Genomic DNA, 72,089 nt, shown 5'->3' with positions numbered 1-72,089 from the left:
CTTTGCATATGCGACAGGACAAGGAATCACAATGAGACCAACATAGAGAATGATCTCCCCAGTTCCTCCTCCTAGAAATGCAAGAAGAGCCTTTGGATGAAGGAATATAAAGAGATTATAAAGTCTGCTTGCCAGCCTGCAGCATGCTAAGTGGGGTAGTGTGCTTTCTCCTTGGCAGGTAGGTATTCAGAGTGTAGTAGGGCTTAATCAGAAATGAGGCTATTCAGGCTTTTTAAGAGGAGAACAGATAGGGTTATGGACTGACCTAACTACATGGGTGGTTGTGTGACAGCTGGTAGCTAGAAGAGGTTCATTTCTACTCCTCCATCCACACTCTGCAATCCAGCTATACAGCCTACATGTAGTTCAACAAACATTACATGCTTTTTCACTTCATGGCTTTGAACACATTCTTTCTTTTGTTTTTCCACCTGGCTAGTTCCAAAGTGCATTTCAAGATTCAGGTCCAAGGCGACCACTCCAAGAAATGCCTTTACTCACTCTCTCAGAGCTTTGATTTTTCCCACTTTGTGCTTTCTAGTACTTTGTGTTTCTATCATTATGTTTATTACATTGTTATGATTGGTACTTCTCTGTCTCCTCTTTAGATGGTATGCTTGTTAAAGGTAGAAATTGCCAACTAACCCTATGTCTATCATATAATGTGCCCACAACACAGTCTATGCTTATAGAATTTTGGTTTCTGGTGAAGGTTTCAGAATAGACTTTCAAATTTGGGAAAACCCACAGAAGATTCCACTAAAGATTTGCTTTCTCTCTCTTTCTTCATTATATTACTTTCAACAAGCTCTGACTTTCTGAAAAGTTTTTCTTTTTAATCCCTCATTCCCTTTTAACTACTAATTCAGTGCTTCTGCCACGGTCTACTCTAGCCTAACTGGGACTATCTGGTGTGGCTCCCTCTGAGATACATTAGGCTGTGCTATTCATACAAGAGCTCCAGAGCGTTCCATTTGATGTGGTCAGCAAAACTCTCTTCAGTATTCACAGCAGGCATTGAGCAGGAACCCAAGCTTTTTCATCAGCATATATTGTAGTGATTTTCACATCACAAGGGTGGATTTGAACACTACCAGCTGAGAAGGGATTTGGGTTTTTTTTGTTTTGTTTTGTTTTGTTTTGTTTTGTTTTGTTTTGTTTTGTTTTGTTTTGTTTTGTGTATATTTAGCCTCTCCTCATCTTACTTTCCTGTGTTTCCCCCCCCTGCATATTTTGTATTTACTGTCCAATTCCCTATCTTTTTCAAAATTCCATGAGCATGCATTCACAGGCTCATCACTTCATTCCAGAAGGACACAAAGGAATTATTATAATCAACTTACTTAAAAGACCAGATAGAGGATGAGAAACCACACTGGAAAAGAATAAAAAAGAAGAGGACTTATTACTAAATGCTTTAATGCCTCTATTTGCAAGTACTCTGTACTACTACTACCGTCTGAGGATGAATTATTTCAAGGAAGGAAAGGTACTTGGTTTTTGGTTATTTCCTTAAACCAAAGCTGAATTTTTTAGGTTGGCCAATGGGTCCTACATCTTTGACATTTGCTTCTTGAAGTATGGTCACAGCATAGTTTACTCAGAATTGCAGATGCACACACCACACTTGGGGACGGATGAGATGACTTATTTGTATATTGGATCTTTAATGGTGTTTCTTGGAAAAGACTTCAGAGGGGAGTTTTGAAAAGTTACCAGTGAGCACAGCAATGAGCTGCTGCCTTCAATTTGGTGTTGAGCTGGGACGGAGGGAACTAACAAGCTGTGGTTTCCATGGAGCAGGATGTTAAAGGCAGCCTCAAAGGAAAACGCACAAGAATTTCAATGTCAACTGCACATTTCTCCAAATCAAAGTTTTAAAATGTGTCCTCCCAACCACCTCCACTTCTTTCTAAAGGACACTGTGCTATTGTAGTATTTCAATAAATTATCAAAAAACCTTTTTTTCCAGGGGAGTTTAGTTTTTAAAGCTTCTAATGAACTCATTTCTCTGTTTGAGAAATGATTGGCTTTCTAAAGAGCAGATCCCTTAGGCTGTGACAAAACAGTTACATAATTTTCATTTAGCAGGTACTTGCATACCAGCTTGAACCATATGAAAATGACTGTTTCTACATGAAAAAACAACAACCACGTAACTCAGTTAAATACTGGCAACTTCATGTGGTTCAGCCGTGTGTGTGTGTGTGTTATTATTTTGGAGTGCACATTTAACCTGATATTGATTAAAACATCAAATAAGTTAATAGTTATATCAAGGAATACCCACCACCCAAAAAGTGATTCATCATATTTAAAAATATCACTTAAATAAAATGTATGATTAGAAATTAAACAAATACACCATGTAAGTTTTTTGTGTGTCTTGGGCTATAATATATATATGTACATATACATATATATTCATATATCTTGATTGATTATAAAAATAAATACCAGATGTCCTGATAAACTTTATAAATTTAGCCAGAAGAACAACAAATCCTATAACAAATATATGATGAGAACATTTGGATTCCTAACAGACAAGTAAGTTGGTTATGCCTGCATACAATGGCATTTATTTCTTAGTCAAGCTTAGAATTTTTTTGCTGCACATTTATACAAAGATGGCTATTTATTATGATTTTTTCTTTAGTTGAAACTGTATATCACAGTTTTAATAATGACATTTGCCATATGAAATTCCCTTTACTCAAACTTCAGTTACTAAAAACACAAGGATCCTCAGAGGTAGGTGAGAGCAGAAAAAGAAAATGGAAAGGAGGTAGGCAATCTGCTGAACACATGAATACTGAGCAGTCTGAGGTTGATTTTAAAAGTTTTCTAATAATTAATAGCATAGTAATAATGATGATAAGGTTGGTCATATTCAAATCTCAGACATCTCAAGGAAGCTGAATATTTTAAATCAAATTTTAATTTTTCCCAGATCACCCTGAAGGAACACAAGCCAAGTTTCTTAGAGAGAAAAACACCACTGATTTCCCTGTGTTGATAAATTACGGGGAAGTTGTAAGAGCCTACTTATTTGAAATCCTTTTGCCAGGTAGAAAACTTTAAGCATATACAAAGATGTTATCTGAATGGTCTAGAAATCATTCTATACTTTCTTTTTAAATGTATTTTCATTGACTTCAGAGAGGAAGGGGGAGGGAGAGAGAGATAGAAACATGAATAATGAGAGAAAATCACTGATCGGCTGCCTCCTGTATACCCCCCTACTGGGGATCGAGCCTGCAACCTGGACATGTGCCCCTGACCAGAATTAAACCTGGGACCCTGCAGTCCATAGACCGATGCTGCATACACTGAACCAAACCAGCTAGGGCCATTCTATACTTTTAAAGTAAATTTGACCTCAGAAAGTGCCTCTAAAACATTGTAAACTTATACCAACATTCATTTTAGATTCTCCTGTATCTCTGTGGCCAATGTTTTCTGAAGAGTGATGACTTGTAAGGCATCTTGCTCTCTGAGAAGCTGGCCATTTATCTAATGCACTCACACCTGATGTGATTGAAGTTAAAAATTGAAACCTTTCTGTCACAGGCTGTGCAAAGTGATTACTAATATATTATCACTAACAAAAATATTAGAAGTTAAAAAAAGGTACACTAGTTATCCTTATGAACCAAAGTTAATATTTATATTTTTTGAGATTTAAAAACCCCGGTTCACTGAAAACATATGCCATGCTGTGATGTATTTCTTAGTCTACTCATTAATCAAAAGCTTGACCCAAAGTCCCATTGTACAGCCAGACTTTATGGAGATTTGGGTCTTTTGTTTCAGACCTGAATCCACACTTAAGTGTCTCATACAAAATTACTCAGTAAGAATCCTTTATCAGACAAAAAGAGGTGAAAACAAGATAAGCACCATTAACTGTGAATCTATGTTTCTTGGAGTCCTTTTTTATTTATTATCAAGCTAAGATTTGCTTCAAATCCCATTGCATACCCTGGAAAACATCCAGTGCAATCCCTGTACTCTTCCCTCCCCCACCCACCGGTCCCGAAACCCCCAGTGACAGCTGACAGCCTTCTCTCTATGAGCCTGTCTCTATTCTGCTTGTTAGTTCTCTTTTATTTTTAATACTATAATTATGCTATCACCTACTCTAGTAAAGCACATTAATCAAGTGTTAGAAGTCAATGAAAACACTTTATAAAAGACGCATGAATTTGTTTTTCTGAAGCACCTCTTCCTTTTTTCTAGAAGGCTATTTTGGCAGCATATCTAGAGCATCAATGCTACAAATAGGCATAAGTTTCCAAGTTAAAATTTGCCTACCTCTCCAGTTTTCTTGTTTGTGGATGAAAGTTTAGGAGGTGTAACCTCTAGTGGTGCTTTCAGAACACTGTGAGCCCACATGTTTTATTCTAAGGTAAATAACACATATAGAAGCAACAAATATGTAACCTTTTCTGTATCCAACTCTTTCAGCAACTGAGTCCCCTAGAAAAGAATTTTTAGACCCTGGTTAATATTTTAGTAAGAGTGGATTAAAAAAATAAATCAAACAAGACCCAACTGCACATTGCCTAAAAAATCCACTTTAAATATCGAAACACAGAATAAAAGTGAAGGGGGGAAGAAAAGTATACTATGCTAACACTAATCAAATGTAGCATTATTAATTTTAGAAAAATCAGGCTTCAGAACAAAGAAAAAAGATAAAAGGGTCAGTTCTCAAAGATGACACAATATTATCCTTAACATATATGTACCTAATAATAGAACATCAAAATACAGAGTGTCCCAAAAATGTATATACACTTTAACAGCCGATTCTATTACATTTTTAAAATGAAATGCTGCCTTTAGAGTTATTTAAAGTGTGTATATTTTGGGGGGACATGCTGTACATGAGGCAAAAATCTGATAGAAATGCAAGGAGAAATTGACAAAATCACAATGAGATACTACACAACTACTAGAATGGCTAGAATAACCTTTAAAAATAATAACATCATCTGAATATGCATACCAACTGGAATTCTCAACATTTACTGATGTGAGGGCAAAATGAAAATGCCACTTTAGAAACAGTTTTGCATTGTCTTATATAAAGTGAAGCATATAGCTATCATATCACCCAATCATCCTATTCCTAGGTATCAACCCAAGAATTAAAACTTACGTTCACACCAAAATCTGTACTCAAAATCTAACATTATTCAAAACTGCCAAAACTGAAATCACACATGTTCTTCTATCATGGAATGAATCTTTAAAAAACCTGTTATAATAGTACAATGGAATGCAACTTAGCAATAGAAAGGAACAAGTTAGTAACATACACAATAACATGAATGAATCTTAAACACATTTTTCTAAGTTTGATGAAGTCAAACTAAAAGGGTACGTATTATATGATTACAGAGGAAACCACATTCGGGATTGTAGGCTAATACATCTCCTGGGCCCTAAATAAAAAGCGATGGTTCCCAAAATCTGGGGGATAGATTATTTCACTTTCTTGGATTGAAGTGGAAGAAAACTATTCACTTGCAAAGATTAACAACTGTTTTTTTACATGCTGAAAAGAAGGAATTTGCTCACGCTTTTCTTTCCTCCTTATACATTCTTGCCAGGTACATTTTAGAAGAGAAATTAATTAGTCACCATCTAAGCATAGACAGGATCATATATTTGCATACAAATTAGAAAATACCTTAAACTTTTCTTGCCAAAAGCAAGAGTTAAGAAATAGTTGTAACATTTTAAAGTTTTTAATTCATGCTTCCAGCAAACATTTGTGGGTTATCTAATATATTCAAAACACTAATCTAGAAGCTGTGGAGGTTTCAAAAAATGTAAGATGGCTCTCGAAAAGCTAGGGTTTAGTGTGGAAAATGAGAAAGGCAAGTAAATGTTATGTGATATTTCAAGAATCTATAATAATAAAACGTAATATGCTGATTAGATCAGACGTCCTTCCGGACAACCTTCTGGACAAAGCTGGGACTGCAAGGGAAGCCCAGGTCCCGAGTGCCGGAGGGAAGCCGGTGCTGGCAGCTGGGGGAAGGAAGGCCTACTCTTGCACAAATTTCATGCATCGGGCCTCTAGTTGATAAATAAAGCATGATAGCTGATTAAAGAAGGAAGTAGCATATCTGGTAGAGAGAGAAAAAGAGAGAGAGAGAAAATGAATGAACATTGAATATGCTGGAGTTACATAATACCCGCTCAGAAGAACCTATTGTTAAATTTTCAAGAATTTTCCACATCAGTTGACATGGTGGGTTGGGCTTTGAAATCTTTCCTGATTGGAATAACTAACACACAAAAGTTGGCAAATGCTACAAATAAGTTTTTTCCTTCCCTACCCCTTTTAAAAGCCTATGGTTAAATATTTATCAACAGACCACTTCTAAGATAAAAAATACTAAAAATTTTTCTTCTCTGCTATATCACTTCTGAGGGCACTCAGCTGAATTTCTGGATCTGAGACCTGACACTCAAGTCTGAAGAGCCTGATAAGACAGCACAGTAATAACATGCATTACTTACAGAGTCCAGCTATGTTCCAAGCACTCAAAATAGAGTCCCTTTTCATCATTAGTAGATGATATAGTACAAGAGTAAACAAATAGGCTTAATAGCAAGCTCTAGTAAATATAATTTAGTAATTTAAATATAATTTAATAATGTATCTACTATTGGGTAGGCAATTTGTTTCTTAAAATGTTTCTAGATCAACATTAGGAATATTATTTATGCTTGCTTGCCATCATTTTCCTCTATCAAATGAATATTTGGGGTGAGATGGTACTTGTAGCTCTAAGGCAATATGGTTTTGTAATGGTATTATGCATGTATGGGAAGGCCAATTTCAAAAAGATTCCATTAATAGGTATGTGAGTCCTTAAGCTTTTATTTTACCTTAGTTATATAAGTTACTGGTTGAAAGGATAAATTTTGAAGTTAGGTAACCTTAGATTTGAAATCTTTATATGCTCATTTCTAGCTATATGGCTAGCAGTGAAATTGCTTAGCCCCAAAGATTTTCAGTTACTTCTTCTAATAAATAACAGTAATCATAACACTTACCCCAATCCTACCCCAAGTTTGCAAGTAAGTATCAAATGTACTAATGTATGCAAATTGCTCAATACAGTACCTGGTGGAGAGTAAATGGTAGTTATTATTTTTTGGTTTGGTGACTTAGTAAAACACATCACTCTTTTCAGATGTATAACAGAAGATGATAGTGTATCACTTAGGCTTTGTCCTCATTGCATAAGTAATTTATATGTTTCTTCAGTAACTTGGCAGCAGAAAAAGCAATTTATGATTTTTATATAATTTGGAACTTATCAACCCAAATAGGGCAATAATATCTTGGTATAAAATACAAAATGATTGTTGACATGTCATAAATATATGTAAATAACACTTAAAAAACAAAAATGTTTTCATAGTGTCGTCTGAGTACTTGTTTTCCTCAGTTAAATGAGCTTGAACTCAAATGACTTTACTTCAACAAGAAAATGATCAACCGCAATTATCTTAAAATATATTGCCTATGTCAGATGCTCTCCGTTATCCTGTTTTTCCCTCATTACCATTTAATTTCTTTGGAAAATACAGCCTTATTTAAACTATCAAAAATGCAGAACTAAGCATGTATCTCAAGGAGAGGGCTGAGAAGGTCTGTTTTCTAGACCTGAGACTGGTAGCTTGATGGCCTCAGCAGCTTGCCACATGTATTCAGAGATACCTTAAGAGGCTATACTCTACTGAATTACCTCTTTTAATTACTACATCACCCTAAGAGAGGGTTTGTAAAATTTGTAGAGCAGTGCCCTCCCACCCCCCCCCCCCACACATCTTTATTTATTTAGACACCCGCTATATAAACTAAAGGACTATTTCAGCATAAGGCTGCTGTCTGGGCAAAGCTCTGATTAGAGGCATCATTTGGATGACTACTCTTGTGAACCATATGCTCTAAAGACAGTATAGTGTGCTGGGAAGAGAGATGGTAGTTTTCTTAGACTCATACAACATGATTTTTCCCCCTAAAATCAGGACTGGATGGTCTAAGTTACCCCAAAACTGAAACATGAGAGCCAATAGAGCCTAACGGTTAAATGTATAGATTTTTGGAATCAGATGGATCTGGGTTCAAATTTAAGGTCTGTGACTCACCAGCTTTGTGCTCTTGGGAAGACTGTTTAAGTGCTCTACGCTTCAGGTTCTCGTCTATAAAGTGGACATAACTAGCAGGTACCCCTCTTGTGAGGATTACATGAGCTAATAAGTATATAGCAAAATGCTTGACAGATAAATGCGCTCATAAGTGCTAGCTAATACTATTTTCAAAATATTCTCTCTCGCCATCTATAATAAATCAATTTTGACATATATCATTTTGGGGAAATAAACATATCTGGGATGGGTCAATATTAAAGCCTTTACCATATAATCCTTTATCTAGCAACAGCTTAGCAGAAGTCATGACAGCTGAGATTGTGTGGACTGTGCATCTGAGAGACACTTAGCAAACAGTGGCAGTGAAGATAGATGGGCACTGCAGAAAAGTGCTACAAGCTTAGCATATTTCACAATTTTGCTGGAGCAAGCCTTGACAACACCATTACAGTTTTCCTCACTCGTTACCTCTGGCCTACTTTAAATGTATCCAACATCTGAAGGTTTACTATCTGCAGATTTTGTCTTGGATTACCTGAAGAAGCCATACTTTTGCTACAATCTTGAGTTCCAGCCAGAACATGATACTACTTTCATTCACACAGATATAAGCCTAGAAACAGGGCAGAGAGAGGTGCACCAAGGGCCAGCTGATACGCTTCTCAATTGCAAGATATTCCAAATGCAGAGGAGAAAATGGGTCATAATATGTTAATTGCTGCACTGATGCAACAGAACAAGAGGTGGATTACTTTCTAATGTAATGCCCAAATATATTTAAAGAACTGTATCACACAAATATAAAACATTAAGTGTCAATCCAAACTACTGGAAAATCTACTTGTAAAAAAAAAAAAACAGGTATCTCTAATTGTATCACAGAAAATTATTAAATCTAAAAGCTCATTTTCATTTAAAAAATAAATATATACCACGTGGAACACTGCAAGTGAGTGTTGTGATGTATAGCAAAAACCACTTATAACAGCTCCCTACAAGCTATCTAAGAGAACAGAACATTTCCATCCATCAATTAAATGCTAGACATAGATCTATCATCAGAATCCTTGCTGAATGAAACAAATGTAAGATATGGTTTTAATGAACGCTACTGCTCAAAAACCTACTTGCCCATCAGTTCTCAAACCTGGCTGCATGTTAGAATCACTTGAGGATCTTTTAAAAACATAGGCCTGCCCATCTAAAAATAACCAGATCAGTGTTCTATAAATGCAAAGAAAAGCTGCTCTTAATAGCTGGGCAAATCTGTATGAGATGAACACATCTCACGTGAGCCACATCCCTTGCATACACTTACAAGTAGCACAAATCTCTGAATGCAGATCAGGGGGTGGTACTTTTCCCCATGTGGTTTATCAACACATCATTTTTTCCTTTTGTTCTTTTAGATAAATCAAATTAAATGTATTTGCCTGCTTCTGAAGAACAGAAAGAACAAATTGTGGTTTGGAGTGTAGTCACGATTATTTATTTTCCAATGTTATTACTCTTTGAAAAAAGAAAAAAACCTAAAAAATTAGACTTGAATTATTGACCTACCAAAGACTATACTGGATTTTAAAAGTTTTCTCATTTTTTTTTCATTAGAGACATAAATCCTGAAAGACTTACATAATATCAAGAAAAAAAAATCTCCAAAGAAATCTATGTCTGGGAATAAAAAAGAACATTTATAGCATATTTCTACTTACTGAAAATCAGTGTGGAGTTGAACAGATGCTAAACCATGTTTTGCTTATCATAATCCACAAAGGCGGGTGGGAGTGGGGGCACACTGATCTTCATTTGCAGCTAAAAAACATTTCAGGAGTTTTGGCTTTGGTACCGCGGTAGGTGTTCTAAGCACCGAGCTTCACACCACTACAGCGTGATCACTGAAGAGAAGCTGGCAGCTGATGTTAGGGCATCATTTTCTCCTCCTGCTTCTGCCCAGATGGACTACACATGACTCAGTTCTCTTCCAGTTATGTCAACACTTTACCTATTCTCCAAACCTGATTCTGACGGAATATTCTGTCCATGGTTAAAGGCTCCAACCAATTGTTATATGGTCCATAACGTCTCCCTCAACATTCTCTACAACACCTCCTAGTGGGAAGTGACTCATTCTTACTCTGAACTCTTTATCTTCAATTATTTTATTTGCCTCTTTTTTTCCCTTTATAGACCCTTTTATGTGGTCTTATTTAAAAATAAGCCATTTCTTATTTTTAGGTCTCACAAAACCTAACACAATATTGAACATGGTGAAAGATCATTAGTTAATCCTATATAATAAAAGCCTAATATGCAAATTGTCCCCATAACCAGGAATTCGACCAGGAGTTTCACCAGGGGGTGGGGCCAGCGGCAGCAGGCAGCAGGGGTAAGGGAGGCACCCTTGGCTGGCAGCTGCTAGGGACCCTACCCATGCACGAATTTTGTGCACTGGGTCTCTAGTTCAGGAATAAAGGTGAATACAAATGCTGACATGACATGTCATCATTGTCTGTTTGGTTCATTGTACTCCATCATTGAATTAGTTAAAGCAACAGCTCATGGCACTGCTACATTTTTTTTCAATGTTCTAAACCAAACAAATGAAGGTAAGTAAAAAGTGCCAGAGAATGTTGACAAAGTTTGATCAAATAATGTTTTGAGCACATCTTCAACATTCGTTATTCCCAGCGAAAAGGATCTCATGGGGAAAAGCACCGAAGTCTTAGCAAACCTCACTCTGAGTCCTGACCCGTTTTTCCCTGCTGTGTGGCCTTGGACAAGTCCCAGCATTTCTAACAAACCACCACAAACACTTGATTATTTTTTTACTAGAAAAGTGCTACCCCCTGATGTGATCATTTATTTGAGCACATGCCCTTCTTCTAGCCACAATGCTATTGCGGTAAGTGATATTTTCCCTCCTACTTTTACCTAATATGAAAATAAGACGCTAAAGTTTTAAAATCTAACTAGCAAAACAACCCTTCCTGGGAACACAAAGCTATTAAGTAGCAGAACTGGGATTCAAACCAGCTTATGCCTGCCAGCTAAGTCAGTGTCCTTAACCATTATACTAATTGAGTTTCCTCGGCTCTGAAGTGGAAGTATTGACTGTCACCAAATCACTAGGAAATGGGACACAGAAGGATAGCTACACAAAGGCGACTAAACTACTAATGACTCACTAACTTGCCATTTGTTCATCATTCATTTTCCCTCATAATGCTGATATTTTGGGGTAAAAGTTTGAGTCCCCATTACTTGGTGAAGGTTTGTTTATATCCTTTTAGCCTAATGACATAGGGTCAGGAGAAAAACATGGGGCCAAGGAAGCAGTGGATGGGGTGACATAGAGAGCTGCACACGGGGTCAACACATTTTACAGGCCCATCAACGTGTCTGACAGACTAATGATTTTGGAAACCAATCTACAAAGCTATCCTGCAGTCTGCACTAGTCTAATGACTGTTTTTCTGAAATCTGAACATGAGGTCTCATATTAGAGTTATTTAGGGGCAAATATAAATAAATATATTAAGAAGCCACAAACATGACATTCTATTTATGCATTGATAGTTGATCAGAAGCAAAGTAAATCAAAGAATGGGGAATAAACATTGTGAAATGATTTTTTTTTCCTTTCTCAGATTTCAATCATCTTTTTTTATTTTTCATAGAAAATTTTCTCCTTGACCTCCACTGGTCAAATCAGTTTGGATGATGCTTATTTCTAAAATATATATTTCTGGCCATTACACTGCAGTCGTATGTTAGATGCTAATGAAGGTGTTGAAGTAGTTTGAAGCACTTAAAATGTTCCTTTAAAAAATTTATATAAAGGTATAAACACTCAATGTGTAAATCTCTTTGTGAAAGTCAAATGGCTTGAAGGAGTGCTTTGTCCCTTGGCTCTCTCTCTATAGATGTAATTTCAACAGACACACTTTTTCTTTTGTGTAAAAGTTGATAACTGATTCCAATTTCTGCAACAAACTGTACTGCCTGCAAAGAATAAAAACATACCTGCAGAGTTAGAACACCAGGATTTAGGCAGCAATGACAATGATTTGCAATATTCGAAATATATTAGAAATAGTGCAAAGAAACAGTTTTCTTTTTATAATGAAAATATAGTATATACAACACATATATTATATTTTATGTATAAAGCATACTAGTACATATGATATATAAACTATTTATGGTATATATACTATATAACATATTATACATACTATATATATATATATACACACACACATACACACACATACATATGATATTACAGAAGTGTTCCTAAGGACAAAATGATGTATTATAAATATTGGTATTCCTAGTTAGTTATTTCCATTCAGAACAACTCCCCTTTGCCTGTGCTGGTCCATGTCATCCATCTGTTTTCACCACATTAAGAAATTATTTTGATTACTGGCTTTTGTTAGCCAAAGTGAGTTACCAGTTTGTATCATACATTTATCAGTAAAAGGTGTGGCTTCTGCAGTCTAGATGGGTTCAAATCCAAATCCAGATCCACTGCTATGGACTAAATTATGCTCCCTGCTCCCTTAAAAAATTTCATGTATTTGAATCCTTAATCCTCAAAGTGACTCTATTTGGAAATAGAGCTTTTAGGAGATAATTAAAATTAAGTGAAGTCATAAGGGTAGGGTCTTAATCTGATAGGATTGGTGGCCTTATAAGAGGAAATAAAAAGGGAGTTATATCTCTCTCTACGTGTACCCACAGAGGAAAGACCATGTGAGCACACAGTGAGAAGGTGGCCTTCTGCAAGTCAGGAAGAGAGCTCTCACCAGAATCCAACCATGCTAGCACCCTGACCTTGAACTCCCCATAACTATGAGAGAATAAATATTTGTTGACTCAGCCTATGTGATTTTCTTATGTCAGCCCAAGTATATTCATATACCCACCATGTAATAATGGTATTCTTAGGAAAAATACTCAAATCTCTGTGCTAGATTTTTGTCAATTTAAAGTAAATAATAATAGTATTAAGTTACACAGCAAATAGCAATGAAGATAATATGGAGCAATACATATAAAACAATTTTTTTCTCAGTTTACACACAACTCATTACAATAACTTTGGGATCTATATGTCTAGCAAACAACTCTTCTCTGACCTCTAATTTCATATTTCTAATTTCCTAAAGATATCTACCTCCGAAGGAATGCTGAGCATGTCAGTCTTAACTTGCCCTAAACCACATTTTTCTTGGATGCTACCAAAAGAAAAAAAAAAAAAAAGTCCTGCAATTCTTCCTTTACTTATCTTCTCCGTTTCAATCAATGGTGTCAGCTGTCCATGACAAAAATTGGAGGCAATCTTCGGCTCTCATCTCCACCTCCAGTTGTGTGTAAAGACTGTTCAACCTAAACAGGCTTCCGCCCATAGCATTCCGTCCTGCTGATTCAGCTTTAGATTAGACCCTCACGGTCTTTCTCCTGTCACACTGCACAGAGCCTCTTCACTGCTTCTCCCTCTATGGCCACATGATTTCACTTTGATACCGCCACCATATTTTTGTACATTCACTTATTTCAGAAACTTAGATCTGGGATTAAGAACAACAAATAGCATCAATAATATCAGTGACTCTCAACTTCCCAAGCCCAAGAAAGACACTCATCAAAAAAGTTACATACAGCCCTGACCGGTTTGGCTCAGTGGATAGAGGGTCGGACTGTGGACTGAAGGGTCCCAGGTTCGATTATGGTCAAGGGCATGTACCTTGGTTGCAGGCACATCCCCAATAGGAGGTGTACAAGAGGCAGCTGATCGACGTTTCTCTCTCATCGATGTTTCTAACTCTCTATCCCTCTCCCTTCCTCTCTGTAAAAAATCAATAAAATATATTAAAAAAAAACACACAAACAAAAAGAAAACTAAAAAGTAAAAGTTTAAAAAAAAAGTTACATACAACACTTTTAACATGCTGAGCTTTAAGACTGCCAAACAACTTGTTTCCAGAATCTGTACGGACTTGGTGGAGGTGGGGAGGGGAGAAAGTAACTAAATTTAAGGTTAGAGAGGCTGAAACAAGTCTAGACCTTGGAGGAGGGGAAAGGTGGAAAGATACCTTCTCTCATTATCTGCCTCCAAATCAGAGTACTGGATTCAGTGCTAAGCAGAAAACTATTCTTGGAATGGTGCTCAGAGCACACATAACAGGGAACTCTGTCTTATCTGTCTCATAGAGTTTATTTAATACAGGAATTAAAAGATCAAATGGGCCGAAACCGGTTTGGCTCAGTGGATAGAGCGTCGGCCTGTGGACTGAAAGGTCCCAGGTTCGATTCCGGTCAAGGGCATGTACCTGGGTTGCGGGCACATCCCCAGTGGGGGGTGTGCAGGAGGCGGCTGTCGATGTTTCTCTCTCATCGATGTTTCTGACTCTCTATCTCTCTCCCTTCCTCTCTGTAAAAAATCAATAAAATATATTTTTTAAAAAAATCAAATGGATTGACCCCCATGGCCCTTACCTTCCACTCAGTTCTGGATTCAGGTCAATAGCATTTGGCAGGAACTGAAAGAGTGCCTATCTATTTATTTCTCATTCAGTTGCCAAACACTTCACTGTAATGGACAAAATTAAACTGTCCCATTTCATGTGCTACTTAGAGCTTTCCCAAGTGGCAGAGAAGACCTGCTTTTCTAGTCCCTTGAAGAGACATAATTTATACCCTATTTCCATGTACACAGACATTTCTATTGGTGGTGGTTTTTTTTTTTTTTCAATTTTAGTATAGTAAACATTGTGGTTACAAATTGGGCAAATAAAAGAAAATTCAAATTTGAGAGGCATTCTTTTCAGATATATACTTTGATTGATACATGAACAAAATGTGTGCACAAACAAGTAAGTTTTGCTTTTCTTTCACTACCCAGAGAAATACCCAGTGGAGACTGAAATATTATGCCAAGACAAACAGAATGAATAAATAACATAGATATTGAATTTATACCGATTTAAATGCAATTGTGAAATGAGGAAAGCAGGAAGAAGCTAGACTTGACACTAAGAGACAAAATTTTAAGAACTAGGTATGTGGACATTTATTAATTCATCCATTCATGCATTGATTTGTGCATTTATTTGATATTATCTGTTCACTGTGCTAGAAGTAGAGATTTGGGAATAACCAGAAAGAAAACCTGACCTCAGGAATTTAAAAGGTAATAAGATATACACCTAACATATTATCTGGGATAGAAGATAATGAGCACTATAATAGAAATAGATCCTGTTTGTGGGAACTCAAATGAAAAAGAGTTATGGCTTTTTTTAGCATACCAAATATAGTTATGTCAAATCCTTCTTTGATAATTTTGGTTTAGTAAAGTTTTCTGAAGGCGACAGAAATATTTTGTAGATTTCCAGGCATAGAAAATAGACCTGTATCAAGCCCCATTTGAACTGTTCCTTGGATACTTTCTTCTTGTGAAACAGAATATCACATGTAATGTTCTGTTTACCAGCATGGCTGACTACAGCATCTGGAATTTTACTCCCCGAAATAGTGCATTGATTCAATGCGACACTACGTCTCTTACTTTGTCTCCGCATTCAGTCCATCTACTCATTGTGCTTTTATATTCACTCTGGGGAAAATTTGCAAAGATTTATAAAGGTGTGAAGAGGCAGTCCATTAGTTTTAGGGTTCTTTGGAGAACTGTCAGTCTGAGTGTAGTTCCCTCCTGGCTTGAAAACGACATTGTTACCCAAATTTTCACTCACATCATACAGGCCAGCTAATTTAAGTAAGAGCCATTCATATTAGCTTCAGAATTAAGTTACAGAAAACTTTGTATTGTTATCTATTGCAGTCTCCTTTTTTTATTACCAATTTTGTGTTGACTAGTCATGTTCCAACAATATGGAAAACTGAATATAAACTTTTCAGCATATTTTATTCTTACAAAGTAAAATTCCAGTTTTGGAGACAGTGATGTTGCCAATACTTAAATGTCTACTTTATATCTCATAGCTGGAGACTTGCAAGTCAATGGCATTTTGTAGAACCTACCATGTCAAGCATTAGCAGCTAATGTCCAGTACATATTATGGATGGTAAAAAGAAAAGCAATTGCTTATTTGTGGGATGCCAGAAAGAATCTAAGAGTACATAAAAGAGACACCAACTTCAATTGTCCAAATGTTTCCTATAAATCAATGAGTAATAAGTCTATGATTTACTGGAGCCCTCATTATTCAGCAGGTTGGACCCACACATAGAGAAATGAAACAAATAAAAGAAAAGGTACTGAGGCAAACGTAGATTAATTGATTAGAATTTTCATCTCAACCTCTATTGTCTGATTATACATCATATTCTATTTAATAGAATACAATGCAATTCTCCTCTCTTTATTGCTGCCTCACTTTATTGTACCCATAAACCTAATCTTAACAAAAAAGTTAAAATTAAATTATATCAGGGAGATGAACAGCTGACACCATTTGTTGACCATCTACTGTGTAGAAGTGCTAAGTACTCTGCACATGTGACTTTTTAAGTAGACTTTATGTTTTAGATTCATAGCAATATTGAGCAGAAGGTATAGACATTTCCCACATGCCCCCTGCCCTTATATGCATAGCCTCTCCCAGTATCATCACTCCCCATCAGATAGCTACATTTGTTTTAATTGATGAAGACATCATAATTCCCTGAAGTTCATAGTTTACATTAGGGTTTTCTAAGAGGGTTTTTCTTTTTTAAAATAAATTATACTAAATGTAGTTAAATGCTTTTCCTCGTTGATTAATAATCTGTAGTGTTCTCCTTTAGTTTATGAATGCAGTGAATCAATCAATAGAATTGATTTTCTAGAGTGAAACAAACATACAAACTTTGCTTTCCTAGAATAAAAGCAAGTTGATTATGCTATAACATTATATTGCTAGATTATGTTTGTTCTTTTGTTGAGGAATTTGGGTATTCACACATGAGACTGATTGGAAGTGTTTCTTTCTCATATTGTTGTTTTTAGCCTTTGTTTTCAGACTAATTTTCCCCCTATTGTTCAGACAAGTTTTGCATATTGGAGTTATTTCTTCATTTAATGGTAGATATAACATTACATACCTGGAGTTTACTCTGTGGGGCTTTGGAATGGGAAGGACAGGGAATATCAGATCATTCCAGGAACCTTTCTTTCCTAATCATATGATCCAGGTGATGGAAAAAAAAGTATATAAAAAGCATTTATTTTTGTGAGATGTATGTGCAAAACGAATAATACGAGGCACTGAGAAATGTGGCCATTTTAAAATGAAAGCTTGTGTATGTGGCTTGGAGTCACTCTAAGTATCATTGCTTCAGACTTTCTTGCCATATAGGTCTATGAAATACCTGCTTTATCAGGAATACTATTCATCATGTCTGAAAAAGAATCCATTACATATTTATATATTTGTAAACTCAACTACACTGTGGCATTTGTGGAGCTCTGCCTCTGAGAAGCTGTCTTTTTTTTCACTTGTGAGGATAAAAATCAAAGCTGAAGGTTGTGAAAAACATGACTGCCAGCCTGGGTTATTACATTGATCTTCATCACGGAAGAAAGAGGTATTACTCATGAGAAGCATGACGGAGAGAGGACAGCCTCATCATTTTCATGATCGAGAAAGGTATTATAAGAGATCTATATTTTATTTATTTTCTCAGTCCCTCCCTGAATCCTTCAACAGAAACTTAATCAAATGTCATCGTTTGGAGATTATGTTATTATCATATATAGAATTCCCATTACCTTAAAAAGAATTTGTGGTATATTTCTTTAAACCTCTAAACAAATATTTATAAGTGGTCATTTTATTTTATTTTAAAATTTGATACACATTTGGAGGGATTTAATACACTTGTCCCTGCTCCCTTCAATCAAAATCAGTTCAGGCTGAGATTATCAATTGGCCCTTTGGAAACGTCTGAACATTCTGTGTACCTGGCAGAGGATACCCTACAAATCCATTAGGCTGGGATTGTTCTTATCATCTTTCCACTGTGTCACAATGATAAAATTCATGCACACACAGTAAATCTTGAGTTAAGACTCCATATATTTGCATTCTTAGAAATATAGTCTTATGAAATCATACCTCTCACATCAAAAATGATGGCCCAAAGATCCATTCCTTATGGATTTATGCTTCTGGAACATGAAATAGAGTCTGTAAGGACTGACATCCACCTACCCGCAATCCTCTCTGTCTTGGAAGAAGTAAGAGTCTCTGAAGTGCCTTGGAATTAGGCAGATTCTTGAACAGACTTCTGAGTTTCATTCCAAATGGCACCAATGTCCCATGGCAACAAGCAAGCACTGGCCATGCCTTCCTTAATAAACTACTTTCAATTATGTGGCAGTCTCTGGTGTTAAAATTCTGCCCTAAATGTGAGAAGCATTATCAATATTTTACCCCAAGTTCCTGAGCCTTTGAGGTTACAGTTTCAGCTCTGGCAGACAATGCCAACCAACCAACCAACCAACCAACCAACCAAACAAACAAAAAACCTCCAAGAAAGTGATATGCAAAGTAGGCTAGACTATAGAATTTCATATTAGTAATATGACCAGAAGTAACTGATAAGCTCTTTTTTTAAAAAAAAAAATTTTATTGATTTTTTACAGAGAGGAAGGGAGAGGGATAGAGAGTTAGAAACATCGATGAGAGAGAAACATCGATCAGCTGCCTCCTGCACACCCCCTACTGGGGATGTGCCCGCAACGAAGGTACATGCCCTTGACCGGAATTGAACTTGGGACCCTTCAGTCGGGAGGCAGATGCTCTATCCACTGAGCCAAACCAGTTAGGGCAAGCTATTTTTGAATGTTATATATAACCAGGGAATAACTTAGATAACAAGAAAAAGAGAGGTCTTATTAAACTAAGTCCAAATCAGCACTATTATGCCTTATGTGCTATTGTTCATATATTTAAATTATCTCAGACTTCCAGAACATCTTTAATTTCCATGTCTAAATCAATATGACCTCAATTGAGAGAGATTTCCTTAACGTATGTGGTTTTTTCTGGTGTCTCAAAATTATATTAGAAGATAAGCACCCAAGATGGAGTGAGCCCACTTAGCCTTTCTGTACCAATAATTTTACCACTAAAAAAATCCAGACAATATGCAAAAGCAAAATCTAGAGGACTCTGAAATGTAAACAACAGGCTGATTAGGACCTTGGCCTGGAAAGGACTTCTTATAGTACACTAAAAGTATAAACTACAATAGAAAAATTGTTTTTTTTAATAAATTGGTTTTTATCAAATTTAAAAACATTTAGTCTTTATAATACTTAAGAAAACAAAGCCAGACTAGAAGAAAATATTCATGATACAGATGTATGCTAGTGGATTTGTATATTCAGACTACATAAAGAGCTTTTACCACTTAACAGGATGACCAATAACTCAATAAAAAATGGGCAATTTGAATAGGTTTTCCAAAAAGGAAATATACAGGTGGCAAATAAGTACATGAAAAGATATATAACATCATTAGTTGTCAGGGAAATGCACATTAAAATTATAATGAGATACTATACTCACTAGAATAGCTTTTTTAAAAAATTCTCAATATTAAATTTCTGGCCAAGATGTAGAGAAACTGGAACTCTCAGATACTACTGGTGGAAATATAAAATGGTACAACCCCTTTGACAAACTCTGGCAGTTTTGTAAAAATTGAAATAATATACACTTAGCATATGACCAGCCATTCTACACCTATATATTATTCAAGGGAAATAAAAACATATTTACACAGAGACCTATAAGTGAAGTTTTATTCTTGTAAATAAAACTTATAAGCAGTTTTATTTACAAGAATAAAAATTAGAAACAACTCAAATGTCTATGAGTCAGGTGACTGGGTAAACAAACCCAAAATATAACTGAATGATAACTATATGTATAAAAGCCCAGAGACTGGAACGATGGCATGACTGGAATGACAGGTCCCTATGACGCACACTGCGGTGGCCAACCGGCCCGATCAGGGCCTCGATTGCCCCCTCCCCCACCTCCCTCATCTCCTCCCCCCCTGCTGCCCAGCCCAATTGGCCTCCATGAGGTCGGGCCGGCTGGACCCCACCTGTGCATGAATTCATGCACCAGGCCTCTAGTAAGCAATAAAAGCCAATGAATGACTGATAATAGACAAGCATGTGGATGAATCTCAAATTATTTTTATTAGATAAAGAAAGGCCAAATGAAAGAGTATCACTATAGTATCAGTTTTATATATAGAAATGAATTGACAGAGAAATAAAGCTTAAGAGTGATTGCTGGGCAAAAGGAAGGATCAACTGCAAAGGGGCACAGAGGCTCTAGGTAGGTGACTGGTGTCTTTCTGTCTTAATTGTGATCATGTCTTCAGTAGTTGCACAACTCACAAAACTCATTAAGTTGTGCCTTTTAAATAGATGCCTTATAAATATTTATTAAAATTTAAAGAAATTACTGTAAATTTAATTTTAGGAAAGAGAAAGGAGTTAGTTTATTTCAATGTTATGGTTCATAAAAATACCGTATTTGTGAGTAAGAGTATGGATATTATATAAACAAAACACAATTATAGAATATCAAGAAAGAGAAAAATGACATAATGAAAGTCGATATGTATAAACTGAGATGAAAATATTGACCATGAAAAATAAACACAATGGGATTAATGACTTTATAACAGAAATTTAACAAGATTTTCAGATTACCTAGAGGAGCAAATTTCTTCTTTAGCTTATCTACAGCTACTTATGTTATAGGGTCTCAGCTGTTAATAAACCATTATATTATATATGCAGTGAGTAAATCTGCATTTTAGTAGAACAGCGACTCCCCAAACTGCTCTCCTTCCCTTCTGTTAAGGTCGGTGAAGTTAAAAATGTAACTATAAAAATAGTCTTACTTGCACAGTCAACATTTTCTTCCCCCCTGGGTATCTCTGAATTCTATTTGCTTCTGTAACTGACAGTCATGTATTATTTTGTGCTTCATTTGGCATGACACAACAAATGCATGTGGGGAAGAGCAAGCTGGGTTTCCTTCTGCACTGTGTTTCAGTAGGAAAACTGTCAGTTAAATTCCGGCTGCTGAATTTTTATAACTAGTTCCACTTAGAAGTTGCAGAAAGAACACAGAATGCTTAAACAAATACCATGTGGACTGAGTATTGACAGGTGGGGAAACGTGTGAAATAAAAAACGATGTCTATAGCATTTAGCAAGACTCCATCACTCATTATCCTGTCAACAGAAAATGAGTTGCATGACATGGGTACTTGCTCTCCAGCTTTGTGAGAACAGATCTTCTGCATTTAGGGTATGTCCTTGAGAGGACTGATTGTCCTATTGATAAAGATAAGTACTATTAAAAATAGAAATGGCTGTCACTGAAAATAAATGATTGTCAAGCCAAAATGTTGTAGAAATTTATTGATTTCTACCTCTGATGCAGATGGTGATTTTTTGAGATAACAGTTTGAAGCCTCAAATTATTATTCTTATAAAATGTCAAACAGATTTTACAGCCTCAGAGAAGTTCTTCCAGTAGAACGTTGTTAGGCTGGAGGCTTTTCAGTGAAGTTTTTAGTTCTCATCTTTTTAACTGATATGAATGGGGAGAATTGAGAAATGGTAACAAAAACAAGCAAAGGAATATTATTGTTAAAATTAACTAAGAACATTCTAATGAGAGCTAATATCATACTGTTTTCATTAAAATGGTGAGAATATGAAAGTTTGTAATATATGCAATATTCGTGTTATTTGTATTTCTATGTAAATTTGTATTTGTATTATAATACAAATTATTTTCTTAATCTTTACAAAGAATTCCTAAAAACTTACATAATTCTGTGAGATAAAATAAGAATCAATATAATCACATTATTTGCTATATCTAATTTTAAACATCTCTAGCTCTCATAATTTTACTTGATTATAACTAAACTATTATATGCAAAGCACTCAAATGATGGAGAATGCATACAACCTAGGACCAGGTTCTTGCCTTCAGGGAGATAACAGTAATGTGTGAAATAACAGAAGGACACAATAACTGTGAGACAAGACATTATGCTACATAAAGTTTATGCATATTTCATAGAATTATGGGTCATTTTCTTACTTTCAAAGTGGGCTTATATGATCCTAATAGTCACCATACGGGTTATACGATTGAAGTGATTCTTACCCAATGTATAGGACTTCAATGAGTGATGTTAGAAATGGAATATATTCCTGGAAGAAGTAATGGCAAAAGCCAAGGGCTTGACATAGGAAATAAAAGTACTTTTCAAAGTGGTGTCCTTTTAAATCAGTTTATTGGGAGTGAATGGTTTGTGGAGGAAAATAGCAAGAAAAGAAAGTTGGGTTAGGACCACAGGGGGAATCTGATGTGTTAGCCTTTCCAATTTTAAAAGCTATTTAGATCTCATAAGAAGCAATATAAAATTCTTTAACATTTTTTTAAAAAGTTAAAAAGCAAATCACATTGTATTTGTGTATACATTTTTTTTTAATTTTTTTTACTAGTATATGCTGCCTAAGCAAAAATAAATAGCCTGTACATTCCATTTAGGATATTTAATATTGGATCAGTCTTGAAAGCCACTGGAATCCTGAAATGTTATCCAAAAATAGATTTGTAACCAGTTAAGAAAGATAATAGTAGAGATACTATGCTGGAATTTTTTGCAGGGATAGTGAAGGTGTTATATAGTGTCATGCTGACAAAAAAGTGATGTATGTTGTAATGTTTCTTCTGATTGAAAACTGACTTTGGGTGATGAGCACACAATACAACATATAGATTATGTATCATGGAAATGTACACTTAAAACCTACATGATCCTATTGACCAATATCACCCAATAAATTTAATTTAAAAAAAACTGAGTGCAAGATGCCTATTTCTGGCTATAATAGGTTAGCTTATATCTGACCAATGCTTCCACCACAAGCAATAAGGAAAAATAAATAAGAGATATAAAACAATTGTTTGAAGGAATTGGAAAGCCAAAGAGAGGAGAAATATGAGATTTCAAATTAACATTTGATGCTACTTTAACCCTAGCCTGATTCTAAAATGGCTCCTGAGGAATTTAGAAATTGAACAGTATCTGTATAATAAAAGCCTCAGCAACCGGTGCAGCGGAACAATCAGAACGACCGGTTGCTATGATGTGCACTGACCACCAGGGGGCAGACACTCAATGCAGGAGCTGCCCCCTGGTGATCAGTGTGCTCCCAAAGGGGGAGCACTGCTCAGCCAGAAGCTGCGCTCACAGCTGGTGAGCGCAGCGGGAGGTGGCAGGAGCCTCTCCTGCCTCCACTGCAGTGCTAAGGAGCAGTGAGCCAAGTGGTAAGGAGCAGCCAGCAGGCAGATGGTAAGGAGCAAGGGGTCCCGGACTGTGAGAGGGCGCAGGCCAGGCTGAGGAAAACACCTCCCCTCCACCCCCCAATGCACAAATATCATGCACTGGGCCTCTGGTATTTAATAATCACAAAAGACTGGACAAACAAAAATTGAAGATCTGGATTTGCCAAAAGGAAAAAGCTCTTAAAACAGTAGTCTTTCAGTTGGGATGCCCAAAGAGCTACATGATAGGATAAAAAAGTATATTGATTATACTAAAATTCCCATAAAAATTAAATCTGGGTTTGAAACACTTGAATTGTATTGCAGTGACTTATCCCAACATCACTCATTGAAGTCCTTCTCATTGGATAAGAATCACTTAAATACCCTCATATATATCTATATATCTATATATCTATATATCTATATATCTATATATCTATATCTATATCTATCTATCTATCTATCTATCTATCTATCTATCTATCTATCTATCTATATCCTCTCTAAGGATTGTAACATTATTCAGAGCCTCAAAGTTTCCCTAAACTTTTTTATATAAAAGGTCCAGCTTTCACTTAGTAAAAAGCCAGAAATGTAAAAAGATCAAAAGAGATCAAATATTAAAAGGGAAAATTGATAATAGGAAGAAGACTCATAGAAGATTCAGGTACTGAAGGTATTAGATTCAGATTTTAAATTAAATAGGAATAAATATTTAAGACTAGATGTCAAGGTATGTGTTTTATACCAGCTAAAGAGAAGACTAGTGGATGTGGAAGTTAGGTCAGAACAAACCATCTCAAAGAGGCTTCAAGGTCCATCTCTTTGGATGAACCATAAAATTTAGAACAAATTTCCCTGAATGATATATTTTCATTCACCTAGATTAAAATATCACAAAGCTTTCCTTTCCTCTTAAGAGTGATCTTTTAAAAATATTGTAATTTTACTCTCAAACGTTCTTTGAATGAAGAAAAGTCAACAGTGCGACGCAGTGAAGAGAAATCAAGAGAGGTGGCTTATGGTGGAGGGTTTGTCACTATTTGCAGTATCAGACACCTCACCCTACCTGTCTCTCCAATTTCCTGTTGTAGAAAGCCAGACAATCCATAGGAGCCTTGCCAGGGCTAACAACCTATAGATCAAGACTAGTGTGGATGTGGATAAAATTCACTCTCTGAATCTAGGGGCATGGGCTGCACACCACTCAGCCTCCACAGGGAATTCCCTAGTTTTACTGTATTACCTACCATAGCATTTGACAAGAAGGCATGACTTTCTCAAGATAAAATACAACTATCCGGAACTATGAAACTTTGTTTAGTCAAATCAGAAGATCTGGGTTCAAGTCCTAATTCTGCTGTTTACATGGTTTGTGACTTTGGACAACTTATATACATTGACCTATGTTTCAGAGTCCAAGGAAAAAACAAAAACCCAACCAAAACTTGATACTTTATCTGAATACTGTTGTTATTCAATGATAAAAATATAAATATAACAGTACTTTTCTCACTGTGTAACTGTACTTAAACCGATGACAGAGCCTTTAGTCTTGAGTATTGGCCTACAGAAAAGGAGAAGACCTAGTAGATAATGTGGTGTTTTTCCATGCTGGGGCCTGAATACCCAGCTCATGATGCTTTTCTATTGTCTCTTCTTGGAATGTCATTGAATCCATCAAATGGCCAATATGTACTTCCCTTTTTCGAAGGCCAAGACTTAGCCCTTTATCTCAGAGGTACTTGAATATTTATTTTCTGCAGTTCTCTTTATTTTTAAAAAAGTCTAATCTCCTTACTGCTCTAATCCATAATCAGCACTGTTCAAAATCCTTTTGAAATATGTTTAACCTGTAAGCTTCATTTCCCCCACTGAAGAATTTTTAAATTTATTTTGGCAGCCTATATTTTTCTTGGGTCGTAAGGAGAGACTAAAAGCCATAATTTTCAAGTGATATTTTGAACTATACAATGCATAAGCATTCCTGTTGCTCCTGCACACAAAAGAAAACATTCTGTTAAATAACTGGAATTGCTCTTTCTATGCTAATTTGAGCACAGACTTATTGGAATGAATTTATCAGCCCCGGAACACCCACTGTGAGTTACCAGAGGCTCTCTTGTAAACAAGCAGCATCCCAATGAGTAAATACATTTCAAAATGCAAGAGAAATCTATTTCAAGGATTTTTCTTCTTTTACTTAAGTGTTCTGTAGGTGGTCACTAAATTCATTAATGTCTTAATATGAAAAGTACTGTGTGAAATTGTACAAAAGATAGATGTAAGTCTTATAGTTTCACTTTGGAAAAATAATGTACCATTTATCTTTGGCTATTTTAAGATTTTCTCTTTGGTTTTGGTCTTCAGGAACTTTAACACGGTGTCTTGATGTGGCTTTGTTTGTTTGCTCTTGGATTGGGCTTCATGGTCTTTTTGAATATGTAGCCTGGTATATTGGAAATTTTTATGCCATTTCTTCTCAACTATTATTTCTTTCTGCCACCTCCTTCTGGGATTCCAATTAAATCTATGTGTTCTCACTGTTTTGTCTTGTGGTCTTTGCTGATTAGTTTGTCTTTTGTTTCTTTATGCTACTTTCTAGATAGTTTGTTCTGACCTAACTTCCACATCACTAGCCTTCTCTTCAGCTGGTATAAAACACATTTGACCTTGAAGGAAGTAATGTTTTAATAAATGGAGGCTCTAAGTAATATCTTATCAGTCATACTGTCCTATTGTCTTATTTAAGACTCAAAACAACTTTACAAGGTATACTATTTCAAAGATGAGAAAACTCATCCTACCTAATAAAGACAGAATATGCGGAGCGGCCGGGCTGGGCAGGACACCTGCTATGAGGGGGAGTGTGGAGGGATCTACAGAAGGGCAGCGGCCGGAGCGAAGGTGAAGGCAGCTCTAGCCAGAGTGAAGGCAGAAGGCGGCGGCCAGAGTGAAGGGTGCCGAAGGGAAGAAGCCAGGGGAAGGAAGGCCTATTCTTGCACGAATTTTCATGCATCGGGCCTCTAGTATCAAATAAGATCACACAGCATATTAATGGCACTATTTTTTATGGTTTTCAACCACGGTTTTCAAATGTACACTGGAATTTCCTATACCATGCCATCTTTTTACATATTTGCCAGATAAATAGAAAATATGGACCTATCATTTACTTGCTTGGCCTTTAACGTCACTACTTCGTAAGTTTAACTAACAATGGATTTATATATTTGTGTATCAGCATTCTAAAAACAGTATAAGAGGATTTAAAATAGTTGTTTCCTCAGGCACAGAATGAACTTATCCCTTAATTCATGTGCTTTTCCTCACTTGCTTGATGTATTTCATTATTTCACTGAGGTTCCTACCATGTATTCTTTGTAACCATGTATTTTCAAGGTTCAGAAAAATCTACTTCTTAACTAAGGATGCCCAGGGAGATAGTCACATGGTGGGATGGCTTTGTTGAGCACATATTAGAGCCTTTCTAACTATATGATAGCAAAACACGCACATTGGGTTTTCAGATAAAAAAGCACTTTCCTTTAGGAAAAAAAAGGTTTCTACACTGTGGAGTTTTAGACACCAATCCCAGGCATAACTGCAGTCATAGTTTAGGTTTCTGTTCAAGCCAATTGATTTAGCTCACTATAAGCAGAGAATTAATTGTAAGCTGTTATAACCTTCAGCCTAATTTGGATGGTGTGGGCCACATAATTCCATGATCTGACTTACCGACTGTCAGTGCTGGATAAAGGGAAAGTTTGAGGAATCACATCCTATTTCTCATTTTGCAAGCTTCCCGCCTATAAATGACCCTTTGATAGAAAAGACTCAAAGGTTATTGATTATAAATAATAATTCACAATGAAGGAGAAATTAATTTTAAAGGTCTAGTCTAGAAGCCTTGTGGCTAAATATTTGCTAGATTGTATGTTCCTGCATTTCGAGTTGGTGTAAAATGCAAGACCAATATTTTTCCTTCTCCTTAAAAGTATATGACAACTTTAGCAATCCTCTAGTTTATATAAAATTTGCCTATGAAAATGTTTCCTGAGTCAGAAGACCACTTGGAAACACTTTTGAAGTCACATGGAGCTTCTGAGGCACATTAGTTCATGTTGTGCTATTCCTATCATGGTGAGTGCTTTCGGCTTTCAAAATGTAATGTCCCATTTTCTTCCCACACCACCCTTCCAGCCCATCCTAAGCTTTGTCTTGCACCTTCTTCCTGCTTCCAATACCAGTTACTGTCAGAGAGTCACCATTCCACCTTCTGAGGCTCCACGCCATGATATTGATGCACAAGAAACAAAAGAGGTGCTATTCCTTACAAACAACCCACAGTTTTACAACAATTCTAAAAAGACCCAAAGCTTTCTTTTCGCCTGTTTTCAACATTCACATTCCTATGAGTTGCCTCAGGCCTTTACACCTATTTTACCCACAAAATTTCAATCTACTCTGACGTGTTAAGTAGATAAATTCATCAGAAGCTACTTGTTTTACCTTAGCACATTCAGATTGATGATTAACTCGGCTATACTCGCATAGATGGATTCTTACTCAGGGCAATTAGTTTTCCAGGACAAGAGTGGCGAGCTCAAAGCCTCAGAGAGGAGGTGAGCCAGCTTACCTGCTCACACGGTGAGTGGAGACAGAGGCTCAGGTTCTCCAAGAGACCGCGGCAAGCCTGGACCCCGACTGCGAGCCCATGGCCCCTAACTGGATCCGGGAGAAAGTGTGGGTCTCCCAGCAGGTGGACAAGCTGAGGGTGATGCACCTGGAGATGAACAATGAGAAAGCAAAATGCTTGGTCAAGTTCCACAGAAACATCCTGGGCAGATAAGGAGTTAAAGAAACTGGATGACATTGCTCAGCATATGTAGGAGACTCTGCTGTCCACCTCAGAGGTGGTGAGGAGTGAAGGAGCTACAGGGACTGCTGGAATTTCTGAACTAAGAAACAAAGCCAAGAGATGTTTCACCCCTTTTTATCTGCTCTCCTCCCTTACCCTGACACCAGGACCAATTAGCCTAGAGCCAGCTGGGTTTAATGCTATTTAAATAAAATATATTTAATGTTGTTCTTTAAGCTAAAAAAAAAAAATAGCTAATACCTCCTCTGAAACACACCTTGGCATCTTAGTTTGGCCCTTGGTTACAACTAAAAGTGGACTTTCCCTTCCTAACAAATGAGAACCCAGTGTGCCTCAGCTGTTCCTAATTAGGTTACTCCTTCTTTCTCTTACTGATTAAACATGACTCAGCTTCTTCCAAACTGATCTTTTTAAAATTAAAAACAAACAACCCAACAGACTGTTTTGTCAAAACCCCCAAATTATGCTGAGCCATTTCAAGTATAAATCTGTTTACAACGAAATAGATTTAATCAAAATGTACTAATCAATTTTACTGAGGAACTTCAATTTATTCAAATATAAATGCGAAATTGTTTTTATTTTTCCAGTAATTGCTATCAAGGGTGCTTTGAAAACTTGCTTTTAAATTTGCATAGGAGGCTTCATTAACATGAACTTGGAACCCTTTCATCACTTTCCTTCGGGTATTTTCACTTATTAAAACAGTTCAGTACTGAGAATATTTTCATTTCTATGGGCTGCAAAGCCCACATCATCCTGCCACCAACACCAGTTATTGGCCTTGCCAACCTTGCCCAGGAAACATGGATGGCGTGTTGGTAAATATGGCGGGCTTGCCTCTGTGGTGGTGAAGCAGAACAGGAGGAACAGCCCCTGTTAAGTTGCGTACACGGTGGTGAGGTACTGTCACCTCTCCCCTGGCTACCAATTACTATTAAGCTCATTGTCTGCAGGGGTTCTTAATCCCAAGCAGCTCTCAAATGCATTTTTCATCCCATGTGACATTTAGCTTCATGGTCAGCATGAGGTTTGATACTGTAATTCTCAGATGCAAATCATGCTTGTCCATATTCTGGCAGTTTCCACAGTTGCCATCAGCCTCCCCGTTCATCTATTTCTAGCGCCTAAGAAACCAAATGTCACGATCAATCTTCCATATCTCTTAGCAACACAGAAATTGCAATAGAATCAGGGGCATAGAAAAAGAATGGACTGACTATTCTTGGCGGGGGGAAGGGGGGGATGCGGGAAGAGACTGAACAAAAATCGTGCACCTATGGATGAGGACAGTGGGTGAGGAGTGAGGGTGGAGGATGGGGTGGGAACTGGGTGGAGGGGAGGTATGAGGGGAAAAAAGAGGAACAAATGTAATAATCTGAACAATAAAGATTTAATTTTTAAAAAAAGAAATCGCAGAGGCATTCGATCCCCTCACTAATGACTATACAACCATTCACTATACCTCTTTCTCAAGAACAAGAAATTTTGGAGAAGTTCCCAAGCCCGGTCTCAAGTAACCTCCATTGGGATTATGAAATACCTGTCACCCTCTCTTACAGACTCCTACAAAACTCACATTCTCTCTATGTTGGTTTACTATTGCTGCCTAACAAACCATCCCCAAACTCATCCTAAAACAATAGTCAGTCATTATCACTCATACAAAACTTTGGTCTGAACATACTGCTGTTTCCACTATAATTTCTGCCCTATTTGGTTATTTCCAGTAATGAGAAGTAATCTCAAATAGTAGTTTAACAAATTAAAATGAGGGTTTTCCTAATTAGAAGGTTTTTCTCCATTGAAATGATTTCTAATCAAAAAGACAAAAATTACTAGTGAAACGGCTAAAAGAAAATTTAAGGTGCTGTTTTTCAAAAGAAAATACTAAATTTCATGTGCCACAAAAGGATCCTGTTATCAAATACTTTTGGAATAAAGTTGATAAGATATTTCTCCTATGAAAATTAACAAATTACAAGAGTGCACTTAAGTCATGAGAAGCCTTCTAGCGAAGAGAGGATTTTACTGTTTGTCTTAATAGGGTTTTACTGTTTGTCTAAATAAAAAGATACCTAGATTTTAAAAAGACTAAATTGAACTCAGCATCCAATAACCTGTTACCATTGGATATAGTTCTACCTGCTACAGCAAATACAAAATAAGTCTAACATTTCTTTCAATGGGCAATTTCTCACTTATTTGAATCAGATACCATGGCTCTCAAGTCTTTGTTTCTTTAGATCAAATGTATCAAGCTCATACAGACTCCAAATTAAAGTGACCTTCTGGAAAATGTAATAATCTGAATTTCATCTACTGGCTACATTGTCATTCACAATTCTATCAGTTAAATTTTTTTTTTATCGGAAATGAATGTAATGTTTGAAGGTATTCATCTTTTTTTGTTTTCCATTCTATACTCTAATGAATTCTGAGTCTATCTTAAGTCATATATATAGATAACAGAAATTTATATACTAGGATTTTCTCATTGGACCCGAGTCAAAAAGAATCTAAATACAATCCTAGGGATTTAAGACATATATTATTGGGTAATACAATGGGAAACTAGATGTTCTGTCTGGTTACTTACAGAGTGCAGGACATAGAGTCTATGGCAGTGGGAATTGGTTTGCCTGCGGCCCTGACATCATGGGAATTTTTCTGAATTAATGACAGAGATTTCTGAACTTCAACTTGATTGGGAAAATGCAATCATCTGAAGGAAAAGACCATTTAAAAATCAAAGAAGGCAGGTATAGTTTATAAGTAGGTTAAAAAAAGCATGGTTTTAGGTTTGGTGCTAAGCTGTTCTTGATTCAAGGAAATAAAGGACAAGGCAGGGTCATGTTGCCTTAACTCTTCTTCCACAGGTTTTGAGGACCTGAGTCCTTGCGTTCTAACAAACGCAAATTCATGGCACATCAAATTTAGTATTTTCTTTTGAAAAACACCACCTTAAATTTTCTTTTCTTATCAAAAGAAATAAAAACAACAATCTTTTGAATTGTCATAGCAAATGCTCGTCAATTCTACCTTACCCACACTCTTGAAATGTTTTGTTTTCCATTGGAAAGGAGAAAAAACTTGCTTTTTAATTCAAGAAATCTACTGATAGCATAATTAGTGATTTAAAAACGAGTACGATGGATTTCAGAATTTTTCAGGAAAAGCATTTTTCTTGATTTACACTGGAAGTTCAAAAGTTGCAATGACCTTTATACATAGAACACTTTTGTCCTGCAGCTCAAAGCAAGTACAAAGGAAAATTCACTGATTTCAGTACAGGGATAAAATGAACAGCATTGACATATTCCTGTATTAAAATATGTTTGTTGCTTTTACCCAGAATGTATCTAACATGGTTGCACTGAATTTCTGTGCTGTAGAAAGAAACATTAAAACCATTCCTAAAGTCAGAATCAGTCCAGGGTTTGTTACTCTCAGCACCTGAAAAACACTGCTTTTCATATCTACTCCAGTTCTCAGGCTGCACTCCAGCCACGCAATTTCAAAGCCCTGCAAGTACCTCAGTACAGCTGAAAAATGCACACAGTATCCTAATGAAATGACCTTACTTAACTGGGACATCTTAGTTTTATGCCACCATGATAACTAAAGGAAATTAAATTTTAAGAACACATTTGAAAATGACCTGAAGGTTCATTGTTGAATCTCAGCTAAGGAAATTACAAGGGGACCACAGTTTACACAATGTACTATCTTAGCCCCTTATTTTGCTTGCAGGCTAAGGTGTCCCCCCCCCCCACACACACACACAAGATTACAAAATTAATAAAAACTAAAGGCAGCCCAAGAAATGAAAAGCTACAATTCTGATAAGTATGAGTTCAAAGTGAACAGAACAGAAGGCTATATTTTTTTCTTAAAAACTTAAGGGGAGAAACAGGGGAGGCAAAGTGACTATATTTTTTGATATGGCGATAAAAAACAATAAAGCATTTAAGAATAAATTTAAGGAGGTTAAAGATTTCTGCTATGAAAACTACAAGACATTGATGAAAGAAATCCAAGAAGATACAAATAAACAGAAAGGAAGAATTAATTGTTAAAATGTCAACAATGCCAAAAGCCATCTATAAAGTCAATGCAATTCCTTTCAAGATTTCTATGGCATTTTTTAGAGATAGAAAAGAGAAAACACTCCTAAAATTTATATGGAATTACAAAAGATTCCCAATAGCTAGAGAAAGAAGGACAAGTAAGGAGGCTCTACTCTTCCTGATTTCAGATATACTCATCAAAACAATAGGGTGCTGTCATTCAGAACAAACAGACCAATGAAACAGAATCAAGAGCCGACAAAAAGCTAAGCATAAATGGTGAACTAATATTTGACAAGAGAGCCAAGGATACTCAATGGAGAAAACAGTCTTTTCAATGAATAGTGTTGGGATAATTGGATATTCACAAGTTAAATAATGAAGTTAGATCCCTATCTTACATCACTTACAAAAATTAACTCAAAATGAATTAAAGACTTAAATGTAAGACTTGAAACCATAAAACTCCTAGAAGAAAACACAGTGGTTAGAGCAGGGGTCCTCAAACTTTTTAAACAGGGGGCCAGTTCACTGTCCTTCAGACCGTTGGGAGGGCCGGACTATAGTTTAAAAAAAAAACTATGAACAAATTCCTATGCACACTGCACATATCTTATTTTGAAGTAAAAAAAAACCAAAAAAAAAACGGGAACAAATACAATATTTGTATTTGCATGTGGCCTGTGGACCATAGTTTGAGGACCCCTTGGTTAGAGCATCGACCTGTGCACCAAAGATAGATCGTAGGTTCGATTGCTGGTGTAGGGCACATACCTAGGTTGCAGGTTCCATCTCCAGCCCCTTTGGGGTGTGTGGGAGGCAACCAATCAATGTCTCTCTCTCTCTCTCTCTCTCTCTCTCTCTCTCTCTCTCTCTCTCTCTCTCTCTCATCCTTTCCCTCCCTTCTTTCCACTCCCTCTGAAAAGCAATGGGAAAAAAATATCCTTGGGTGAGGATTAACAAAAACTTAATAAAATAGTTTTTTTTAAAGCCACTTAATTTGTAGTCATTTATTACGTATGACTACAAATTAATACAATACTCAAGGTTGTCTGATATGGTCAGTGGGTCAGTCCTGAAGATGAGGATTTAGGGTTATAAATAGTCTGGAACACGAACAATCTTACTTCTTTTCATTGCTTTATTTTTCCCCTGAATTTAAAATACTAAATCCAAAAGACTATGGCCAGGAAAGAGAAAGGAGAAAAGTAGGCTCTTTAAATTGCTTGTGAACTAGAGGTCTTAAAGTAAAAAGATAAAAGATGCACGGTGAGGCTTGCATGTAGTCCAGTGTGACTCAGAGGGGAAGAAAATGAAATAAGTACCAGTATTTGGGATGAAAGTTAAAGTCACTGCGACAGAATATGCATTTTATGAGAGTGGCCCTTGTTCTAGGTCAATTTCTGCACATCAGGATTCATAACTAAAAGTATCTGATAGTGAAACCAGTTTTGAATGCCCCATAGTCAACAAATAAGATATACCAAATATTGTAGAAAGGCTGGTCATTTTTAATGCCTACTGAAGAAAGTATTATTAACCCCCCAACACTTCCTAGAACCAATTACTGGTTACCTCTAATGACTAAAAAGGCCTGCCAGGAACAGCCAGGTTCCAGTAGGAAAGCCATATCTGATTTTAAAAATCAGTCTTTAGAGAATCTGTATTTCTTCCATTCACATGGCTTTCAAAAGCCTTGCTCATTTGACTCTCCTGCCTTGCAACTTGTGCTTACATCTTGGAAGGCTGAATTGCAGCAGCAGAGCTTGATGGCTGGTGGGTTGGTAGCCTTAGGAGGCTCATCACTGGGTGTTTCTAAAGAGTGACAGAAAGGCATGTGTAATGGTCAAACCATCATTAGGAGAAATCCACTGGCTATTTCCCAGGAGACCTCATTACTTGATAACTCACTGCATTCTGGAGCTGGCCCTGTGCCCTTCAGGCTCAGGAAGCCATGTTCATGGTGCCCTGAAAGTTGAGCCATTATTCCAGAACAAATTCACATTCAATAAGCCTAAGGAGACAGATGTGTATCTGTAAAAGCAGAAGCACAGCTGTCATATGATCAACAACTCAGCTTGGCCTGATGATTCATCTTCTCTTCATGAGTATTTCTGAATGTGAAGGTAATATTAATCAGAAAATTGCTATGTAAATGTGGAATAAGAACCAAAAGAATCAAGTCTGAGAGACTGATAAATAGCATTAAACTAAAAGTTGTGTAGTGCTTAAGGTCATAGACTCTGGAACCATACTGATAGCTTCAATTCCTGACTCTTCCACTAATTAGTTGCATTAGTTGTACAGCTATGTTGGCTGCAATTCAGCCTTCCCAGGACCCTTCAGTCCACAGACTGATGCTCTATCCACTGAGCCAAACCAGTTAGGGCGGCAGTCATCATTTTTAACAAGACTTTTAAATTACACAGTATACAAATTTGAAAATCAAAATGAAACAGCTATTTGAAAACAACCTCCGTTAGCTTTCTGGATAACAATATTTTTTCTATGCAAACATTTTTATATCATTTAGATAATTGCATATATTCTGTATTCTGCCTTCTTGTTGTTGTTTTTTTTCATCTAATTCTGCACCAACCTTTATAACTATATTCTTAACCATCATATTTAATGACTGCTGAATGCTGGCTTAAATCATTAATTAACTTAAGGACAGGGTCTGTTTCTTAGGCAACTATATACTAGTATACCCAGTACCTAGTACAGCAACTATCATATAATAGATGCTAAGGAATAGTTGATGATAATGCAGAATTTGCTTTGTTTTTCTCCAGTATTGGAGAGCGTTTAATACATGTTTGCTATCATTGTTATTCTCTCAGTAACTATAGGATTGGAGTAACATTTTTCTACTAACCACATTTCCAAGTTAAAGTAATTAATGGAAATTAAATTAACATCACATTTTAATTTGATTTATATTAAAATATAACCCCACATTTAGTGATTTTTAATGGTGTTATCTTTTGAGTATTTAACATTAACACAGTTTCTAATTATTTTATATAAGATCATTTCCCAGAAATAAAATTTCTGAAAAAAATGTTCATTAATATTTTTGAGTCAAATTACTTTCCCATTTATCTTAATTTTCAATGTTATCAGAAATTTATTGAGATACATTCCCATAATATATTTGACAGTATTGACTATTATCTTTTTAGATTCAATTACATATTTGGATATTATCTTTTTAAAGAATTTTGGCTAATTTAATAGACCGCAAATTTTTAAACATTTTTTTACCAATCAATTCTATGTCCTTTACAAGCAGCACCCCCAAATTTAAAATCTCCACGCAGATATGGTGTATATCACATCTACTCACATTCTTTTGGCTGAAACAAGTCATGTAGCAAAGGCCAAAGTCAGTGGGACAGGGATGTATGACATTATGGGAGAACAGTAATACAATAGGACACATTTGATAAGAGTATAGCTCAGAGTCAGCAACGTACATACAATAGGTAAAGCTATCAGGGGGTGTGATCTCACACAGGGAGAGTACGTAGAGGGAAGGAAAGAAACGAACTGGGAACCTTCTTTATATCCATTAAAGTTTCCTTGGAAACATGGAGGTGTCCCATACTGAAGGACCTTAAAATAGAGTCCTCTTACATTTTGTTTACTATCTGTTTCCTCCATGAGAACTGAGGCCTTAGAACAGTGACTTTCTTTTAAAAGGCACTCAATAAATATCTCCAGAATAAAAAAACTCGATGAATATTTGTCAACATTCAGCACCGGTGATTGCTATACAGTGTGGTCCCCATTCTTTGGTTATTTCTGGCTAACTCTTTCCTTTGGTTCAGTACGTTTATAAGACTGTTGTCCTCAGGTTTCATAGGAAGCATTAGGTACAGAAATCCAGTAGGGCTGGGATGCTGGGAAAGGTGTTTTGGGACTTAAAACCATGGCTGCACTGCAAGCACATTTTAATTTGATTTTTATCTTAATTTGGGGTGGCTTGCCTACTGATTGGAGATTGTTAGGATATCGGTGGGAGTTACACTTTGCTCAGTGCCACCAATTGCCTTTGTAGGTAAGTTTATTTCCTCCTGCCTAAATGCTTGTAGACCATATGTATGTTCTTGACATTCAAGCCTTACCAGGACACATTGATATTTGGTCATTTTGATTGATTTCATTTTGGAAAATTACCATCTATTATGCATGATTATTGTTTCTGTTGCTTTGTTCTAGGCTCCCTTCAGAAACACAAACCATAAAAAAAAAGTCTCTATTCTTTCTCTTCCATATCTGTGATCTCTATCATCATTTTGATAGAAATGACCTTTCCCTCTGGAATAGTATGGAGGTTTTCTTTCACATTAAAACAATTTTGGGGGTTTTTCAGAGGCATGTCTATTCTTTGTTTCCCTCAAAGTAAATTTTAACTTGTGGCAATTCTGACATGTATTCTCATTGTGCATTTTATCCTGATGAGGTCTGTCCCTCTCAGCCCTCATACTCTTTTCTTCCTGTTCATTCTTAATATCATGCCTTCTTGTGTGCAGTTACAATCGTCAAATTATCCAGAGGCTGTAGGTGATTATTTTCAGAAAAAAATGGTCATTCTTTGGGCCTTCAAAATGCTGCTTCCTTCCTCTTAATGTGAAATAATTTTTAAATAATCCCTCCTTTCTCATTTATACTCAATACTATATTTAAATTACCTTTGGTCCTGCTATCAGTCTACTTTGTAGTTATATAAACCCCTTTATGGGTCCTTAGGCAGATTAATATGTTCAAATCTGGATACAATTTCCTGTTTCCAGAGTTTTCACTTCTGTTAGCTCTGCTATATGTGGGTGGCATCTCTCTCCTAGCATTTTATTTAGCCTTTTCTCTGATATAATTCATATGACACTATTAAACTCCCATTGCGAAAAGGCAGTGCTGGAATTCTCTTTTTTGGAGGAATGTCTTAAATTGTTCCATCAGAAATGAAGAGTGGATAACTCCCCCAATTCCTTCCAAAGTACCAGCTACATCTCAGATTCAACTCAAGTAAGTGACTGATGGGCTGACATGTGCACCGCACAGCGTTTCCTGGGATACAAGGCAGCCACCCCATCAGTCTGGCGTACTAGGGGAGTGCAGAGTGCTAACTTGGGGGAAATGCTTTCACCCGACAGTAATACGGACATCGTTGTAGGAAGAGTGTTTAGTCCCCAAAGGGGATCTGGTTTGAGATGAGGTAAAGATAAGAAGATCCCAGAAACACCGCTGAAGGAATCAAGTCTACTTTTCCAGGCCCGCCCCCCCCCCCCCCACCACCACCACTACTCCCATGTCACCCTACCTGTCATCCTCGTCCAATTATCAACTACAGACTCAGCCAGCAGTAGGAATTCCAGCACCAAAGTTGTGCTTTTTCCTATGATTTACCTTCACTAAGAATCCTCCCATCTCAGTTGACTGTGGAATGGGTTTAAGACATTCTTAACATAACATAGAGACTCAAACAATTAACAGTGTAGTGGTGACCCTAACACACACACACACACACACACACACACACACACACACACACACACACACACACACCATTCTATACCAAGAAGGTCCTTTGAATAAAAATGATCAGGAAAATTCTACTTAGGACATTAAAGTGGAGCCATGGATGAATTTGGGGAAACAGGTCAATGCAGGATGGCCTGGGTGCTCATGTATTGGTTATACACTCTCTTAACGCTATGGAAGGAAGACACATTCTTATTCTCAGGAAATATTCAGAGATCACTGCTATCATTAAATAGTCAACAAGTGGCGCTAGATGATAAAGAAATTATAAGCATTATGATGCTTAGTCATCATAGCTACAGATAAAAAAGTAAACCCATTGATATTTAGTCTCCACTCCCAGTTATCTAGAGAGCACTAAGAAAGCCAATACAGTTGAGAACAAAATAATTTATTTTCCAATACCTCTGAACTCCATTCTGCAAACTTAGATAAAATTTACATTAAAATCATGAATAAGTTTAGGGGAAGAGATGTAAAGTGCGAAAGTTGACTTGCTTCTATCTCCTTCCTGGTCCTAGAATGTGTGGGCAAAAAGACAAGTTAGCAACAGGTTGCAGGACCTCTTTGAATACCAAGCAATGATGACTAAATTGCCATCATCTCCCCCAAACCATTCCCAATGTGCATTGTCATCCTTGTAAATATGGAAGGTTAGATTATGAGCTGTTCTTTGAAATTCTAATTGGGTATCATTAAAATAATCACAGGAAAACACACGAAGCATCCACATCATGGAATGAAGCTCTGATGGAAATGATGAAGGCACCAGGAGCACTCTATCAAACCTTGTGCACTATCCAAATGACAGAAACAGTGTAAGAATAGTCCAAACCGACCACCTTGACATTCCTACTAGTCTATAATCAATCAATGTTAACCCAGTGTCTTTATATGCTCACCTCTGTGTCAAGCACTGTGTGGGACAAAAAAACATAACAGAGGACCTGTGCCTCAGAGAGTTTATAATTGTATTGGAGGATCATGACTTACATCCTGAAACAACAAAGAACAATGCAAGACACAACAGAGTTAAAATATGATGGTATGTATTAATAGCCACAGTGTGGGTGTTCCAGAGAGATGGGAATATGCAAAGCCTGGAGAAGTCGAAGAAGGACAATTATATAAATCAGAATCTTGGGTCTACACAAAGAGAGGAAGAATTCAAAAAAGGAATGAAGGTAAAATGAAATACATTTTGTTATCCCTAATTAATCTAAAAGATAACTGTTTAAAGTAATAGTAACAACGTATTGGGTGATTTGTAGCACATGGCTAAGTGAAATGAATGACACCAATGTTGTAAGAAAGGAGAGGAAGGAATTGAGAATACTGTTTTCAATCTTCCTGCACCACATATGAAGCAGTATGCTATTTAAAAGTGCCCTTAGATTAATTTAAAATCTGTATTGTAAACTCTAGGATAACCATCATTTTTTAAAATTATAATTGATATAAAACAGGAGAGAAATTTCAATTACATAAAATGCTCAATTAAATGAGAAGGGAAAAAACAATACAGAAAAAAAATGCTAAACAGAAGACATATACATTGGAATCTTCACTTTCAGATGAGTGGGCAGAGTTTTGATAGCTTATCTGGATGACCCCCACGTGCCCCAATGTTTATGGAACATGGCAATTTCCACAATGAAGGTCTTATTTCTCTCAATTTACTTATTGTATTTAAAGAAGGACCCCCTTTTTTTTTTCTTGGCAGTAAACACTTAACTAACAGCAATGCAGTAGAAAAAGGATAGTGGCAGGTTGCTTTCCACATGTGTGTGTTAATGTGTTGCTGTGTTGGCTTCGACTCTTGGAGATCCTATGAACAAGTGACACCCACAATGTCCCATCCTTAACAGCCCTGCTCAGTTCCTGAGCTCAGTAGACTGAGCTGCCTATGGCTTCTCTCATGGAGTCAACCTATCTCATATTTGGTCTTCCTCTTTTCCTGGTGCCTTCTATTTTTTCCAGCATTATTATCTTTTCCAAAGAACCCTGCCTTATCATTCACAACTCCTGCTGCCTCCCATCTTCTAGAATTATATTGGAGTCTTTCCTCTGCTGGGGACTAAACTCTCCCTGCCCTTCTTTTCAATGTCTAGAACTAAACTTTTGTTGTTCATCTCATTGAAATTGCTCTTGGAAGAACAATCGGAAGGTGGCTCCCTAAGTCTATTAAAGCTCCTTGTGGCTAGGAATTTTGTCTGTTCGGTCCACGGATATATGCTCAGAATCTAGAACAGTGCAACAGATACTTTTCTATCCCCTCTTACTCCACTCCCCATGCTCTTACCCCCATCTTATTCATTATAACCCGGGAGAAAAATACTAGCCTCTATTTTTTAAATTCACCGGCAGCAATTATTATGTCAGACTCTTTACATATATTTTATCTTTCCTTACAGAAAATCTCAATGTCATTATTATTATCTCAGATGCACTAGTAAAGGTGAGGATATTTGTGAGGAGAGGGGATAGGAGTCACTTGCCCAAAGGCCACAGCTGGAAAGTGGTGAAGCCTCAATTCAAACCAGTTTTCTCTCTGCCTAGTACTTGGAGTAATAAGTATATATTTATAACAATGCTTTCTAGAATAATAGGAATCCTGGGGAGGGAAGTGGGATCCCTATGACATTTAGAACAAAGTCAGGGTTTGGGTACAGTTGTGAACAGTAGCAGCTGCCAGGCTGTGAAGTCCAGATAGCTGCTTGAGTGTCAACTGATGCGGATCATTAGCGCCATCACTGGGCAGCTATCACAGCGTCTCTGCAATGACTAAGCCAGCCTGAGATAACAGGTGGGCAAAGGAAGCATGCAAACTCATCCAGGTGTTCATTGATTTACAAGCACTAAAGATGAGAGACAATAAAAGTTGAAAAATCTGTCAAATAATAAAATTTATTTGCTTGGGGGGGGGGGAGGGATTATTTTTCCTGTACCACATGACAAAGGAAGCTGTTCACTCAAAAAAAAAAAGAGGTTAATAAACATTTCCATTGAGATAGTAGAAAAATGGAGCTTTGTTTAAAATATGTCAATGAAAGCATCCCTCTGAGATAATTGATGATGTCTGTAAGAGAGAAAAACCGAGGGTCTCGGGCCTATAACACTTTTACTATGTTCTCTTGTCTTATGACTTAGGTAATACCAGTTGCCAGAATGACCCTGAAGACCTCACACTATAAAACAGCGCACATACTTCTTGTTGTGAGCTAAGACTGAATTTTAATTCAGACCCATATTTTTCATTTGGCTTCAATAGTGAGATCAAAATGAGGTGTTTTGCAAACTGTAAACTAAGCTGCATTGTTACTATTTTTTAAAAAAATAAGTTCTTTGTACAAGAGGGAACGAACTGTCCTTCTAGAATAAAAGTGATATTTTCAAAAAGCTTCTTTTTCTTGAGCATTGGAAACAATAGTGCATTAGCTGCCCAATTAATACAGTGTCCCAAAAAATGTGTACACACTTTAACAGCTGATAACTCACTTAATTTTCACTCCTTTTCAGGTTTAATAAACACTAACTTTTAATCATTTAACGTGTGTATACAATTTTTTGGACACCGTATATATTTGGTAGGACTGAAACACTGGAGAAAAAGGCTTAAAAAATTATCTCAAAAATCTTGCACTGGGCACCAGGACTTGTTGAAATGCATTCTACATGACGATCTTCTCTGATCATCCCTGCACCACAAATTGGGGAGCTATCATCTTCCCAGTTTTATTGGTAAGGAAACAACTCAAAAAAAGCTGAATGTGCAGGACTTCAGAGTAAGTGGTAAAGCCGACACTCAAACCCGAGGCGTGGTCCCAAGTCATATATTCTTCACCAATCATGTTTTCTCAGTTTGAAGTGTCCATAACTATTATCCACAGGAGTGAGGGGAAAGATAAATACAGCAGCGATCCAAGCATTTCTTAAAACTATTTCCTAACCATGACTTGGAGAAAAAGGTAAATAGCATTAGGAAGGATTTCACTTTCTCCTTCTTCATTTGCATATGTGAAAACAAGCCAAAAACACGAGTAAGTAAATGAAAATTATGTAATCCACTTAGAATTAGATGGAAAACTATATTAGAATACGGTTTTTGTAATTAAGTTTTTCTTTACTAAGAAAAATACCTGGGTATAATAGGCTCTTTATCAAAGCCAAGTGCGCTGAAGTAGAGAAAGGAGTTAAAAGTATGCTCAACCCCACAGTTTTGAAAAACAATCAAAAGAAAGCTGAAAAGAATTGTGTTTCTCTTAGGCATAATATCTCAGAAATTCTTTAAGAGAAACATCAAAATATTTGAGGTTTCTTTAAGCAAAAAGTCTTTGTTAGTTCAGTACTTGCACATGGATATAAGAGAACACTGTGTTTCTCTTGAAGGTCTGTTTTATATGGTACAAAACTGGAACTGTTCTGATATTGCTCACCTATATTCTTTTTGCCAATCTTAATTTATACATATATCTTAGAAAAGAGAAAGAAAACGCATCCAATTTTTGATTAAATTTTCAGGAGCACTACATCTGAAATGGAGTACAACTAGACAGCCTCAGGGAAACTAGATTTTTTGTTGGACTGACTGTAATAACTATTTTAATCTTGTATTACTGATTAGATTGGAACCTAAAGTATTGAAGGAAATAAATCACTTGATAATATCATGCAGTGGTATTTCTTTCAGTGTGATTTCCATCAGTGAAATCATCAAATTGTAAAAAAAAATTTTTTAGAAGTATCTGGATACAGTATTATTAGATTTGTGTTTCCTGGACAATGCTCATATTTCTACTTGCAGGTGAATATGGATGAGGAGAACTATAAGGAAGCTTAGTTAAGCAGAACCAGGGATTCTAGTTTTTGTGGTGGTTTGTGGAGCCCAGAAACATTTGTTATTGAGTTTCTGGGTCATAACCTGCATAAATAGTTTTTCTGGTAGCAGAGCCTCTACTACATTCTTCATTGACTGGACATAAGACCACATATTCCATTGCCCCAGTAGCTAACTCAATCGAACCAATATAATTTCCCAAAACAAATCTCATGGGTACTTGGACAAATCCTCATATCCAAAATTAGGCCTTGGGTGATTTAAGCTAATTAGCATATACCTTGATGAGACTAATTGGTTCAGGAAGGGGTAGTTGCCCCAATTCAAGCCAACTAGAGATGGGCCCAGAACTTCTGGTTGATTGTTATGGAGAAAGTAGACCTATCGTCTTGTTTAGATATGAACACAAGAGAATGTGATATCTGAAGCTGCTATGTACATCCCTGTGACCACAAAAGAGGGTCCGTTCAAAAACAAAGTCAACACAAGGAAGACAGAGTTGAATCAAAAGATTGATAGCACCAGGTTCTGGTGACAGGACCTGAGCCCCTTGCCTTACCTGAGTCAGCCTTCCTTCTGATTTTTCTAAATATTTAAGTCAATAAATAACATTTTTCTTAAGCCAGTTGGAATTAGATTTTCTGTTACTTGCCACCAAAATATTTCTTATAGATACAAAACTTTAAGAAGGAAAGAATGTAAGTAGACACAGGGAGAAAGCTATGGAATTGGTAACTAAAATATAGGTTCTTCTAATAAATTATCAGGGTAGACCATTTGCTGAAAGTAGGATAAAAGCAATGGGAAGAATGTTTGAATTTGTAATAACCACTGAGAGATATAACTAGGCAGTTGTTGAAAACCCAGCTGAGCCACAGAGTTCCCTAGCAGTCGGACATCCCCCAAGGGGTCCCAGATTGCAAGAGGATGCAGGCTGGGCTGAGGGACCCCTCCCACCCCATGCATGAATTTTGTGCACCGGGCCTCTAGTGGATTAAAAGACTCAATGGGATCTGCCACTTCTACAGTCTGTCCATTGTAGAAGAAAGCGAGAATGAACAGCTTTCTTTGAGAAGCCTCAATTCAGGTCAGTTTTAAGAAGAAAACAGCTTTTAGGAATGGCGGATAGAAGCGTTCAGAGTTACAACATTGTTTTATTTTAACGTCAAACAGAAATACCTAAATCCCTTGCATTGCAGCACATGAGCAGGATCAGGCTGAAGGACACTGCATTTTCAAAACCACTGCTTAGAAAGAAAGTTAACTTACAAAGATAGATCTTAGGGAGAGAAACAAAAATGGCATTTCTAAGAGATTGTGTTAAGACACACTGATTTACAATGATTAAGGACTGAGAGAGTGGTTTCATTAAAAAAAAAATCCAGACAAATAAACATGCAATGCAGCCTATGGCAACCATTCCCCATTGCTAAGCCAAATGAAGAGGAAAGAGAGTTAAAACTGAGCAGCTGGTAAAAAGGAAGGAACTCTTACCATTTGCAACGTCATGGATGGAACTGGAGAGCATTATGCTAAGTGAAATAAGCCAGTCAATAAAGGAAAAATACCACATGATCTCACTCATTCATGGACAATAGAGACCATTATAAACTTTTGAACAATAATAGATACAGAGGCAGAGCTGCCTCAAACAGATTGTCAAACTGCACGGGGAAGGCCGGGGTGGGTTGGGGGGCAGGAGGTAGGGGGGTAAGAGATCAACTAAAGGACTTGTATGCATGCATATAAGCATAACCAATGGACATAAGACACTGGGTGATAGGGGAGGCTAGAGGACTGTCTAGGGCGGGGGGATAAAATGGATACATATGTAATACCCTTTGTAATACTTTAAGCAATAAAAAAAAAAAAACTGAGCAGCTGCCCTGCATAAACTCCTGCTTTCAGAGACATTAGGAGAGGTGAGTAGCCAAAACCAATACACACATGGAAAGAACATCACATAGCAGTAGGTAGCAAGGCCAAACGAGCAGTGTGAACATCTCATTCCTATTGCTTCTCACAATATGCTAGAATTACATTTTCTTTCTTGACAACACTCAAGATCAGGGGCAATGCTTCCCTTATCCCTGGAACAAATCATGTATCATATGGTTGGTATGTAGTGGATCAGGAGTTCGATGATTTGTATCAGAGGAGAGAGAGATCGTCATGAACAGGAAGAAGCCTCAGGCTGGAATCCAAGGGCTTCTGTAATCTGGCTTCATCATAACCAGCGCCATGATTCCATACTTGCTTTAAAATAAACCCAAAATGCGATAAAGCAAGTAAGCAAGTTTATGCCAAAAGAGCAGTGGACAGATATTTGCAATCCTGGATTCTATGTCTCCAGCCTTATCTCTCTGCATGTTCCCTTTTTGCTGAATTACTTGTAATTTTTCATGCAGCTCCCATATGTCATGTCATTAGGTTCTCTCTGTATCATTTATCTGAAATGTTTTCTTGCCTCCCCACAACCAAATCTCAAGGTTAAGCATCTTTCCCATCTAACCTTTCCTGACATTATCCCAAATCTATTCACAGTATTGGCCACTCCTTCGTTGGGTCCTCCATTGGCTCCACCATTGCAAAATTTCTCACTATTTCACTTATTTACAAGTCTATCGCCCACTAGTGAACCCTGAGCTATTTTAAGAAATAGTCTTGTTCATCTTTATTTCTATAGTGATTAGTGAAATACATAAAACACTTAATATGTGCTGATGAATGAATAAACAAATGAAATTCCATGCCTCAAACGCATCTTCATGAAACACAGGGAAAATGAATTTCCCCCTGTGGAAAGCAAAATAATGCCCCCTACCTGTAAAGATTTCCATGTCCTATTCCCAGAACCTGTTAGCATGTTAGGTTTCTAGGCAAATAAAGTCGCAGTTTGCATTCAGGATGCTGATAAACTGATCTTAAAATAATGACTTTATCCTGAATTACCTGGATGGGTTCAATGTAATTGCACTGGGAGACAGAAAAGTGCAGTCGGAGAAAGGTCTGTGATGACAAAAGTGGGGGCAGGGAGATGCTATGTTGTTGGCTTTGAAGCTTGAAGAGGGAGGCCAGTTGCCAAGGTACATGGGCAGCCTCTAAAGCAGTGGTTCTCAACCTTGGCTGCACATTAGAATCACCTGGGAATCTTTTTAAAATCCTGATTTCTGGGCCTCATCCTCCGGAAATTCTGTTTCTTTGTTACTAATGTTGTGGCCCCACCCCATAACAAAGAAACAGAATTTCTGGAGGATGAGGCCCAGAAATCAGGATTTTAAAAAGATTCCCAGGTGATTCTAATGTACAGCTAAGGTTGAGAACCACTGCTCTAAAGGCTGAACTTGACAAAGAAACAGATTCTCACCTAGAATCTTCAACAAGGAATGCTGCTTTTAGACCAGTGAAAAAATGCATCACACTTCTAACCTACAGCAGTACAAGATAACAAACATGTTTCTTTAACCCACCAAGTTTGTGGTAATTTATAGCAGCGGCAATAGGAAACTAATACACGCCTTAAAGCTCGTTTTGTGTTTAACTTCTTATATGTTCACTAACTTCTCACTACTTAAATAGCGCCACTTCCTAAGTGTATTATGGACCAAGCAATGGAACAAGCATTTTAAAGCATTTCATTTAATATCCACAAACAGCCTCCTCAGAGGACATGAAACATTTATTTGGAGGAGCAAATAGAGGCTCAAAGAAATGAACTCTCCCAAGGGAGATCACACAGTTAAACTCCAGTGTGTAAGATCCTTAAGTACGAAGCTCACTCACCTTGTAAGCCAGGGATCCCCAAATCCTCTCGTCTCCAGGAATCACGCATTCTCCCATCACACGAAGCCCGAGGAGTCCAGCCTTCCCTTCAATGTTCTGTGGGCTCCTCTGGGAGTTATGTTCTCCTGTTATCCTCCCACACCTGATTCCTCAAAGAAGCACAATTTTGATCACTGCTTAACTCTTAAGGAGAAACCCTTATTTGACCTTTCTCTTCTCAAATTGGCAACAATTCCTCAGGAAGGGCGAAAATTTGAGTCCATATTTTTGGCTTCTCATTTTGTCCTTTCTGCTTGCTCCCCCTGCTAGGAGGAAAAGTGACCTTCCTGATGGGCGAAATTGATTAAATCTGATCTCCACTGGGCCAAGCTTTTTTGGAGGGCGTGTAGGGGTGGGCGAGGGATTATGGGATTGGAAAAGCAGTCCAAGCCTCCCTCTCTCTCAGTTGGACCAATCGTTGATCAGCTTTGCTCTGCCAATTTCTACAAAGTAAATCAGCTGTTTCCAGAGTGCGGTTACCACACGAGCTGCATCAACCACACCTGAGAACATATTAATCATGCAAATTCTTCATTCCTGCCCCAGACCTACTGAACCTAAAACCTCTGGGGTGGGGCCAGCAATCTGTGTTGTAATGAGCCCCCCAGGTGATTGTGCTGCACTCAAGTTTGCAAGCCACTGAGTCAATAGACCAGGGCTCCTCAAACTTTTTAAACAGGGGGCCAGTTCACTGTCCCTCAGACCGTTGGAGGGTGGGACTATAGTTTAAAAAAAAAACTATGAACAAATTCCTATGCACACTGCACATATCTTATTTTGAAGAAAAAAAACAAAACAGGAACAAATACAATATTTGTATTTGCATGTGGCCCGCGGGCCGTAGTTTGAGGACCCCTACAATAGACTGTGCAGCCCCTGGCAGGCCCAGCTGGAGCCCTGTTTTGACTTTACAGTTAGAAGTCAAGAGAAGAAAGTCAGTGGCACACGCTTTAAATCAAGCAGCAGTTTTCAATACTGTTGACTCTATAGGCCTGTTTTGGGGGTTTGAGGATGCTTCCCAGCCATTTATACAGCCAATATTTTTAGCCCTATGTGGTATCATTACGCTCTATTCCAATGGGTGCATCCAAACACCCTTTTAAACCAAGTAGTGTGCTAGGGTTCCAAGAGTTTGAAATAGTTCTTGCAGTTAATAACCTATGAAGTCAAGAAGTATGGAGGGAAGGGCACAAAGGACAATGATCAGAAAGTAAGTTCAAATCAAGAACCAAGGTGACAATGGAACAGAAAAACCCAATGAGGGTATGATTGGCATCAGCCTTCATATACCCATTGTCCTGTTGGTTCTACTTGGAGACAGTGAGAGTCTGGTCTGTCGGAAGCATCACCAGCCACATATTTTTTCTGTTCACAGAAGGATAACATGGAAGCAGAAAGAAATGGGACGTCGAAACCGGTTTGGCTCAGTGGATAGAGCGTCGGCCTGCGGACTGAAAGGTCCCAGGTTCGATTCCGGTCAAGGGCATGTACCTGGGTTGCGGGCACATCCCCGGTGGGGGATGTGCAGGAGGCGGCTGATCGATGTTTCTCTCTCATCGATGTTTCTGACTCTCTATCTCTCTCCCTTCCTCTCTGTAAAAAATTAAGAAATGGGACGGAAAATATGAGGCACGGATTGGTTACAGCAGAGTGCCAGGCACAGGGGTTTCTAAAAGGGCCCTGTGGCTGTGCAGGGCATGGGAGGGAAGTGCTTGAGGACCCTGACCTGCTTAGAAGGTTAGGAAAGTTTAAGGGTATTATTGCTGGTTGGTGGGACTCCAAGGATTTTTATTTTCTTCTTTCTACCTTTCAAAGTAAAACAAAGCAAAAATTCAGCAAAGTCTATTTTTTTATAATAAAAAATTAGTCATAAGATAAAAGGAAAAATATGCTTCATCCATATTAAGACTTAAAATTTTTATTCTGTCCTGGTATTAGTAGCAGAAAATAATAATTTCAATAATGTTTTATAGAGTTTAAGCATTTATATGTGAAAGGGCAATTTATACAGAAGGATGTTTTCTCTTTTTATCAATAGTCTGTGCTACTAAGATTCCTATGAGAATGCCAAACACTGGACGATGAATGCAGTTTCTTTTATACCTACATCCCATTTACACAAGCACTTTTCTTTTTCTATTTTCCAAGGACAACATTTCGGAAGGTGATATTAGAGTGGAAAAGGAACAGATGCATATTTTTTAATAGGATCCTAAGAAATGAATAGGAACAGGAGAATGAGGGGGCGCAGCAACCTAATAGGCCAGAAGTGGGCACCTGATCAGGGGGAAGGGCCACATGTGAGGCCGGAAGTGGGTAGCTGATCAAGGTTGTGGGGCCACATGATAGCCCAGAAGTGGGCACCTTATCAGGGGTGAGCCTCGTGAAAGGCCAGAAGTGGGCAGCTGATCAGAGAGGTAGGACCACATGACAGGCTGAAAGTGGGCAACCTATTAGGAGGCAGAGCCACAAGCTGGCTGGAAGTGGTCACCTGATCAGGGGGCGGGGCCATGTAATCACTCCAGAGTGGGGCTGAGTTCCCACCTGATGTTTGCACCCTTCTGTCTAAGGGGTAAGCATACTTCCCCTCCCAGACTGGTTTGAGGACTCTGTGGCTGCAGGCAAGACCAGGGGTCTAGTGACAGGCTGGGGCCCAGGCTCAGGCTCAGCTGATCCCTGGAGCTGCCCTGGAACTCTGAGTGTGCTGTGCACCAAATGGGTTCTCCAGGGGATGAGATGTGTGGCCACGGAGGTGGGGTGGCATCAGGGACTTGTACCAGGCGGCACCCGGGAGGAGCCACGTCTTAGAGAGGGAATGCTATATACACTGTGAAGTCAGGGTGACATAGGAAAGGTACTTGCCTGTCAGTCTAGCCTGGAGAACCATGGATTGGCTAGAGGGGGTGGAGCCACTATAAATGCAAGAAATCTTAAAAAATTAATATCCACAGACAAAGGAATTCTCTCTCCTCTTGTTCCTCTTGCTTCCCTCCTGCTTCCCTGCACTCACCCATGTTCCTCCATAGCCTCGTGGCCCTAGAAGCTGCATGGCCCACAGCCATGAGGACCCCATACCCCATGGGCTGCAGTTGGGAATACAAGCTAAGCTAGCCAAAGCTGGACTGGACTGTGCAAATATGGAGTGGGAACTCTGGACACTGGCTTTAATCCTAGCTCTACTGAAGATGAAATGGGACTTTTTCCTTGGTGGGATAGAGGGAGATGGGACCTTGGAAACTCAGGGGTTTAATTCTACACAAATAAATGTCACTCATTCTCCTGTGTGAGTCTCAGAAAATTCATTTTCTCATGACTTTGCAAGAAGCCCACTTCCCCCTGTAGCAGGTGGTGAGATGGAGAGCAAGCACCCCACTGATAAGTAATGGAGAGAGCTTGCACATGTGAACTAACATATTCATATATATTCAAATGAAGTCCCTCTTGATACCAATCATTGACAAGGGTCCTGGGGTCAGGACTGGCTCTTTCTGAAAGAGTTTGGTTCTTTGCTTTCTTTTTTTCTTTTTTTCAAAATATATTTTATTGATTTTTTACAGAGAGGAAGGGAGAGGGATAGAGAGTTAGAAACATCGATGAGAGAGAAACTGCCGGGAGCCGGTCCATCCTTGCTGTTTCAAGGGACCTGGCATATATGGCATACGGTTCTTAATATGTTTGCTCACCTTCTTGGCGCTGTGTTTTAACCAAAGTCACCTCTCCGAGAAAGGTTGAATCCCCAGGTAGGGATTTTCCCCTGAAGTTAGGGAGGGAATAAAACCCCTCAACTAAGTGCCAGGCGGGTAATTAATCCCTTTAACTATGAACAATCATGCTTAAACTACATAATCTTTTCTCCCTGGAATGGAGATAAGAAACGCCCTAACCTTTGTAATAGAGATAGATAGGATTGAATCAACTGGTATAAATACAGTTGTAACAAGACAGAAACACTCAGAATTTAGAACAGAATCAAGAAGACAGAATCTACACGGAGCCTAGAGACAGAAGAACTTTGCTGGAGAGAGCATGCCGGAGGATCCTGGAGAGGGACTGGCCTCGGAGCCTAGAGACAGAGCCTAGCGGGAGAACATGGCAAGGGATCCTGGACTGAACCTGACTACAGAGATTGGCAGGAGAACCTGACTGGAACCTGGACACTGAACCTGACTGGAGAGCCTGGACAGAACCTGGCTGGAGAACCTAGCGAGGGAACATGGCTACAGAACCTCCCTGGAGATCCGAAGCAGAACCTCTCTGGAGATCCGGGCTAGAGATCCTGGCTAGGTTGCTGATAAACTGAACGCTGTCTCCGTGTCATTCCTTCTTCGCCGACTCCGTCCACGCCTTTGGGGATCCCTGGACCTGCTGGGGTTTGACCCCGGCAAGAAACATCGATCAGCTGCCTCCTGCACACTCCCTACTGGGAATGCGCTCGCAACCAAGGTACATGCCCTTGACTGGAATTGAACCTGGGACCCTTCAGTCCACCAGCCGACGCTCTATCCACTGAGCCAAACTGGTCAGGGTGTCTTTGCTTTCTTTTTTATTTGAGAATTTTCGCCCATTTGCCTAACTAATAAGACAACTTGGCTAGCTAAATGTATTTGGGTCTCTCTTTCTTCAGAACCTTGTTAACTCATTTGCCCAATGCTGAGGAAAATGCTAAAATAGCCTGATACATATAGTTTTTATCATAGAAGGTGATTTGAACTTTCACTGTGATACCTGAATGTAATGATTTCTTTTTCTTTGAAGCTCAATAATTTAACTAAGAAATGTCTTGTTATTTATTATTCTTAACAGTTTTTCTTTAACAAGATGTGCTTTTTCAATCTCCATGTTCTGTTGTGCAATTAATTCAAGAAATTTATTTTCTATGTTACTTTAAATTCTTTTCATTATTATTGAGTTGTTATGTTCTGTAATTTAACAACACAATTTTTCTAATATCTGTGTTCTCTCTCCCTCATATATATTATGTCTGACCTATTGCTTTGATCTCTATTTCTTGTGTTCATACTGATTACATTAAGACTTTCTTTATTGAAATAATTCAATTTCAATTCAGTTTTTGTTGTTGTTTTCTATTTCTAATTTGTATTTTTAGTTCTGTAAAAATGGATTTGAGGCCTCAGGTTTTTTTTTCTTGAATTCTGTAAATGCTTTTACATTATATTTTGCTGTTCTATTTCCTGGACTTCAAGCTCTTGATTTCTTGAATTTGTCCTTTTATTAACTTCTACAATGCAAGATATTAATGAGAAATTTATTTTTTACTTTAGGTTGTTCTTATCAACCTTGTACTTTATCTGCATTTTCTTGTTCCTTCTAAGACAAAGGGGTGACTTGTATTTGCGCAGTAATCCGGCTGCATCTCTTCAGCTTGCTTATGTGAAAGTAATTGGACCTGTAAGAAGCCTGCATGAGTCCTTCCTAACTCATGCCCCACCTTATCAGAAATGTGCATATTTTCCCCTGAGACAACTTGCATAATTAACATGTGTTCCTTTATGTTATTACAGCCCATCCACTTTACTAGAGCTTGAGGCCATGAGATAGGCAGGAAAAGAGTTCATCTAGGGCATGTTTGGGATTTTTTGGAGAAGCTCCACTTTTTCTTACAAGATTTCATTAAATGTTCTTTATTAGAATTCAGAACATGGGGGCTTGTTTGTGTGTGAGTTGGGTACAAAAAAAGGATTGCCTACTCCAAGATGGCAAACCCTCGGGGTTCAGATAACTTCTCTGTCTTGGTTGAGAGTTAGAGGCTTCCTTCAAAGACACTTTTCATTTTTCCATTCCGTTCATCTAACTCCAGTGATTCATTTTTTATCAGAGACACAGGTCTACCCAACAAACTCGGATTCAGTGTATCTGTGACAGAGAACAGAATCTGTAATTTTCATCAGATATGGAAAGTGTTCAGTCATTATTTCTTTACATATTTTTATGTCTCTTTCTGGGATTCCAGTTACACTTATTTTAACCCACTTGATATTGTCCCACATATCACGATGCTCTGCTTATTTTTTTCCAGTCTTTTTTCTTGCTATGTTTTAATGTGGAGACTTTATATTGATATACTAGTAGCTTTAAATTCATTGCTCTTTTCCCCCCGAGAGTCTCTAATCTGCTGCCAATCCCATCCGGTGTGTTTTTCATTCCAGACAGCATAAGTTTGATTTTCATCTTCTTCATTTTCTATGTCTGTCTTTATTACGTGCACACTTTCTGCTACCTTCCTGAAATATGGAGTATATTTAACTAGCTGTTTTAATGTCTATGCATACTAATTCTATCATGTGTTGCATTGTGGGGTCTCTTTCTCTAGATTGATTTTCCTCTCTCTTTATGGATTATATTTTCTTGCTTCTTTGCTTGCTAGGTAATTTTTGCTTGAGTTTCAGAGACTGTAAATCTTATGTTGTCAGGTGTTGGATTTTGTTGCAATATTTTAAATACTTTTATGAATTTTTTTCTGGGATACAGTTAAGTACCTTGGAAATCATTTGAACCTTTCAAAGTTTGTGTTTAAGTTTTGTTAGACTGATGCCCAGTAGTCTTTAGTCTAGGTCTAATTTGGTCTCGCTTCTGAGGTAATACTCTTCTTCAGTTCTCAATATATGTCAAGAAGTCTTTCCATTTTTGTTTGTGAACTATTCCTGGCCCTGCATGATCCTTAGACATTGCTCTGTTTCTTTTTTATTAATTATTTTTTCTTTATTGATTAAGGTATTACATATTTGTCCTTATCCCCCCATTGCCCCCCCGCCACTCGTGCCCTCACCCCCCTGTTGTCTGTGTCTATTGGTTAGGCTTATATGCCTTTGGGAGTTTCCTCACATGCATGGATTTATCACCAGAATGCTGACTCAAGAGGAATCTCTGCCTACCTCGAGTGTGCTCTCTCTCTCTCTCTCTCTCTCTCTCTCTCTGCCTGTCTCCAGTGTGTTTCTCTCTCTCTCTCTCTCTCGCTCTGTTTGAGTCCCCTCTCCCCTTGCTACAGGCTGGATATTCTCTCTAGGCACTAAGCTGGGCAACCATAAGGCTCACTTCATTTGTTTTGCTTCTTTCAGGGATCACTCTTCTATGCTAACTATTGTCCAATGTCTGAAAACAGTTGTTTCATACATTTGGGGTAGTTTTTTTGTTTGTTTGTTTGTTGTTGTTGTTTTGTTTTGTTTTTAGTTTGTGAAAACAGGAAGGTAAATATTGTCCTGTTAATCCACCATGTTTAGAAGCAGAAGTCTTCTCATGAAGTATTTTAAATAAAAAGTTGAAAAGGGCACTTGTTTTAGACCCAACTGTTATGCAGAAATGGTGCCTAAGAGTAAAAATGTCAAAATAAAGAGAACAGTAGCTAGGATCACCTTAGGTCCTGGTGAAAGGAATAAAAAGGTGCTTATGAAGGATATTTCTAGCAGATTAGCTGGCTCCTGTAGGGCCTTCTATCTCCCCAATACTCGCTTTCTCCTCTCCACTCTATTTTTATTCCTAATTCTCTCCATGTAGCTCTTACACATATAAGAGGGTCAGCCCATGTCTGGTGATGGAAACTAGAGAGAAAAAGAAAATTCCTTATTCTCACTGCAGTTGGTAGGAAGGGGTTATATGTGATTTACTCCTGACTTTAGAATTGCATGGAGAAGCTTTGGGGTCCTTTCTTTTTTGTTGTTGTTAATCCTCACCTGAGGATATTTTTTTACATTGATTTTTAGAGACAGTGGAAGGGAGGAGAGACACAAAGAGAAATCTTGATGTGAAAGAGACACATAGATTGATTGCCTCCTGCACACACCCCAACTGGGCTGGGGATCGAGCCTGCAATGAAGGTATATGTCCTTGACCAGAATTGAACCTGGGACCCTTCAGTCCGTGGGCCAACGCTCTAACCACCGAGAAAACCATGGGGGTCCTTTCTTTGTAAAATCGAGGGCAGGGGTCCTTTCTTTGTACATCATCCAACACATAATAGCTTAACTTGAGAATTTTAGTCTTTCCTTTTTTAGTACTAAACTCTTAGATCACACCACATCCCAGGAAACATCCATTATAATTCTGTCATCAGTGTAGACCAGTGGTTCTCAACCTTGGCTGCACATTAGAATCACCTGGGAATCTTTTTAAAATCCTGATTTCTGGGCCTCATCCTCCGGAATCACCTTAGGTCCGGAATGAGTCCCAGAAATCAGGATTTTAAAAAGATTCCCAGGTGATTCTAATGTGCAGCCAAGGTTGAGAACCACTGCCAGGGGTGGGCAAACTTTTTGACTTGAGGGCCACAATGGGTTCTTAAACTGGACCGGAGGGCCGGAACAAAAGCATGGATGGAGTTTTTGTGTGAACTAATATAAATTCAAAGTAAACATCATTACATAAAAGGGTACGGTCTTTTTTTTTCAATAGTTTTATTCATTTCAAATGGGCCGGATCCGGCCCGCGGGCCGTAGTTTGCCCACGGCTGGGTGTAGACACTCTGGGAGTCATTTAGAGACACATCAGAATCTCATTTAAGCATAATTTACTTTCTAAAGCCATATCACCTTGATTAACTAAATTAGTAGTTCCTTAAAGCGCCTTCGTGGTTTTAAATAAGTCACTTTACTTTTAATGTTTTGCAATAAGGTTTATTTTACTGGCACCTACTCCTACACATGTAGCCCTTACACATATAAGAGGGTCTGCCCTCTGATTTGCTGATGTTTTCCAAAATCCAACAGAGTGATTGGTTCATGAGAAAACAGAACTATTTAGGAAATAAATTAGAACACAGCTTGTCTTTCTATGCTCCATCTGCTCAACCATGCCTTATTAAATTAAATTCTAGTAAAGTGTCTCAGTGCTTTAAAATGCCACATTGGACTCCTGGAATGAAAAATAATGTTGTTGCTTTGCATTCATTTATTGACATTTTAGTGTCAAAATATGAAGGTCTAAATTCTAATCGAAGAAACACTGACCATAGGTTGCACCACACTTGATATTTGCACTAAAAGCCTAGGTTGAGGGTATCATAAAATTGGGCTTCTGAAGCAAGTTTATGTGTGGATGATATCTGACTCAGAGTGTGTCAATCCAATTCCAATTCTGACTAATCCAGAGAGCAATGATTTATAGAAATCACATTGCATTACCTCAAAGTACATTTATAAGATACGGCTCATTCATGATTTCAACCATAGCTTGTTTTAGGTAAGTGGCCTGATGATTAGCAATGCAAATATTAGTCTCTTGATGCCAAATCTGGCTAATATTTATACTACTTTAAAGACACACACACATCATAAGTCTCTTCTGAAACAGAAGGAATGAAACACTTGGGATTGGAGAGAGGAAACAATCCAGGCTCAGTCACTATCGGATGAAATCAGAAAGCCACACATTTTAGAATCATTAGATCTGTTTGGCTAGTCAAGGGAGTAAAAGCCTTGAATATAGAGATTCTTGGGCAGTTAAAGATATGAGAAAAGTCCTGTTCTAAGAGCCAGTCTGATAACAAGGTTGCCATAATTTATGATTTTTTAAAAGAAGTACCAAAAAGGATACATGTCTCTCCCTTTTGTCTTCAAGGTACCTCACATGCTATCTTGAGCAATTGCAGCCTTCCAGCCATCTTGTTCAAATGTGGCTAAGCCTAAGGATTAATGTCCAAAGACCAGATCATTTATCAGACCATGTTTCAGCAGGCATCTAGCAGAAACAAGGAGCATTGTGGGTGAATTGTGAAGGAGGCAAGGAGATTAAAGCTTGAGGTTGTGGTTAAAATTTTGCCGCTAACAATCTAAGACCAAGTTTTTCCTGGACCAGGACTAAGTGAGAAGCAAAGGGGCAAGGAGAGTCGTGTTTTTTTTCAAGACAAAATATATATTCCATTATTTTTAAAAATTATTTTTAACTCTAAAAATTGAAAGTCTTTTAACATGACTTTTTTCCTTGATTGTGAAGAGTTTATACTATCCTTTGGTATATAAAGTGATAATTTTACTTGTGTTATTTTTAAATGTTCTTACTGTATAAAATCATGTATAGCAACCGCTTCTGTTCTTAAAATTTAATTATTGGTCCATGAAATCTGCAAGTCCACCAGTGATTGGCTAATATTAAAACTTGTGAATGAATTAATGAATGAAACAATCAATCAGTGAATGAACGAAAGCAAAGTGGTGACAGGGGGTTGGTGAGAGTCAAGAATGGTATCAGTTGTGGACAGACAGAGAAAAACTATGAGTGTCAGAATCCCCTTTAGAATGGGATGTAGTGAGGAGGACTAGATGACAATTTTTACCTCCACATATTTTACCAAAGACTCTTTTCTTTAAATGAATTAGACTTCTCTGATTCCAAGCCCCTGTCCAACCTGCAACAAGATATCTGGAAATTAAATCTGGGGCTGAGGAATCCAGGTGTCTCAAGACAGAGGAAGTTTTCAGGGTCTTCCAGACCATTTACTTTTAGAGACTTTGATTGAGAACATCTCCTGTAACCCATGCTGGCTAGGTGTGCTCACATAAATCCTTGTATGTCATGGAGTTCCTAAGGAACCTCCTGTCCATCAGTCTCCTTTGTGGCTTCTTTCACAAGCTTTCAGCAGACACAGAGTTCACCCGAAGAACTTCAAAATAGCCATAGATTGATACAACAAACAATAGCAAGCTAACATTTACTGAATGCCTACTATGTGTCAGGCACTGCTCTAAGCACTTTCCATATGTTTATACATTGGATCATCCCAGCCACCCTAAGTGAAGTTCTATCACTAACTTCAGAATTGTTTTTGCAGCACAGAACTTAGAATAGAAAATTTTTCTACTTCATGCAGCAATTCACATAATGGTGTTTGTCTCGTTTCTCCTTTACATTTCAAAGCTGGTGACACTTCAGCCTGTCTTGTAAATTTGTCTCAACCATCACCTTGAAACTAGTTCTGTCCCTGGTTTCAGAAAATTTCAGAATCTTTAAGACCATAGCTTTGGAACTCAATATCCAGGCAGCCTAACCTCTGCTGGTTGCTCTGACCTTGCATTTGAACTCCAGGAATTAGGCTCTCCTCTTATTTCTAGCAGCCAAACCTTGGCTGTCCTGGCTGCCTTATTCTTCCTATTGTATACCAGTAAGTCTTTCCTTTTTGTTTGTTTGTTTTTGATGGTTTCCCACTCTTTTTGAGACTAAAATAGCAACAGTTCTGCTCCTGATAACCAGTAACTGGTCCCCAATAAGTATTGCTGTCCTTCTCTTATGTCAACTCCAGACCTGCCTGAATTTTTGCCTGCTGTCTATTCTTTGGAATTATCACTTATTCTGCTCCACAAAGTTACTCTAACCCCCAAAAGCCTTCTCATCACCCTATGATCAGATCTTTAATGTGTGTCACTGTCTCTTCATTCCCCAGTTCCTCCTTATTCCTTCCTTAAGGCCACATGCCTCAAATCAAAAACCTCTGAGTAATTTCCCTTACTAAATTTGCATGGGTTCATTAGTTTGTTGTTCTTTAATTTAATTTACATCTGTCAATATTAAGCTTCATTTCAATTTCCTAGCACACAATTCTCATGAAAAAGTTAAATCTCCCCAGATAACTAAATTACTCCTGATTATCTGTTTTGTCTTTAATTGGATTGTAATCAAATTCAATAGTCTTATGATGGGGGAAATTATCAGTAAATACAGAGAATATTCCATATATTTTCAGATCTATAGAAAATTCAAAACATCATCCACTATAATCACTGGATATATTAAAACCTTAGTCCTTCCGTTGTACCAACCACATTTGTAGTGCTCAGTAGACTCAGAGGGCTACAGGCTTCTGTACTGGACAGTGTAGATAGAGAACTTTTCTATCATCACAGGAACTTCTGTTGGACAGTGCTGCCTAACAAAACTTCTCATTTTGTTAACATGCAAATCAAGGCCCCTGGGGTTAATTGTCTTATCAAGGACATAGAGCCAGCCGAGGGTCAATTAAAAACTAGTTATCACATTTCCTGACTCCCTTTTATTGCTCAACTTACAGTCTTTCAACTTATAGTTGTAAATGTTATGTTTGTTTTGGTTCATTTCCCCCAAATTGTCAAAAGCTTTTTGATTCTAAAGTGTCTGGTTTAGTGTATGAATTTGAAGAACCGGGAAGCTTCAGGGAAAAGCCATTATGGCCATAAAGACAGTTATCAGCAGAGCCTGGATATTACAAGTGTTTTCTGACTTTGGTCTTAAAAAGATTTGTTGCTTGGACTATTGAGAGATTAATCTTAAAATGTTTCAGGTAGCTAGTCACAGAAAATGGACAAAACTCATGCACAAAACCAAAGGTCAAAGAGAAGCTACCTGCTCACTGACGGCACTGGCTTAGAGTCTGGATTCCTGCCCATGTCTGTGGCAGGACAAAGGCACTTTCAGCCACAGCCAACACGTGGATCTCTGACGTGGAATTCCACTCTCCAAGCACTTCCCAAAGGCTAGCAATAACTGGAGCAACTGGCCCAAGAGAAATATTTACAACCACACCCACTCGAAGGTCTGGCTGTCTTCCTGCTTGCAGACACACTGCCTGCCCTGCTGAGGGCTGTGAGGGCCGCGGAGAGCACACCCAGTCTCCTTTCTGGCGGCACTGTGGGTGTTCAGAGGAAGGCCTGACCCCAGGGAGACACATAGGCTTCTATTCCAAACCCCACAGTGAGTGCTGCCATAAGGACTGCACGGTTGCCAACACTCTCAGGGTGATGCTGAGGGAACACTCTTCAAATGTTTTCATTTTCAAGCTTGGTACCTTCAATAGGATTGAGATACTGCTATTCACACTTCCTAGAATAAAGTATGATCATCCAAAAATAGTCCTTTTTTTCTCTCTCTCTCTCTCCAAACAGCACACAGGGCAATGCTGAATGAACAGCACACACAGCCTCTGACAGCTGGAGCTCAGATTCTAAACAGACAACGAATATAGGGGTGCATGTATCTTTTTGAATTAGTGTTTTGGATTTTTTTTCCAGATAAATACCCAGAGATGGAATTGCTGGGTCATATGTAGTTCTATTTTTAATTTTTGTGGAACCTCCATTCTCATTTCCATAGCCATTGTACCAGATTACAATTCTATCAACCGTGCACAAGGATTCCTTTTCTCCACATCCTCACCAACACTTGTAAAACTGTTTACTTTTTTATTTGAGGAGAAAAGATGGGTTAATAGAAAATGCAACATGGCTAAAATTCCAATAAACAATTTGATCATAGACTGTTCTTACCATACTTTCTAATGAGCTAAGAATATAATTTCAGTAGAAAAGTTTCTTTTTCTCCAATATTGAGATAAACAAGTAGACAATGCATTGCACTTGTGCCAAACTATACATGTTTTAAAAAGAAAGATGGAAGGAACAAAGAAAGGAAGGAAGGAAAGAAGAGAAGGAGGTATGGAGGAAGAAGGTAATTTCTAATGAAATGGAGTGATCATAGTATGGTAAGATCATACAACAATCTTACCATAACTTTGTCTTTCATTTCCACTCAATAGACCAACCTCATAATGTCATAGTTTTAGCTAGAATAGAGATAAAGTATTTTGCCTTAACCCATGCACAAGTTTCTTGGTCCATATACAACACTATGTCAAACTTTGTGGCACATGATACACACACACACACACACACACACACACACACACACACACACACACACATCCTTTAGGGTGTGTGGCAATGTAAGGCAGGGGAAAGCATTTAGCTGGAGTCAGAGTACCAATTTGTTACATCCTCTGCCAATAGATTCTTGTGCCCCTAGACCAGTCAGTCAGTCTCCCTGGACCTTAGTCTCCTCATTAATAAAACTGGGGATTGGAATAGATCATTCTTAATTCCAAAATTGCATTAATTGCATGCCAAAACCAATGTGTAAACTGAACTCATTCTTCAAAGCAAACAGTGGCAAGCTCTCAAAATAAACATAACTGGAACTGAACTTGAGCAAATTATGAGAAAGTAATAGGAATGAAAATAGACTTCATTTTTCTGTCTGTCTTGAACCTACTCCCAATAGCTAGCAACATTTTTCAAAAAAGGATGAAGTTACCCAATACTTTCTCTCATTATGCTGCCCATTGTCCATGTCATAGATTTGTTACATCCTCACAGACTACATGGACTGAAAGTTTCTGAGAATATTGGGGAATTTATCCCACCTTGCTAATAATAAATGTCACCTAAGCCATCCACTATTAATAATGTATATTTTGAATACTCTTAAACACTATGATCACCTTCCCTTCTTCACAATTCTTCTTTTCCTGCATATTCTTGAAGACTCTTTCAGTATTCCATACGTCTTAAACAAAATGGACCATTCCTCCTTAATGACAGAGGCCAATACCCCCATTGTTTTGTAGCGCTCCACAGTGTTGTATATAGAGCAAAAGTTGACAATTATTCCACAAGTTAAAAGAAGACATTTCACTGACTGAATTGGTCTGTGCAAAGCAAATCAATCAAATTTTCTAATCCTGCCAGATTTGGCTGCAAATGCATATGCTAAGTCTCCCCAAGTCAGCCTTTGCTGACTTATAATTCAGATTTCAAAAGGACACAGCTTTTAAAATAGATGCATGTCATCTTCACAGCCTTCTCATAGGCCCCTTAACTGCTATCTTTAGAATCAGCTTCAGCCATCTGATGATTGTGACAGGCTGAATAAGTGACAGGTCTTTTATATTTGAGTTTCTTCCTTATACAGATATGAACTGTAAAATTCGCAAGTGAACAGGTTCCCTCGGTTAAAAGGTATCCAGCAGGAGGTGCCATCTTATCTCAATATCTTAAGACTCAGAGAGTATGAAACTGCTTCACAGTGTGAGACTGGCTGAGACGTCGGGATGGCTTTGTCCTTACACATGTGGGATGTGAGACTCCAGAAAGATACATGGAGATGAGGAAAGTGCTGCCATTATAGTTTTTCCTACTGGAAGCCAGGAACTGTGCCTAGTCAAGAGCAGTGATAGTTTTGCCATTTGCCATTGTTAAAACTATTAACAAAAGATAAAAACAATTCAGGGAAAACAAATATCCACAAACCAGAAGTCAGTGTGGTGCTGTCCCCGAGAACCGACTGAAGAAGACTCCTGGCAAGCCAAGCGAGCTGGATCAGCATGGTGTTGTGATTTACATCCTTCCGGCTGCTCTGACCTCCTCGATCAGAGTGGCCGTAGACGTCCCTCACAGCCGTAAGCACCCTGTTTTCAAAAATGATTAAGAATGTATTGCACCCAAACCACTGGTGCTTCTGAGAACCAGTAAAGAAAGTTTAAGGAGCAAGAAGAATGTATTGCACCCAAACCATAGGATCTTCTTGATCCTGCTTCTCTCTAGGTTAATAATTCACTTCCCACCTTTCTTCGGTGGAGAACACTTTACTCACCTTCGTAGAGCCTTTCTATACCGAGATTATAAGTTCTTAGGAGGGTGGAATAGCAGCTTGCTCACTCTTTTATTCTTAACACTTAGCAAAATACCTGACATTCAATAGAAACAAACCAAAAAAAATGTATAAAATGAGTAAATGTTCAGCTTTTCCTCTTATATGCATGAAGTGTCTGCTCTCTGAAACCCCATATTGCCATTGCTTACTGTTTTAGGACTACACTTACCTATCTCCCCTGTGAGATTCTTGAGGACAAGGGCTGCTGCCTCTCTACCTCCCAAGGCTAGGGCAGTTTCTTGTACAAAGTGATGCACTCATCAAATATTTTGAAATAAATGTGAATGGATGAAATATATATTGCTTGTATGGGTCTAAAAAAAATTTCATATTTTAAAGGGTCATCTGAAAATAATTTGAAAATTAAAAGTAAAATCTGGAAGGAATTTTAAACCAAATCTAGCCTAACACCCTCCTTGTGGGTCAACTGACTTACCGACACAGCTAGGTATTAGCTACTGTCTTCCACCATGTAAGTGTGTGCTGTTTTGTATATAATGGTTACATTCAATATTACCAAAGCAATGATTAAGCATAAATATTAAAAGTTTCTGGTCAAGCATCCTCTCCACTATTCTCTAAGTTTTTATAATTATCTTAGTTATTTCAATCAAGTTAGAGTAAACATTAATTGCATGTCTGTGTGATTCTGACACCAACTTCACAATACAGTTGCTCTATATCTCCATTTTACAGATGAGAAAGTGAGGAAAATTGCCCAAGGTCGTGCAGCTTGAAGTTTCAGAGTCACACACAAACTACCTACAGATCCTCTTCTCTTCCTGTTACTCCTGCGGTATAGACCCTCTACTGCAGTTCACCCTGCCAGACAATACTCCTTACCATTACTTAGGAGATATGTGTGACTACTGTTTTTAAGTGGCTAACCCCACCAAAACAAAAGTAAGAGATGAGTTATTCCTCTTTATTGCCCATAGTCTGACCTCCGACTAGGTAAAACTTATTGATGTTCTAGATCTCATACGTTTTTAACTTTCCACAGCAAGCTATAAACTCTTTCAAATATCGTGTAAGATTTCCAATGAAGCAACAATTCATTTATTGAGGATAAGATATGACGTAAACTAAATATCCCTCTAATAGACTCCAAAGCACTCATCTGTGAAGCAGGAGAGGACTCTCCGAGATGCCGATCTCACTGTCTCTTCCAATCATGCTAGGATGTTTCCTTTTCCTTGTCTAGTTTCCTCAAAACTCTCAAAAGCTTTCCTTTAACATAACTGCATCAACATTTCCGTAGAGGAGAAAGTAATTCATTTTGTTGAAACCACTTTACATGTGTAAGTTCTGATTTTATAAGCCGAGGCCCTCACAGCCCATAGTTGAGTGCCAAAAGTCTTCTTCCGTCTTACATTCACACTGTATTGTGTTGTGGGAAAGAAAGACAGCTAACCTTTCTAGGGAATTCATATTAGAATGAACTCTTCAGTATGTTAAGTAGTAATAGCGTTTCAATGACGTAAGTTGCTTTTGAGTTGTTATAAAATCTCCATCTAGAAAATTGATGCAGCAAGTTTATAGCAAGAATGAAAGTGACTTCTCTCCTCCCTTCAATAAAGACTAATAGTTTGAATCCACATACCAAAACTGAAATGGGTTCACCTTTAAAAGTTCAGAGAAAAGGAGAATATGAACATTCCAACTCAATGAAGAGTGGAGGAAATATAAGGTAATTTTGGCGACTGAGTCCTATGGAAACAATTTCCATTATCTTCTAAAACTGCAAAATGCATTACCATTTTTTTCTGAATCTTCTTCTGAATTATGGATTCAATTCTGCTGATTTCTACTTTTGCCATAGTAGTCTGCATATATTAATTTCCCTATAGTACCATCTCTTCAATTTATGAACTACATTTGAGCATCAACAGAAATATCAAGTAAATAAGAAGTAATTAACTTCCTACTACTCTCAGGAATTGATAGAAAGAAGGTTTGTATTTTCATCACTTTTCCAGACAGGCAACATGGTGGGAATGGGCTTAGAAATGAATAGATCCAGATTTAAATCTGGGCTCCCTTGCTAAAAGGGAGTATGACCTTGGGCTAGGTCTTGCATTTGGTTAAAAATTTTAATTCAGTCGAGGTAAACAAACTATATTAAACCTTGAGTTTTTCACATGATAATGGAACTAATTATACTGTGAGGATTAAATAAATTGAATAAAGCACCTGGCTCAGAATTGATGCCCTGTAATTATTGGCTCCCTTCTCTTGCACAAATCTCCTGTTTATATTCCTACAAGTGGCCCAGTGCATGAATTCATGCACAATTAAAGGAAATTAATTAGAAGGTAGCAGGCAGGGCGGGACTGGGCCAGACCGCCCTGGAGCCAACCTCTCGTGGTCCCTCCCCAGCATTTTCAGGGGGATCCCTTCAGCAGGTGAAGTTCCTAGGCCTGGACTGTGGGGATCAGGCCCAAACTGGCTCTCTGACATCGCCCAAGTGGTCCCGGAGTATGAGAAGGCACTCTGCAAAGTTGCTGTCATACAGGGTGTGGAACGCAAACACAAGTGTGTAGTAAACCAGGTTCAGGGCCAACAGTGCAACAGCAACAACATAACCCATGGCCAAAGGTGAAATTGCACAGCCCTGCTCTGGTTTCAGGGTGTATCACCTGAGAACCACCTCTGCCAAATCACTGCAGCTCGGCAGCTCCTGCATTGAGCATCTGCTTCCTGGTGGTCAGTGCGCATCATAGCAACCGGTTGGATGGGTGGAGGGACACTTAGCATGTTAGCCTTTTATATATACAGATGAACAGAAACCTATGAAATACAAAATCAGTGACTCCTAATCAACTTATTACACAACTTTCTTGAAGTCCCTCCCTTTTGTGAAAAAAGAATATTGCATTTTGAATACTTTTTTAAAAACTGTGTTATTAGGCTAGAGAGATTAATGTTTTATCTTCCTTAGGTGGGGAAGCTTTTAAAAAGAAACAAAAATAAGAAAAAAAATTATTTTGAAGTATAATATCAAGAAACATTGTATGAGCATCAATGTCATCTATATTGGAATTCTCAATGGAACATATCACCTTCCCAAGAAGGTTATTCCTGGCCTTCTGGGCTTTCATTAGGCAAGTCCCTTGGAAATAATGTTTTATAAATGTATCCTCAAAAGGATCAGGAAATGATCCCTTTATCTCATCCAAACATGAAAGAAGAAATCTAGACTAAAAAACGTCTTAAATATCCTCTACTTCAGTCTACCACAGATGGTCACCAAGCCTGAGCTTGAAGACAAGCTTTACATGCAGTTCTCTAACTTTTGAGGTGGGCTAGTTTTTTGAGTTTGTGGACAAAAATAGGGGCCACATAGGAAACCTGAAAAGCTCCAGGGAGGGCTACATGGCAAGAATTACAAACTCAGACACCTAAAGTAACCATACAGGAGAGTCTGAAATTAAAGCTTTCTAACTAAAAGCGAGTTGTGGTGGGTAGTCATGTCCTAGGTTGGAATCTTCTTTGACAAAGGTCAATCTTTACCTTATCTGAGCCTGTCTATTGTCTTTTTGCATATATGATAACATACCTTTGGAATATCAGGGTAATTTCATGTTTCCAGGCCCCACAGGGCAAAATCGCTGCACTGGTTACCCCCCTTGATTGTTAACTGTTAACTTTCTTATACCCACCAATGTATAAGAAATATGGGTCTATTTGTTTTACTTTTTATCCAATCCCAGAGTTTTCCCCTCTTTGCTTTCTCCTGCTTCCCTAATCTATCACCAGTGCATTTCATGTAACCCGACTATGTCTTCTCATTTGATTCTGATATATATAAAATAAGGGGCAAAACTGTCACTCTCTGGAACATTTTCTCAATCCATTGAGATTTTGCTTCCTAGCAATTGTCATCAGTTTGGCTCAAAAAAAGCTCATATAAATCCTCTATAAGTTTGGATGTTTCTTACTTTGACAAGTTCTAAGTTCTTAGTTTTCTTCTCACTGCTGAACTAAAAATATGCCTAATAATTATTTCTTCAAATTGATGCCAGTTCTGTCCTATGGAGCATTATAGGCTACTGGGACTCCTCTTCTCATATTATAGTAGCTATCTATTCTCTTTATTTTTTTAAGAACACAGCACTCAGGTTTTTCTCTGAAGAACCATTCCTCACCTTGTTTCAGTACATTTGGGTCTGTGTTATTGATTGCTACTATCTCCAGGGGTGGGGTTATGATTTAAACATGACTCATAGTGCTCCCATCACAGCAGTTATTAATTCAGAAATGAGCATGAAACCTTTCAGACCTGTATTTTTGCTTTGAGTTGTTGAGCAAGAGCAACATTCACTGTTTCAGTAGACTTGTAACAGGATAGTAAGAAGCTAGGAAAATTCCTGGGCAAGTGGAATAGGGAAACTGAGATAAGAAAATTAAACAAGGCCAAACGGTTTGGGAAGCTTGCAGCCAGCCTGTGAATCATAGGACCTTATCTGCTCCAACCAAGGACGCTTGAGAGCAACTGGTTAATACCTCTTCTCCCTAACCAGAGAATACATAATTTAAATCACCCTGGAACTGTAAGTTATGAGAGGGTGGAGTGGGGAGGGCAAAGAGGGAGTTTTATCTCACTCACTGAACAAAGAAGTCAGCAATCTTATGATTTTCCAGATATTCTCATAAATTCTGGGAAAGCTACAGCAAAGTAAAAAGGGAACCTTGAAATCTAGTCTGTGCCCAAGATATCCAGCAGAGGAACCTTGAAACCTATAAACAGAAAGGTATAAAACCCCCTGAAACCCTTCCAGGTGCACACTCAGAGTAGCCGGGTGCCCACTTGTGCTTTATGTCAAGTGTGATAAATTTTCTTGCCTTGCTTCCTTAATAAATTTACTTGCTACAACGTTGCAGTCCAGTGTTACTCCTTTGAAATCTTTCCTATGAGACTGATAAGCGCTGAGGAGGGAACCCTCTCTGACTCAGGGCTATCCAATAACATCTTTTCTGGTGTCCTATAACAGACTTAGCCACCATCAGCCCATAGAAAGCAAGAGCCTCTCTGGAAATGAGGCCAATGTAAAAACGGAAGTGATGAACAAAATAGGTCCAGAGGCATGGATGCATGGAATAGACTGACTGACAGATCTCAGGAGAGACCGGAGTAGGGTCGGGGGACTAGAAGAGATTACGCAAATAACGTATATGCATCCTATCTAATAAAGAAGGGATATGCTAATTGACCCTCATGCCATCACAGACATGGCAGTGTCCACAGCCAATAAGGACAGAATATGCTAATTGACTTCCCCGCCCTCAAAGATGGCAGCGCCCACAGCCAATAAGGAGGGAATATGCTAATTGACTGCCCTGCCCTCAAAGATGGTGGCGCCCACAACCACAAGATGGTGGTGCCCAGTCCCCTCAGCCCCGCTGGGGCGCCTGCCTCTGGAGTCGCCCAGTCCCATCAGCCCCCCAGCTACCCAGGGCCAGCCCAAGGCTCAGGTAACCAGGGCCAGGTTGAGGCTTGCGCTGCTGGCAGTGGCAGCAGCAGAGGTGTGATGGGGGTGTCGCCTTCCCCTGATCGCCAGGTCACCTCCCGCCCTTGAGCGCTCCCGGACTATGAGAGGGGGCAGGCTGGGCTGAGGGACCCCCCCACCTCCAGTGCATGAATTCTCATGCACCGGGCCTCTAGTATATACATAACCCATAGACATGGACAATAGTGTAGTGAAGGCCTCAGGGGTGGGGCAAGGGATGGGTGGAGTGGGGCAAAAGAGGGTAAAATGGAGGACATCTGTAATACTAAAAACAATTTTAAATAAAGGAAGTACAGAAAGAAAATGTGACTGATCCTGAAATATCTAGCTAGGTATGAAGGCAGAGGTATTTCCCTGCAGTTTCCAATTATATGAAGTAAAACATTCCTTTTCTTAAGTTTGCTTGAGTTGGATTTATTGTCATCTACACCCCCCAAAATCTTGACTGTTTCACACAATGCTACATTCTATGCATATTTGAAGATCAATATTATTTCCTCTCCATAATCTTTATTATTTCAGAAAAAATCCTCAATTTTTACTCATATTAAAAAGTTTAGCAAATCTCTTTTGATTTTTGTTACTATACTCCTTAATGTCTATTGAATGAAATAAGAATTAAAAATTGCTGACATAAACAATGTATAAAAGAAAAATATACAAATTTACGTTATTAGAACCATTTTCAAACACCTTAGACATGCTGCTTCATATCACTCAACTTGCCAACTTCAACCTGATCTCTTCAATCATTCGGGTTTCCAAAGGACCTCTATTTGCTAATGATTAGCAACTGAAGTTATATATCGTAACCCAACTATATTTGTTTGCTAATATTCCATTATTATAATTTTCATCAACTAAAAAAAAATACCCTGTCCCCAGTTAATTTAAGATTTGAAGATTTTCTACTTCAATAATTAAATACATATATTTGTACGATGTGCAATTTTGGTTCTTTATTTGGAGCACATAAAAATAGCTAAGACATAGTCTCTTATTTTGAGTATTTTATACTTGCTGGATTAAAACACTTAAAACACATCATGACCGCCATAACCATTATCAACCATAGGGCTCCTATGCACTTACTGAGTACTTAAAGTATAACAGGCGTGGTGCAAAGTGCCTTGAAGATATGGTCTCATTTAATCCCCTAACCTCATGATATGGTATTATTATCATCAATTTACAGACAAGAAAACTGAGGCAGTGATAAGTTAAGAAACATATCTAAAGTTACACAACTTATAGATGATAAAGTGTGTAAGGTTCATGTTCTTACCTCTCCTGCAAGACTGCCTCCAGTCTCTACAACACTAAATGGGATACATGCAAACAATGTCTGAGGGAATAGGAGAAACAAGTACTTCTGCTTGGAGGTAGAACTTTTTAAAGGGATGACATTTTTTAAATAAGTTTAGTTTTTTCAACCTAGGAAGGGAAATGAACAAGCTAAAGAAAAATTTATACATCAAATACATGCTTAGAACTTATGCTGAAATATATTGCAAACATGATGACAATCTGAACTCAAGGGAAAGTCCTTTTCTTTCTAGATCACTTAAGCTGATGGGTGAAACTGGCACTGACCTGTTTATGAAAATACTTATTTGCCCTGTTTCTCTCTACTATGCCCCTTCACCTTCCATATTTTCACACTATTACATCCTCATTCCTTAAGATACCTACACTGTTTTGTTTTTCTCCTTTCATTACTAAAATAAGCTTCTCTCCCCCACCCCCCACCCCAGCCCAATATTAATCCTAGGGAAAGAATCCTGATAAAGTAGTAATCAATACTTTGGACAGCATTTATGTCATTGTTACTATTCCCAAGAGATTTTAGCCTTGTTTCTGGTTTTGAAGTAAGTCTTTAAGAGTTTTCTCAAGCATTAGCTAGTAGATACAGTACATATAGTTTTTGCTGTAGAAGGAGATTTTGAGGAATGCCTCCAAAGTCACACTGCATAAGCAATTAAACCACACACCCAACAAGTAAACTTGGTGCTGATGATAGATGGTACCCACCTGCTTTCCTTCTTTCTGCTCTTCCTTCTTCTGCATTGGTTCCTTCTTCTGCATTGGTTCTATTTTCAGAGAGGCTCTGGCCTCTGTGGTCATGGATAAGATGTTGGTCAGAGGCCAACACAACCTTAGCCAAATCACTTGCCAATGCTATCCAGAGATCCAGAGAGAGAGAGAATGTGTGTCAATGCTTTCAACAACAACAAAAAAAGAGAGAAAGAGATTATTTTGTTCATAACCTTACATTTTCCCACCTCTTCACAGAGAGAAAGGTATTAATGAGCAGTGAAAATGCCAGAAGGCATACAATGTGCTGATAATTTACGAATTGAATAAAGAGATACTGAATAAATTGCGTGACAAAATTTACAATTATTATTTTGAAGGGAAGCAATCATTGATAGTCATTACTGGGTATCACAGAGTGAGGAATATGTTAAAATTGGACAAAATACAAATTTTCTTATTTTTTTTATTTATTGACTTGAAAGAGAGAGAGAAATGTGTTGTTCCACTTATTTATGCATTTATTCGTTGATTCTTGCATGTACTCAGTCTGGAATCAAACCTGCAATCTTGGTGTATTGGGACATGCTGTAACTAACTGAGCTACCTGGCCAGGGCCAAAATACAAATTTAAATATGCAAATGCAGAATCCCTCAACTAAAGTTTGGGTTCTCTGTCATCCTGAAAAATAAACACACATTTTGGGGGCAGTTAATTTTCATTTACATTTCTCCTTGACATCCCCTCTCCACAACCAATATAATCAAATAGAATATTCACAGGCAAATTCAAATAGTATAAATTAAAGAGCCATTTTGGGGAGCTCATGTAATGCATATTAATACCTTATAATACCTGTCCCTGAAACTGAGTTTTCATTTGATATTGTACTAATATTATGAACATAGTATTCCTTTAAAATGTTTAAAAGATTAATGTAAGACCTAAAGTCTTAATACTGGGGCAGGGGGGGAGGTGGGGGGAGGTGGGGGGGGGGGGGAAGTGCCGTTTCAAATTATGTTATCCCTTGACCTGGGTAAGTTGATAGGGTTCTTAACAAGGTCTTGCTATTTGAGGATTTCCCATTTGCTGTAAAACTGGGAAAAACCAGGAACAAAACAACACAAGCACAAGACTGGACTGGAAACATGTCCTTTAAGTAAACAAAGCACAAGTTTCTGACAATTTTGATGTGTAAGGAGTGCATATGCTGCTCTTCATTTGTAAGCCCCTTTCTTATGTCTTAACAGACAGCTCGGGAATAACAAGTATTCTTTTGTTTATCTGATTGTAGGCATTCTGGGGGACATTGGAAAGCTACATAGGTTCATTTCTCTCCATTCCAAGTGGAGAACATCACCTCTTTTAAAGGATCTGTTCTCTTTGATCTGTATACTAGCATTATGAGGAAGTCAGTTTCACCAGAGAGTGCATTACTTACTAACGGGTTAAACAGTCAAATCCTTGAAACTGACATAATCTTATTAACCAATGTCAACCTAATGAATTTCATTAAAAAATACGTTTTAAAAAGCGGTCAGGCCCTGACCAGTTTGGCTCAGAGGCTGCGTCGGCCTGTGGACTGAAGAGTCCCAGGTTCGATTCCGGTCAAGGGCATGTACCTTGGTTGTGGGCACATCCCCAGTGGGGAGTGTGCATGAGGCAGCTGATCGATGTTTCTCTCTCATGGATGTTTCTAACTCGCTATCCCTCTCCCTTCCTCTCTGTGAAAAATCAATAAAATATATTTTAAAAAATAATTTTTAAAAAAAGCGGTCAGATCTTAAGCTTTGTCTCAGAGAATGTGCTCTTCAGTCCCTCCCAGATAAATGTATTCACAAAGTGAACTTAACCCGCAAATGATCCCTTCTTTCAGATGCAATGATTATAATGGGGTGGTTAGAAAATATTTAACAAAGGAGCACATTTCTGCTTTGAAAAACAAAAAAAAAGGCCATTAGATATTGAGCAGGGCAGAAAAAGGAAAATCCCGATGAGAACCAGAACAGAAATAATGCTCCTATGACACAGGATCTTGGGTTTCAAAAATTCCTTGTGAAGAAAAATTAAAATTCATCTGAGCACTCTATTGGGTGGCATTTACAAGTCATGTTTGGCATGCTTCCTCTTGGAGTAACTATACAATGCTGACTTATTAAAATGGGATTTGTCTCAAATACTTTCATATTTAAATATGCAAATCCATTGCAAGATTAGCAGTAAAGCTCCAATAGATAGTCCTCATGGTCGCCGAAGCAGTACAGCAGAGCTAACAGGCAAACGCTCCCTGCCACTGAACACCGAGGCATCGCAATGCGCTCTTCTAGTTGAACCCAGGCTCA

Source organism: Myotis daubentonii, chromosome 4 (assembly GCF_963259705.1).
Source record: "Myotis daubentonii chromosome 4, mMyoDau2.1, whole genome shotgun sequence".
Lineage (NCBI taxonomy): Eukaryota > Metazoa > Chordata > Mammalia > Chiroptera > Vespertilionidae > Myotis > Myotis daubentonii.
Note: the sequence above shows the minus strand (reverse complement) of the source record.